Source organism: Mesoplodon bidens (assembly GCF_964165515.1).
Source record: "Mesoplodon bidens genome assembly, chromosome: 17".
NCBI lineage: Eukaryota > Metazoa > Chordata > Mammalia > Artiodactyla > Ziphiidae > Mesoplodon > Mesoplodon bidens.
In genome coordinates this window covers 30,693,832-30,765,920 of record NC_138174.1, presented here as the reverse complement: position 1 = coordinate 30,765,920, position 72,089 = coordinate 30,693,832, and positions in this window count along the sequence as shown.

The following is a 72,089-nucleotide window of genomic DNA, read 5'->3' as shown; positions in this document are numbered from 1 at the left end:
GTACATGGGCCTCTCACTGTTGTGGCCTCTCCCATTGCGGAACACAGGCTCTGGACACGCAGGCTCAGTGGCCATGGCTCATGGGCCCAGCCGCTATGCAGCATGTGGGGTCTTCCCGGCCCGGTGCACGAACCCATGTCACCTGTATCAGCAGGCGGACTCTCAAACACTGCGCCATCAGGGAAGCCCTAGGAAACATTTTCATTACATTTGGTCTAATAATTTTTTATGGTGAGGGGTAAAATATATCCCAATAATTCCATTATGGCTAGAAGTAGAAATCAAATTGCTTTTCTGTGTAATTACTCTTTCTTTTTTCTTTTTTGGTTTGGGGAACGGGTGTGCTCAATTTGGTACTGACCTAAAAGTATGAGTCAATATGTTTCAGAAAAAAACATGCCTGGAGCCAGAGGGGACCATAAAAACAGGGCAAAGATCATTTGGAAGTATATTGTTTCTAATGGAATTAGGAATTTGAAGCACTCTTATGTGATCTCAAGGGTAGGATTAAATTCAACTTGGATTAAATATGTATCATTTATCTATCTACTGTCTATCTATCTATCTAGCTAGCTAGCTAGATATGTACCTACCTATCTACTATCTATCCATCCAATCATCTATCTTTCTATTTGTATATATGTATTTCACATAAGTGACAAGCATATTACAATCTGCACTCCAAAAATTAAGATGATATTATCATTACACATAACTAGGAGACAGTTCAAATAATTTTAACAAAGATACCAAAATAGTTAAAAATTGAAGTGTAATATAAAAGCTTATATTGATTCATGTAATATATAATAATGGCAATCTAGAATCTAAATTTATATAATAATTTAAGTAATTCTAATAACACTCAATTTTTCCCATATATGTCAAGTAGAAGTAGAACTTTCAGGCTGGAATTAACTAGATGATTGTCCAAGTTTCTCTTTCTCTTTTTTTTTTTTCTTTGGCATATTGATACAGTCAAAAGTTTGACTTATTAGATTGCTATCCAAGAAACTAATCCAGGAAAAATAGCTGTTTAAAATGTAATTTATTAAATCTGCTATAACATAACTGCAGATCATATTTCTAGCATAATTCTTAAGGTGAACAGAGTGATTCAAACAAAATCCAGGGCCAGCTTTATGGGTTAGTGTCCTGTATATATGGTCACATAGAGCCCCATACTAAGTTTTTGCTCTACTTTGCCATTTTGAAACTCTTAATAACTTCTGAACAAGGGACCCCATATTTTCAATTTTGCACTGATTCCCACAAATTGTGTATCCCTTCCTTACTAATCTGAAGGGTTCCCTTTGTGTAGACCCAGGCTATTGAATTCAGTAAGGCAAGAAAGCATTGCTGCATACACTAGAAATGGAAAATGTTCTAGGTAGTGAGTATGTGATTTTGCTTCAATACTTGGAACCTTGATTCTCATAACTAATTAGATGTCAAAGATGGTAGATTAAAATAATATTCTGACTGACCTGAGTTCAATATTTTCCAGGACTGGTCTTGTTAAAATTTGGTGATAAATTTGTGGAGCTTCACTGGAACACAACAGGGTTTACTTCAAAACAAATATTGTTAATTTATATTTTAAAGCCAGGGTGTTTCCATTTACACAGGCTAAAAAAATATGTTAGTTGCATAATTTATGTGGAAAGTTTTATTGCCACTGTCCATTAGATGCAGAGATGTTGACAGTACACAAGGACCAATCTGAGGCTTGTTACAGAATGAATACAAACAGAAACTAAATGTAACTTAATCACACCATGAAGATTCTCCACTAAAGCTAAAGAGAGACTGAGGGGTAAGTATAAATATCTGGAATGGTAGGCAATTGAGATGAATGGAAAACTCTTTTTTTACTAGTAGCAAAAATTAATTCTATTTTGTGTGCATGCATTTTTTAAGTAACATTTTCTTCTCTTTTCTTTATTCTCTTTGTACCATGATTTTCAATTTTCTCCACTGACATAGATCTCTTTTCTTTTATTTCAAGACCAATTTTCTTTTAAATAGAGTTTCTTAAAAGTAATTATGTACATTTCATAATTGAGGATGATTTTCTAGGGATCTAGATAATGTAGTATTTGTGTTTTTCTCTGATGGGAAGGATAGGGAGATATTTGCCTACAATATCCTAGCCATCTTTGCATATTTAATAGTATTTCATAATCAGCCCAAGAACCCAACTCTGAACAATTTTATATATATTCTTACTAGATGTTTTTGTTGTTTGTATACCACAAAGAGATTGTGCCTATTTAAACATTGTTTGAAGACATACCTGGGACTTATTTGGCATCAATTGGTAATTTGCTTATTTTATTTATTTCCCCATATCTATTGAGTGATCAATATTATCCCTATGTAGATTTCATATACATGGTTCAATGTGACAGTATAATCAATATTTTAGAAATGAATACATTAAACTTTGGGGAGATTGCCTTTCATTTATATACAAGGAAACCTAAGGAATTATTTAACTTTACAAAGTTTTCAGTAGCAGAATAAAGACTTAGACTTGCATCTTCCTAACTTCAAACCTATGCCTTTTCAACACTGTTATAATAGAAGTAGAGGTTGTTGGTCCATAATGAGATAACTGGAAGGCTACTGAATTAAAGCCTCAAAGTGGTCAAGTTTAATATTTAGAGTCAGTAGAATGGAAAGAAAATGAGTTTGCATCATAAAAATTCATGGAGACAGAGTACTTATAAATATATCTTTTCATGAAACTGTTCACAATCGGATATGTTTGTTACATAAGAAATCTATCTATGTATCTATGTATATATCTATGTATCTATCTGTCTATCTGAAATCACACTAGACATATATTCTCAGATGAATGATGTACTTAAAACAGTGTAACTACAATCTAGTCCTTTTTGATAGCCATAATGAACTAACTTGGGTATTTCTTAACCAATTCTAGGGAAGTTTGATAAAATCTGAGGTCATATTATAACATAGAGGTTAAAATATCATCCTCTTGGATTGGACCACCTGGTTTCAAACTCTGTTTCATTATTTGCAAGTTATTTGAGCAAGTAACTTAATCTCTCTAATTTAGGTTTCCTCACGAACAATGGGCTTTCTAATGGTAATTTTTGTGAGAATAAAAGTGATCTAGTAGGGCTTCCCTGGTGGCACAGTGGTTGAGAGTCCACCTGCCGATGCAGGGGACACCGGTTCGTGCCCCGGTCTGGGAGGATCCCACATGCCACGGAACAGCTGGGCCCATGAGCCATGGCTGCTGAGCCTGTGCATCCGGAGCCTGTGCTCTGCAACGGGAGAGGCCACAACAGTGAGAGGCCCACGTACCACAAAAAAAAAAAAAAAAAAAAAAAAAAAGTGATCTAGTACAAAGCACTACCTAGAACATAGGATGAACTCTACATATGTTAGATGCTATGATCAAAAAATGTTTCAAATTCTTAAAATTTCTAGTCATATTCTGGAAATTTCAATACAATTTAACTGAAAGAGAGTTGGGATATATTCTAATTACTAAATTATTGCAAATCACCTGAAATAGTCATAATAAATATAGTTGAGTCACAAAAGTGGATAGATAAAAATTAAGTACAATGGTGGAAGATCTAGATACTCTTTACAGTTAAATCATGTAGCTTGAATAGGAACAGCCCATGGAAGAGAATATGGAAAATGAAAATTTATTTTCTGTGCCAGTAAAACCCTCACTGTATGTAGGTCTCAGAGGGCTAATGTAATTCATGTGCATTTTCTATATGTCTGCTTCTCTGCCAAGGACATTCTCAGTCAACATTTTGGTGTGGAAGAAAAATTTTCACAACAATTAGGCATAGACCTTCTTAAGTTACATGCCTTATTATTTTGAATTTCCTCTGCAAAACTACTAAAATATTTCAGCTATAATAGAGTCCTTATGTGCTTCTTTGTTCCTTTTAAAATCTCTAGAATTAATTGATATCAGCTAATTTTTTTTTAAAAAAGTTTTTTTAAGGAAGAAATGAATTATTCATAGAATAATTGTTTTTTAGTTTAATTACCTATAATACTGAAAATGCATTATAATGTGTAATTATATTTTTCCAACATAATTACTAAGTATAATGACAATGTATAATTCTTTATGAGATTGCATGAAGAAAATTGAACTACTCATGCATAATATTATAATAGTTAAACTATTTTATTCCAAAGATTATTACAATTTGCTGTTTTAAATAGACAGTCTCTGGGCTTCCCTGGTGGCGCAGTGGTTGAGAGTCCGCCTGCCGATGCAGGGGACACGGGTTCGTGCCCTGGTCTGGGAAGATCCCACATGCCGCAGAGCGGCTGGGCCCGTGAGCCATGGCTGCTGAGCCTGCGCGTCCGGAGCCTATGCTCTGCAAGGGGAGAGGCCACAACAGTGAGAGGCCCGCCTACCGCAAAAAAAAAAAAAAAAAAAAAAAAAAAAGACAGTCTGATCATTTCACAGATGGAAAAAAATGATTTTCTGTTTAGGGTGAATGAGATAGCACTTTGAAAAGGAAAACATTTAGAAATTTCATTATCATGGTGTACTTCAAACTCATGAGTTTTTATTGATACTATGAGACACTATGATATGATTTACGCAGAGCAAAATTTGGTTTACATTGAAAGACATGATATAAAATGTTTTGGTGAAGTAAAACTTCCCTATACAAATCGACTACACTAAATGAAAATAAAATTAAATTAAATTACATTCTTCCAGGACCAAAGTACATGTTAGTGTTACATAAAGACTTTGAAAAAATGGTATCTCCTGTTTTGGGTCATTAAATCTTCTTCACTAAGTGATTGTTTTTGTAAATTCAGCTATACCAAATTATGCAAAACCCTCCAGTCCTATTTTATGGGTAGTTAACAAACCAGGAAATCTGAGCCATTCTAATATTGGTGAGGCTTATAAGTAAGAAACAGTTACTCTTCCCCCAAAAATCAAAAGAACATCATCTCAACAGTAATCTCAAATTCATATTTTCCATGTAACACAGTCCAACTGTGTCTAAAGATGAACTGCTTTGGATTGTTTCATTTCATTTATTCTACATAATAAAAGTACAAATTCGAATCTATCTCAAAAGATAATTTTGGTTTAATAAACATCTTGATAATATGAACTTTTGCACACATGTGCCAGAGAACTTCTAAATTATATGTCAGGGACACTGTCCACAATTCCATCAAAAATGCAGTTTTCTGGGTTTTGGGGGAGTATTGTTTGTTTACAAGAAAAAAACAGTTCATTTCAGATGTATTAGAAATACACAGTTAAAAATAGGTCAGTATAAATGGCTTGGAAGGAATCTAAATCACATCATGCATGAAAAGCACAGAACACAGAAATAATGTAAGAACATCAATTTTCTCTTCTTTTAGGCAAATCTATTTCCAGATTTATCTAAATGCCAAACTTGAACATTTGAGATGATTGGGCATAGTTTTATTTGGATCTTTGATTTTGGGTTCATTTCTTTTTGTTAGCATGCAACAACAAAATATCTCATAGACAATGGATATTGGTTTGTGGAAAACAGTAGCAATACTACTGAAATTTTTGTTCAAGTGAGGGCTTTTATTGGTTATTTGGATTTATTTGAAATAATATACAAACAGTGTTGAAAAACGGAATAAAATTCCATGAAGGACTTGTTGGAGATTGCACCCATAGAATTAAGAAATTGGCACAAAGGGGCTTCCCTGGTGGCTCAGTGGTTGAGAGTCTGCCTGCTGATGCAGGGGACACAGGTTCGTGCCCCGGTCTGAGAAGATCCCACATGCTGTGGAGCGGCTGGAACCGTGAGCCATGACTGCTAAGCCTGTGCATCTGGAGCCTGTGCTCCACAGTGGGAGAGGCCACAACAGTGAGAGGCCCACGTACCGCAAAAATAAATAAATAAATAAATAAATAAAAGAAATTGGCACAAAATAATTCAGAAAGTGGTTAAATCTTTATGTAGAATTCGAAAGCTGCTATTAGAGCAAAATATTCTCATAAATAAACAAATAAAATAGCTCTTTCTATATTTGAGGTGAAATTAATATCAATCACTGGAAAAATATGGTGATTATACTGGCCAGCACTGAAAAAGAAAAAGAGAAAACTTACATAAATTATTCTTTCTCTGGAAAAAAAAAAAAGAAAAAAATTGCAGAGATTTTTTTTAGGCAATAATTTAACCATTAATCAGGCTTATATTTCACAAATATTTGTTTTTCTTTTTATTATGGTCATTTAAAAACCTAGAGCTAAATATAACATCACAGAATATTATAATTTGGTAACATTGTAGCTAATGTGTAGATAACTGAACAAGTTAATCTATATTTAATATATATCTATGAACTCAAATTACCTAGTTCCATTGGCTACTCAGTGGTGAAGATAATTGAGTAAATACAAAGTTGAGATTGTGTTTAGCCTCTATAAAATGTGATTGTGTCATGTTAGACATTTAAGAAGTGTGCCAAGGAAAGAACTCCCTGGAAGTATGCCTGGTGACAGATTAGAAGGGATCAAGGTTAAAGGAGTAGTTGGAAATGATGCTTACACGTGATTCAGGTTGCAAATGAAAGGAATATATAAGAAAATGATTTTGTTAAGAAGTAGATGGGAAAAAAAAAAACTTCAGACAAGGCATTGAAGTTTCAAATTTTTATAGAATGTAAGAAGCAAGGAAGAGAGTATTTAATAATGTACCTACAGAATTAAAAAAAATATTGTTCCTTCTGTGTACATTCAAATGTCATTAGTGTTTTCCAAACTAAGAATGTGAAATGAAGTATTTGGGAATTAATATAATTTGTATTAAAAATGGTGTTTCAAAATAAGTTGCTTCTCAAAAATTCAATATGCTGTACCCTGGCTAAATTTGAGTTTGTCTCTACTTAAACATATAACCACTGACTCATCCTTACCATACACCTTTCTATCACTTCATATGTTATAAAGAAGCAGTGGTCTTTTCAATGGGCTACTTGAAATCTAACATATTTGGAGAAAGTGCTAATAATAGTTTGCCTGAGTAGCGATTAAGCTTATAAATATATTTTAATTAAAATACAATTGATAAAGATGTGATATATGACTCAAAGAACTATTAATTACAGTATTGAAAAATTGAGAATATATTAGTGACTTGTATACATTAATATGTATAAAATAGATAACTAATAAGCACCACAATTTCTAAGCATGGCTTGGATAGCTGAGAGATTACTTTTCATTTCAAATATGGAAGTTAATGTTTTAATAAAACAAAAGAAAACAGAAGATTTATATAGTTCTAGAATATGGAGAAAATGATCAAAATGATGTCTTTTTAAATTTTTCTTTATGGATTTAATTGCAATTGAATTGCTCTGGTTTTGCTTTAGAGTTTTCCTTTGTTTCTGGATAGAACAATCTTACACATTACAATAAAGTTTTCAATGGAAAGCTTGTCCTGCACACTCACATGTTCACAAAGCAGTGTCCCCCTGAAAGCACGATACTTTCTGCTCTTCTTGCTACTAAAGACCTGTCAAAAGTGTCAACACCTTGGCACAATTCTTGAATCAGGCCCCCATGGCAATGTAAATGTCCTCAGTAGTGAGTGAGACTAAGAACATGGACATTAATATTTTGTAGCTAGGGTGACCCAGGGAAGGGCTTAACTCTCTGGTGCCTTATGAGTGTTAAGTTGGAGTCTTCTTCACCCAGTATGCTTCCTGCTTCCTGACTGGTTCTTGGTTAGGCCTGCTGTTTAACCGAGACACTTTGGGAAGCCAGCCTGGCCAGTTCCACTCTGTATAGTTTAGCGTTTGTCACTAAGTAAAAAATTTGACTAACAGATCTGAATAGTTTGCCTGAATTTCTAGTGTTTCTGATTTTGACTTTAGTTCTCCATCAGTAGAGGAGCCGATCCCTAAACTGCAAACACTTTGAGTGAAGACATGTTCTCACTGCATTATTTCTTCCAAGCCCTTTTCTCCAAAGCCCGAACCAGTTTTTAATGTAATGCTAAGTGCTTCGGTTATTCTTTACCCAGAATGTTGATTTACCCATAATGAAAAGAATGGCAACTTTATATAAATTTTGGGGCCTTAATAACTGTGGTGATGAATCTTTGTGAACTTCACAGAAATGAATGGATTTTGTTTTCCCAAGAAGAGAAGACCAGACTGTTTTAACACAGGATCCCATGTATTTGCTGTGCACAGGACAGTTACAGGAAGAAGAAAAACTGGATTTGCTTGTTCACATCTAGATTTTTGATGCAACAGTAGTTTTTATGAACTAGCAACATGATGAAAGAAGGTTTCTATTTTTCATTCATTTAGCTCTATATTTAGGAAGATAATAAATGTTTCATGATTTTTCATATTGACCTAATACCTTTAAGAGCCTGTAATTAACACCACTTTTGTTCAAAAAGAAGTCAGGGATTTTACTGTTAGTTCCTGTCTAAGAGTTTTAAATTAACATATGCTAAGCATTTCATTAAGTAGAATAATACTATAATAAGTGTGAATGAGCAAACATTTATTTTGAGAGTTCTTGAATATTTTACGTCCCTGACTACTGATTTTCCTTCCTTCACCTACTCAAATCTGTCTCCCTACCATTCTCTATGAGAAGCATTCTACCATTTATCATAACAGATCTTTCTAGACTGCTGTTGTATTGTAGAAGTCAGAAAACAAAAACAAAAAAAAAAAAAGAGAGGGAGACCTATGTAGATAAGGGAGGAAATGGGAAAATACAGAAGAAATAAAGCATTGGGGCTACATCTAGGTGGAATATATTGAGGAACATTTTTTTTTTAAGAAAGAAAAAAAAAAGTAGGACTACAAAGTATACAAAGAGGTGTCATCCTGATCTCTATAACCTCTCCACACTGTATGCTGTTTAAATAACACAAAGAAATTTTAACATTTCTCGAACTGCTGGATTATGTTTGACCAAAAAAAAATCACTCTAGGGTTAGATTAGGTGAATTATAGCTTTAAAATATTTAAATGATTCTTAGGTAAGCATACGACAAATTAAATGTGCATTTATTTCTTTGATTTCTCAAAATCCCATTCAATGACATTAAATACATTTTTTTAAACAGTATTAACCTACAGGGATGAGATGATGGGAAGAAGAGGAAACAGAGATGACATAGCATGTTGTGGAGGAAGAAATGATTCTGGGAATGCAAGTTTTGGAGGATTATGGTGAGTTGGATTTTGTAAATTTGCTATCAATTATGAATGTATTTCATCATTCCCAGCTGTGTACAAAGAGGATTTTCAAAAGTAAGTTAAATTATGATTTTAAAATTAGTCAAAAAGAAAATAATAGTGTAATAGCAGGTCAACTCAACAAGTAACATGAATAAATAAAAGGAGCATACAAAGTGCTGCAGTAAAGCTTTGTACACTTGTTATAAATACACCAAAATATGATTTTCGGAATTGCAACATTGCTAAGTTTATAAAAACTTGTTCAGAGAAACAAACCAAATAAAAATGAATTTAAAAAAATAGAAAACATAAACATAGAAAATATTTTCCAGATAGTGAGGACTTCTTTACTTCACTACACATTATAGCAAATTTCCAAATATTTTTTTTCCACTAATGCAATTGATTTCCTTAATATCTACTTTATCTTATAGGTGTGGAAATTCTTTACATTTTTTATTATGAAAAATAAAAATAATGACTGGTTTTGTTTATTTTGTATATTTCTGCATAAGCATAGTCACATTTTCTCATTCTTCATCATTTTTATATTACCATACAGAAAAAAAAAATTATAACAGAAACATCAGTAGATTTTAAATTGTTGAACAATACTAATGATTTTTCTTGAACAATGCAGAGTATAAGTATGACTTGATCAAGCAACTGAATACAAAATGTTTAAGTTTTGCTGTTGGCTCCTACGAAATCACCTAGGAGATTTAAACAAACTTCAAATATTTCTTGGATGTTATGAGAAAGTCAGTGACTACATTTTAAAAGATTATTTACTACTATGGCAATTTCAATTTAAAGGAATTATCACCTATTTGTTTAAAGAAAATTAAATTCCCTACACTTTTCAAGTGATAAAGAAAAGTAGAAAAAAGAATGCTTAAACTCATGCAAACCCCAACTGCCTAGAAGTAAGCACTATAGAAAACAAAGATAGACTCCAACAAGTTCTATGCATTTTTAACATGAAAACTGAGATCATACTTAAAATGCTATTCTAATAAATAATTTTATAGTAATTTAACAAAAGATAAATAACATTTTTATTTTTTTTTCAAATAATATTAATTGCTAAATTACATTCCTAAATTTAACTATTACCTAAACACACACACACACACACACACAGAATTTGGTATATTATATCCATAAACCTTTACAGGAACACTAGTAGGGTATATATTTATCTCTTTTTTTCACCTCCACCCATTTATATTCATTACACTTATTTTTGCTTTTATGGTTTTCAGTGTTCTTTTGTGCTTTCCTCTGTCCTGTATACTATGTCTCTGAAGTGTTTCAGGAATACTTACTCTATTCTGTAATCACTTCTCTAATATAATTTCAGACATGATTACTTATTCTGCTTAATAAAATAAGCATATCTGTAATGTGCTGATATTTTTATTTTTATTTATTCATTTTCCCTGAGGTTAGCTTCTGAGTCTCTTCTATTTCTATCTAATACTTGAAGCCATGTATTTTTTCTGTGTATACTTTAAAAAACAAACAAACAAAACAAAACTATGTTGACTATAATTTACTTGAGAGTATAGAGAATTATTTATCTGAGATCATCCCATATTTCCTTGAGTAATTATTTTCCTGCTATGTGTTCTAGCTGTCTTCTCTTTGTGTTCACTTCCTCCTTTTCCCCTGCATTTATTCATATTCCCCATGAATTGCTTTGTTGAATAGTGTTTATGAGTGGAAGAACTACCATATAGATTTTGACAAATGAGCTGGAGCCATCAGCATTTCTAATTTTTGTCTGTTGTCTCTACATCTACCTTTGAGTGTGTGTGTGTGTGTGTGTATATATATATATATATATATATATATATATATATATATATATACACACATACATATGTATGTATACATATAACATATATATGTACATAGCTGTCACCTCAGTTTTTCAAACAACTTAAGTTCCTCCTTGGCCATTGACCTTCTTATAGTCACTGTATTCTTCCCTCCCCCACCTCCAGCAATGTCCCAGAGTGAGATTATAGTAAAGAATTAAAACTACAATGAGGTATCACCTCACACCAGTCAGAATGACCATCATCAAAAAATATCTACAAACAGCAAATGCTGGAGAAGGTGTGGAGAAAAGGGAACCCTCATGCATTGTTCATGGGAATTTAAACTGATACAGCCACTATGGAGAACAATATGGAGATTCCTTAAAAAACTAAAAATAGAACTACCATATGACCCAGCAATCACATTACTGGGCATATACCCTGAGAAAACCATAATTCAAAAAGACACAGGCACCCCAGTGTTCATTACAGCACTATTTACAATAAACAGGACATGGAAGCAACTGAAATGTCCATCAATAGAGGAATGGATAAAGAAGATGTAGTACATATATACAATGGAATATTACTCAGCCATAAAAAGCGAAACTGGGTCACTTGTAGAGACATGGATGGACCTAAAGACTGTCATACAGAGTGAAGTAAGTCAGAAAGAGAAAAAACAAATATCATATATTAACACAAAGATGTGGAATCTGAAAAAAATTGGTATAGATTATCTTATTTACAAAGCAGAAATAGAGACACAGACATAGAGAACAAACATATGAATACCAAGGGGGAAGGGGGGTGGAATGAATTGGGAGATTGGGATTGACAGGTATACACTATTAATGCTATGTATAAAATAGATAACTAACGAGAACCTACTGTAAAGCACAGGGAACACTACTTAGTGCTCTGTGGTGACCTAAATGAGAAGGAAATCCAAAAAAGAGGGGATATATGTATACATATAGCTGATTCACTTTGCTGTACAGTATAAACTAACAAAGTAGTGTAAAGCAACTCTACTCCAATTAAAAAAGAAAATACAGCCTAGTAACTCAGCCTAAAACAAAACAAAACAAAAAACTAGACCATTTACTTGCAATCTCTAGAAATATTTGCAGGTCTTTAATTGTCTCTCTCACTTGGTGCAGGCTTCACAGGCTTGGAAGATATGTTTTATAATCTTCACTATATTTTTGTTTAATATGAAGGTTTTCTTGTATTTTTCATTGATTTGTTTAAAGAATAAAAGTAGATTTTAAAAGCCTATATGAAAAGATTTCCCAGCAATTAGATTAATTCAGAAATTCTATAGATAATTTAACTTGGGCATGTAGAAATTACATATTATTAAAACAATCTTCTCTAAGAGACTTAACGACAAAGATATTAATAGTGCATAATGCAAAATGCCTATTGCTCTTCTTATTCTTTTAGCCATCTTAGAATAACTTCCTTCTTTTTTGAGACAAGTACTAATTGATTATCTCTATTTGCCATGAACCAAACTAACTGCTGTGTAAGTCATAAAGATGAATGAGGCAGAGATCCTAAACTCTGGGATTGAAAATGTCCTTGTAGGGAAATTATTGGTTTGCATATGTCTATGAAGGGAATGTTATGTTTTTAGCTTAAGAAAAAATAAGAATATTTATCATGAGTCATTTTGCTTATGGCTTTAGCTTAAGGAAAAGAGAGAACTTATATAACAAATAGTGTCACTAGTGACATAGGCAGATATAAAACAGAGTAAATCAGGATAGAATGGTAACTTGAAAAAACAGTAAAGACACAACAATAAGATATTTATATGTACTAGAAACATATAAGTGTGGTAAGACCCAGTACCTACTAGAGGGGTGTCATATAAGAGGAAATCAGGCCAATAGAACCACAGTGAGATAAGTGCACAAGAATGTGAACTTGACACGTGAGTGACAAGGTGTAATGAGATTTGGAGGGATCCCCAGGATTTTTACATTGCAAGATCAGTAAAATTAACACTTACAGGTAACTGGAAGTAATAGCCAGACGTGCATCACACTTATTCAATCAAAAAACATGTGGAACCTGCATAAAAATGGACTCCAATAAGTGTTTTAACGTTATGTCAAATTTCAAAAGATATTTGTCAACCTCTCTAAAGAAAGTAAAGAGAACCAGAAACCTCGCAAAAATAAAGAAATTTAATTTATAAATTACTACAATGTTTATTAAAATTCTTCCTCTTGCTCTCTCAGTGCTTAAGATGGATATCCTTTTCACTTTCTCTTGACTCCCCAAACCTTCCTGCAGGTTCCCATGATGTGTGGGATTTGTCTCCCCCTCCTTGTTTCTTGATTTCATACATTCTCCTTTTCTGCTGTGGGTGCCTCTCTGCAATGGAAATTGTACTTGTTCTAGAAACTCTGGTACTTTGCTTAGTTTATTACCTTTTTTTTTTTTTTTTTTTTTTGAGTAAGATAAAGTGCAGGACAGACTGCAGCATCAAAGACATCTTAGCAGCTGAAGGAGAAAGGTATTTCAATGGTAGTGGTCCTATCACAAAAGTAAACAGTGTTTCTAAAACTGGTTTCTTAAAACCAGGTTTTCAATGATGCCTTTTTAGTTTGACCAAAATCTTAATATGTGCACACTCTGAATTATTTGATTATATGTTAACCAAATATTGGCCTGTGCTTACATTCACTATTTTCATCTGTGCTCATTGTGTTCATTGTTCATGGCTAATTTTCATAGCATAATGAGAAAAGAAGAGAAGTGATCTTAAATGTAACTGACTCTTTCTCACCACCCAGAAGCTAAACGATGCCTCTTCAGGGCCCTCAAATTATTCAAAACTGGGAAATATTGGTGTAATCAGTTTTTGCTATTCATCTGAATGGTGTTTTAGAAGTTAGTAATGATTAGAATATTGATTTCAATTTTGAATATTAAAAGTGCTTAATGTCGGGGGCTTCCCTGGTGGTGCAGTGGTTGAGAGTCCGCCTGCCGATGCAGGGGACACGGGATCGTGGCCCGGTCCGGGAGGATCCCACATGCCATGGAGCAGCTAGGCCCATGAGCCACGGCCGCTGAGCCTGTGTATTTGGAGCCTGTGCTCTGCAACGGGAGAGACCACAACATTGAGAGGCCCGCGTACCACAAAACAAACAAACAAACAAACAAAAAAACAAACAAAAAAAACCAAATGCTTAATGTCACTAGCATATTTTCTCATTAAATGGGATTCATAACGAGAAGAATTAAAACAGTGTGTGTGCCCATGTATGTGTGTAGAACTACCAGTATCCATGTGTGGTAATGCTCAAACTTTCCTTCAAACTGCTCTAAAATTCCTCCAATATTTTAATATTTTCACCTTTTTTATCCTTTTTTCCCCCATTCCTACTTAAGCTATAGTTTTGCTTAAGTTAAGAGTGGTCTGCTTACTATACACATGGCTTTGTTCTCCTCTTCCTTCCTCTTATCAAGTGTTTTCTACTTGCCTAAAATAACCTTTCTCACTCTTCTCCACCAAAACAAAACAAATCAAAATAAAACCAGTGATTATGTCTATGCTTCTTCTTCTTCCTTTGTTACCATTTAATCTCTATGAAAGATTTTGAATGGCATCTGATTAGGATCACAATCAGGAATACATAAGAGAACAGGGGTCTTCAAGATATGCAAAACACAATAAAATAAAAAGGAAAAAAGAAAATAGAGCATGGCCTCTTAGCTTATCAAGTATTTGTCTGAAGTCCACTCACTTTAATTGATCTCATTCAAACAGGAGACTACTGACTCAGAACTGTATGCACAGTTAAGTTTATTGATTTAAAAAGATTGGTTGTCTGGTTTGTTGCACCTGACAGCAGATTAGAAGGAACTTCCCTGATAGCTTAACACATTGAGTTATAATGAAAAAGTAAGAGATAAGAGAGGTGGATCACCAATTAGAAATAAATCTGTGTAATGCAAATACTCTTAAATGTTTTACAAACTCCTGAGAGCATCATTCTCTAGACCCTGATACCAAAATAATGTTAATAATGATAATTAAGATATAAACAAAAGGTATTATAACATTATAACAATAATGTTAATATCTTATTTAGAACATAAAAAGCATAATAAATACAGAATTATAAAATCATGTACAGTACTTGGGTAGATCATAATATAACCTAGAGCAGCTACTTCTTTATCATTTCTGACACCTTACTTTTTCTTGAATACTTCACAAGTCAGCTTATTCCATTATTGGGTAAGTCCAAATTAATAGAAAATTAGTCTTCATACTCAATTGAGCCTTGCTTCTCTCTAACAAAATAATTAATCCTAGGTCTTTTTTTTAAACAACTCTGAAAATATGTGCTTTCTTTTCTAAATGACAGTATTTTTAATGCTTAAAATAGTTATGTCTGATTTAAGAAGTATATTTCTTTAGTAGAGTTCATTAGTTTCCATAATAATTATTCTAAACATGTGCCTTCAGTTGTTCCTATCACATATTTCCCAGATTTATCATCCTAGTTATCTTCTTCTGCATAAATTCTAGTGTTTAAGATCCTTTTTTTTTTACATATTTATTGGAGTATAATTGCTTTACAATGGTGTGCTAGTTTCTGCTTTATAACAAAGTGAATCAGTTATACATATACATATGTTCCCATATCTCTTCCCTCTTGCACCTCCCTCCCTCCCACCCTCCCTAGCCCACCCCTCTAGGTGGTCACAAAGTACCGAGCTGATCTCCCTGTGCTATGCGGCTGCTTCCCACTAACTATCTATTTTACCTTTGGTAGTGTATATATGTCCATGCCACTCTCTTGCTTTGTCACAGCTTACCCTTCCCCCTCCGCATATCCACAAGTCCATTCTCTAGTAGGTCTGTATCTTTATTCCTGTCTTACCCCTATGTTCTTCATGATGTTTATTTTTTTCTTAAATTCCATATATATGTGTTAGCATACGGTATTTGTGTTTCTCTTTCTGACTTACTTCACTCTGTATGATAGACTCTAGGTCCATCCAGCTCATTACAAATAGCTCAATTTCATTACTTTTTATGGCTGAGTAATACTCCATTATATATATGTGCCACATCTTCTTTATCCATTCATCATATGATGGGCACTTAGGTTGTTTCCATCTCCTGGCTATTGTAAATAGAGCTGCAATGAACATTTTGGTACATGACTCTTTTTGAATTACGGTTTTCTCAGGGTATATGCCCAGTAGTGGGATTGCTGGGTCACAGGGTAGTTCTATTTGTAGTTTTTTAAGGAACCTCCATACTGTTCTCCATAGTGGCTGTACCAATTCACATTCCCACCAGCAGTGTAAGAGTGTTCCATTTTCTCCACACCCTCTCCAGCATTTACTGTTTCTAGATTTTTTGATGATGGCCATTCTGACCAGTGTGAGATGATATCTAATTGTAGTTTTGGTTTGCATTTCTCTAATGATTAATGATGTTGAGAATTCTTTCATGTGTTTGTTGGCAGTCTGTATATCTTCTTTGGAGTCTGTATGTCTTCTTTGGGTTGTTTGTGGGGTTTTTTTGTTGTTGTTGTTATTGAGCTGCATGAGCTGCTTGTAAATTTTGGAGATTAATCCTTTGTCAGCTGCTTCATTTGCAAATATTTTCTCCCATTCTGAGGGTTGTCTTTTGGTCTTGTTTATAGTTTCCTTTGCTGTGAAAAAGCTTTGAAGTTTCATTAGGTCCCATTTGTTTATTTTTGTTTTTATTTCCATTTCTCTGGGAAGGATCGCTTTTTAAAATGTAACTTAAAGTAATATCAGTAATACAGATTTCACTGGAAACAGGATTAATAGCTATTCATTTAAGTTTATCAAGTAATATCATTTTTACTTGTTAACACAATTACATTTTTTATATATTTATATATCTAAAAAGACTGACTTTTTTGGACAGAATCTATGTTTTATTCATTTTAAAGTACTTGGCATATAGTAGACACTTGAAAATATTGTTTGGGGAATGTGTGAATAAATGAACCATCTAAAAATATGTTAGTTCATTTTAGTAGTTTTATTCCATTATTAAAATTTTTATCCCATCCATGAAATTTTTAATGTAGTTTTCAAATGTTTTGAAGTTAATTCTGTTGTCTTTGATCTTGAATTTGTGAAATTTATTTTTAATCAAAATACAAGTCTACATTTGTTCTTGATTAAATTTTGATAGATTTCAAAATTATTGAGATTCCATATAACCCTGATTTGTCATCAGTTTTATAAAGATGACTTGCCAGATAGTATTTTTAGTAATATACAGATTTCTTCTCCATTACTCTATTGATTGGTTAAGTAAAAGTTGAATATATTTGTCTATCAAATATATAAATCATCTTCCTAAGTAGATTGAAGGTCTTTAAATGTTGAGAATGAGTTATCCATTGTATATGTCTTAATCACTGCATAAACATAGACCACACAGGCTGAACTAAATTCAGTTGTATGGTTTGCATAGTATGTATTTATTTTCAGCAAAAGATTAATCACTTAACATGTATCATACATTTAAGAATACATAATTTATACCTTCAAATAAGATGGATTTTTCAGATACAAGAGGAATATAAAGGATAATAATTTATCCACTAATAGTTATAACTTTGTGGGGTGAAGATTATTTACTGAATTAATCTATGAAGTTTCTATTCAGCTTTATTTCTCAGAGTCTGAAAATGCCTTGAAATTGCAAACAATTATTGCTGCATATTTTCTCTTAAACTAGGGTAGGTTTGATAGACATTTTGGTCTAATTTTGAAAGTATATGGGTGAATGAATACATTGTTATTTACAGGTAAGTAAAATTCTGTATTTCACTTTAATAAGTATTTCTTTCTATGTGAAATATTTCTCTGCACTCAACTTGATCCTGCTATGATAATGTGTAAATTGGTTATGCTCCCATTAATGCCTTCCTTCTTAACCAAATCTACATACTTAACTCTGATGGAAAGTTATTAATGCAATGCTTTGAGACTATTAAACTAACATCTTAATACCTAACACTTAATGAAACTTTACTTTGAGACACTATTGTAAATGTTTGTTCAGACTTCAGACATAGAGAAAATAGACTTCAAATTGTCTTTCAAAATACTCCACAGGAAAGTATTCTCTGAGATCACAGGACATTAAAGGTTTCCTGGGAAATTAAACAGTCTCCATACTGATGTGCCCGTGGTGTCTGTTATCCAATGACCTCTCCCTAATGAGGGGAGGAGCTAAGAACAAAGAAGGAAGGAAGATAACAGCTGGACCAGATAAGAGAGAATGGGAAAAGACAAAGCTGTTGACAACAGAATTAGAAACCCTTGAAGTGGTCTGTATCTATGTTCAGGCTAATCATATTCTGTAGAAATACTTTTCTGTTCCTAACCTAGAAAATAAACAAAATTTCCACCTCCATCTTCAATCTTTTGCCTTCTGTCCACTCTTAGAGAAGAGCAGTCATAACAGCTTTTATTCTCTGAGCCATCCACAATCTCCATTCAGTTCTTTTTTTTTTTTTCATATTGTGATTTTACAGAGTATCATTATTCTGACAAATAAATGGCCACCCATCCATGCAATCATGAATACCTGCCATCTGCCAGAGTTCTAAGATCCTAGATACCTATACCTGTATTCATAATTTGACTTTTCAAAAATCACTCATTTGGGAATCAATGTACATTTAATTAAACAAATGAAAAGTATAAAAATTAATTGAACAAGTACCAAAATGACAAAGACACCATCAGATTATAAATTTTATAAGATGTATAAAATTTCTACGAGATTTCATATTGAAACATAAAATGTCTATTAAGGAATACATACTTGAGCCAGGTATTAAAGTTCAGTAATAATTTCAATTGGAAAAGATTGGGAATAAGGAAATGGCACTAATTATAAATCAGTTTTACCAGAGCCTAAGTTACATACAATGGAAAATTATAAGATAAAACTAGAAAAGTTGGATTGTAATCACATTATAACATTTCTTAAATTCTTGGTGGAGGAGTTCTTAGTTAATTCTGCAGGAAATGAGAAAATATAATGAAGAACATTTTCTCAGAAAAATCCCCATAATACCAGGACCTATTGTTCCACTCACAAAATTGCATAAGGATCCCATATCAGGTCCAGGGTGTCAGGGTATTCTCATTATGATTGAGGACTATTATATGGGAAGATATAAGTAATTTGAAAGTAAATATGAAAAGTTTTTTATGTTATTTAAAAGATAGAGGAAATCAAATATAAATAAATATTGATAAAACATATAAAATGGCAGCAGGAAAGGAATTTGGCTAAATAAATAACAATATTAAAGTTCTCTTAAGGGGACTGAGTGAAGAAAAGAAAAGTGAGGATGGAGGTTCTGAGAAAGATGGGGATAATTGATTTCCTCTCTCTTTACCCCTTTCCCTCTAACATCTATGTGTCAGGAACTCAGATGAGCTGGGAGAGAGTGAGCAGAGATATCAGGTGTCAGAGTTACCAATTAAAGTAACAAGACAAAAATGAGAGTTAAGCCTTTCATCACTTACTGCCATGGTATAAGCAAGAGACTGAAACAGAAGTAAGCATCAGTCTGACTGTTCCCTTTTCCCCGTGGGAAAAGCACACCAGCGGAGGGTGGGGTGGGTCAGTGCAGAAGAGAGCATCCTCTCACTGTTGAGGGAATCCAGGACAAAAGTCTCTGACAGTTTTATGGGTCCTAAGGTGTAAGGAGGGAGATGTGGGAGAGTTAGGAGTGGAAAATTACTGGGTACTGAGCCAGAGGAGGAAAGTATCTTCGTTTTCCCCTCCTCCCCAACCAACGCCCATCATAAGGAGGTCCAACAGAGGAGCCTGGAGAGGACTTCTGTTAAAGGCCTCAGGTGAAGGAACCTTGCAATGAAGGCTCCTAGGGTAGTAATACAGTATGTGAAGGGCATGACCAGCATGGGGTCTGAATCCTTGATCACAACTCCTCCTAGAAACTAATGTGTTGTTTGTACACCAAGTCTGCTGTGGGGAGGGCAGTTTCCCCCACAAGTTCCGCCAGTTAAGTTCTCTGTAATTGTCTATGATCGAGTCTGAATAATCACAGCTACTGCTTAAAAAATCAGTCAGACTGCTTAAAAACTCCTCACTATGTCATGCAATGAGGGAGAGAAAATACTTTGATCAAATTATTCAAGATTAGGGCACCTCCAGGGACTCAAAGGCCTGCGATCTGCTTTTCTAATGAACAAGCCCAACTGCCCAATGACTTAAGTTTCCTTCTTTAAACAACCACATAAACATACACACACACACAACTACACAACATGCCACCCCACACTCTTTCCTCCTGCCCATTTCTTCTTCCCAGTTCTCAAAGTTCAGAGATTTGAATAGAAATGAGATTTTAATAAAACTACTTTTGTGGGAGACATACACCTATTTTAAGGTTCTATTCCTTCTTGGTTTTCTTCTAGATAAGAGCTTTGTTAAAACAAAGAAATATGAGGACCCTAATTAGTTGACCAGATTCCCTTTTTAAAACCAATCACCAACTTTCTGTGTTATAACATCAGAGAAAAGGGTTTATCTTCTTGAATGAAAATTTGTAATATGTTTCTGAATGGATTGAGATAGATATTTGAAGCACCTATCAATTAAGGGGCTATATCAATGGTCAGGGATAGGTAAAGAATAGTTGAAATAAGGTTGCTTTAGTTGAAAGGAGAAAGACAAGACATATGAAAATAAGGTATCAAAGGTTATTCAATAGGGTTTGACATCCACTGGATATGAAGAAGCAAAGAACAGAAGATACCTTTATGTGGGAGAGAAATGTTGCCAAAAATAACTAGGAGAAATCACTCCTTCAACAAAAACAGAAAAACAAAAGATGTTTACTTGTGGAAAGAGACTTTTTTCTATTAAAGTATGTTTGATTTACAATATTATACTAGTTTCAGATATACAAAATAGTTATTTTTATAGATTATTCTCCATTTAAAGTTATTATAAAATATTGGCTATATTCCCTGTGCTATACAACACACTTCCATTATCTAATTTATTTTACACTTAGTAGTTTATCTCTTAGTCCCTTACTCCTATTTGCCCCTCCACCATCCCTCTCCCCACTGGTAACTATAAGTTTGTTCTCTGTGAAGCTCTTTCTGTTATATTATATTCATTTTTTTTTTATTTTTTAGATTCCAAATATAAATGGAAATATATATTTTTTCCTTCCAGTATTTGCCTTTCTCTGTCTGATTTATTTCACTAAACATATTATCCTCTAGTTTGCAAATGGTAAAATTTCATACTTTCTTATGGCTGAGTAATATCCCATTTTATATGTAAACAATATAGTCTTTATCCATTCATCTGTTGATGGACACTGAGGTTGCTTTAATGTCTTGGCAACTGTAAATAACACTGCTATGAATATTGGAGTGCATGTATGTTTTCGAATTAGTGTTTTCATTTTCTTCAGATATATATCCAGGACTGAAATTGCTGGATTGTATGTTAGTTTTGTCTTTTGTCTTTTGAGGAACCTCTATACTGTTTTCCATAGTGGTGACAACAACTTACATTCCTACCAGTGGGGAACTAGGGTTCCCTTTTACCCACATCCTTACCAACATTTATTATTTGTTGTCTTTTTAATAATAGCTATTTTGACAGATGTGAGGTGATACCTCATAGTGGTTTTTACTTACATTTCTCTGATGATCAAATCAGGAAGAAATAGAAAACCTCAACAGATTTATGACTGGTAAAGAGATTGAGTCAGTAGTCAACAATCTCCCAACAAAAAGCGCCCAGGACCAGAGGACTTCATGGCTGAATTCCACCAAATATATAAAGAAGACTTAACATCAATCTTTCTCAATTTTTTCCCCAAAAGTTGAAGAGGCATGAACATTTCCAAATTTATTTTATGGACCATGTATTACCTTGATATCAAAGACAGAAAAAAGACATAACAAGAAAAGTGTTGGCCAATATTTCTGATGAATATAGATGCAAAATCCTCAACAAAATACAGGAAAATCAAATTCAACAGCACATTAAAATGCTCAAAAAACATGACCAAATGGGATTTGTCCCTGGGATACAAGAACGGCTCAATATTCAAAAATTGGTCAATGTGATATGCCACATTAACAGAAGGAAATATAAAAATCACATGATCATCATAAAAGATACAGAGAAGGCATTTGATAAAATTCAGTACTCTTTCATGATAAAAATACTCAACAAACTAGGAATAGAAAGATATTAACATTATACTCAATGGTGAAAACTGAAGTATTGCCTCTAAGATAATGCACCAAGTGTCCATCAATGGATGAATGAATAAAGAAAATACAGTATATACATTCAATGGAATATTATTCAGCCATAACAAAGAAGGAAATCTTGTCATATGCTACAGAATTGTTGAGCCTTGAGGAAATTATGCTAAATGAAATAGGCAAGGAATAGAATGATAACCTGCACCTATATGGTGCACTTAATATAGTAAAATTCATAGGAGTAAAAAGTAGAATGGAGATTACCCAGGGCTGAAGGGTGAGGGAAATGAGGAGTTGCTGTTCAAAGGATATTGAGTATCAGTAATTCAGGATGAAAAAGTGTTGGAGATTTGCTGTACAACATTGTACTGATACTTGACAATACTGTATGATGCATTTAAAAAAGTAAGTATAGGGACGGCCCTGGCAGTCCAGTGGTTAAGATTTTGCCTTCCAATGTAGGGAGTGAGGGTTCAATCTCTGCTCAGGGAGCTAAGATCCCACATGCCTTATGGCCCAAAAACCAAAACATAAAACAGAAGCAGTATTGTAACAAATTCAATATAGACTTTTAAAATGGTCCACATCAAAAAAAAATCTAAAAGAAATTAATTAAAAAATTAAGTATATATTATATGTTTTTTTCTATAATAAAAAAATTTGCATAGATACAGAAGAGTAAAAATGACACAAAAAGCTTCTCTTTACAATTAACCAAATATTTAGTTTTTATTTTTCTAATTATTTTAAAGAAAGACTTTATTATTGTACTTGTTATTGTACCTACAAGGTAACTGTGGCCTTAGCAAAGGCAACTGTGACAGTTTCTGACAAGTAAGGAATTTCCCCTTCCCTTTGTCACTCTAAGAGCCATATGGAAATCAGAGAACATGGTTCTATAGTATCATACCTCACCTTCATCCCAGTCTAAAGGAAACAACTACCTCAAAGTTTTTCAAAGACTGTTTTTGTCCTCCAAAGCATTAATATTAGTTTCCAGGGAAGTTCTGGCATCTCAGATTCATGAACTGGAAGGCCATATTTTTTTAAAGACCTTATTATTATTTTTTAAATAGTTTTAGATTCACAGCAATATTAAGGGAAAGGTACAGAAATTCCCCATTTACTCCCTGACTCCACACATACATACCCTCTCCCATTATCAACAACTCCCACAAGATGGTACTTTTGTTAAAATTGATAAACCTACATTAACACATATTTATCACCCAAAGTCCATAATTTATATTAGAGTTCATTCTTGGTGCTGTACATTCTATGGGTTCAGACAAATGACATGTATCCACCATTATATTATCACAGAGAGCATTTTCACTGCTGTAAAAATCCTCTTTACTCCACTTTTTCATCCCTTTCTCACCCACACCTGTGGCAACTACTGATCTTTTTACTGTCTCCATAGTTTTGCCTTTTCTGGCATGTCATATCATTGGAATCATACAGTAAATAACATTTTTGGATTTGCTTTCTTCACTTAATGTGCACTTAAATTTCTTCCATGTCTTTTAGTGACTCTACAGCTAATTTCCTTTTATTGTTGAATAATAGTCCATTGTCTTCATGTACCACAGTTTGTCTATTCTAATACAGAAGGACAGCTTGGTTGTTTCCAAGTTTGGGTAATTATAAATAAAGCTGTTATAAACATTCCTGTGAAGGATTTTGTATAGACAAATTAGATTGCTGCATGGTAAGAGTATGTTAATTTTGTAAGAAACTGCCAAGCTGTCTTTCAAAATGGCTGTACCATTTTGTATTCTTACCAGCAAGGAATAGAGTTCCTGTTGCTCCAAATGCTTTAAAGAGCCACTTTTGAATATGTCTCAATTAATTAAACAAGTAAACTGTTAGAGTCATTCTCACTTGCTTACACATTAAATTCCAAGTCCAGGCTGATTGTCTGACCCAGTCTTATATTTAATTGTCTTGGGTCTAATGTCTATAAAACCTATTTCCACACTAGAATGCTGTTGAAACAAACTCTCAAGATCCTATAATTCTTGGAATAATCTACCTCCTCCTAGGGCTGACATTACAATTTTCCTCTGAACGGTGCCAAGATTAAACTTCATTAAGGGATTTGAGGCAATGATAGGTGGTGGGACATCTCGAGTTGAACTGGCAAATACTGTGAGTCAGTGGATCACCTGCTCCTGATGAAATCCTTGAAAGGTCATTATGTCAGAGAAGACTGTTTCTTCAGAAAGGAAGAAGGGATTGTTTTCAGATGCATGGAATGTTCAAGATGATTTGTAGCTTAATTTTAGTCTATTTCTGGCCTAATGTCCCAAATACAAGTCTCAGTCTCTTAATTCTTCAATATCAATATCATAACCTTAGCATATGAACTTCAGTGAAGTTATGCCTTTATCATTACAACTTTGCTACACTCAACATCAGGTTTGTCATTTCATATTCAGCCATTTCTGCCTACCTGTTTCAAGAAGAGATTATACTTTACAATGCTGCCATGAATGCTTTCTACTTCCACCCTTGTCTTGGGTTGGGAGTTTGAGGTCTTAAAATTATTTTTTCTTTTTATATGCTTCCCAATAGTCAGAAAGAGCTAGCACACACTACAGTCTTTGTAGCAGTTTCGATATTATAGCAAATAAAGGCAAGTTGGCCACCGAAATTCTTGCTTCTAGTTGTGACCCCATTTTTCCCTACTACTGGTAATAACTTGAATAATTGTGATTATACATCTCAAAGATTACTAATGAGCCATTTTTCTCAAGCAAGGAGGTTGCATTGAATTCATCATATGTAATAGAATTGTGAGTAATTCAGGGTATGAATTTTATCTTGAAAGACAAGTTCTTGGGGCTAGTGATATTAGCCCTGCCTCTATTAGTCAGTGGTCCAACAAGAAAGAAATCTAGAATATATGGAAATATTTTTTTTAATAAAGAAGACTACCTAAAAATTTATGAGCTACCTAGAGTATTGTGTTTTTCTAATTCTACCATATCACCATGCCCATGATGTCTGATAGTCCCATTTTTTGTGTGTGTGATGCTAAAATTAATCAGTGATTTCAGGTGTTGCTTGACTGATTTATCTATTATAACATCCACCTTCATACTGTCATTGATTCTTCTGTTATAAAGTTCCACATCAAACTTTCAACTGATGGTTATAGTAGCCATAGAGGAACATGGTCTCATTATTTCCTGAAGAGTGGTAAAATGGTGGTTCTCTAATTATATTATTTGTTTTGCATTTAATAGCTATGGTAAATTACTGATGATCTGAAGCAGAAATTTCCCAGACCAACTACTTGGATACAGCAGATACAATCAGTAAATGTTGAACAAGACAAATACTTGATTCTTTTTCTTAATTTATTAATTCTTAAAAGTAATAAGTTGGTGTCTTAACAATCAACAATGGAGAGTGTCATTATAAACTCATTGATCTTTTATATACTTGATATGTTTCAATCTATTACACTCATTAATCTTTTTTATGCTCAAATTATTTATCTTTAGGTCCTTCAAATTTGTTCCTTTACCCCTTAGATGGAATACTAGGGTATTAGTTTCCTTTGCTTTTAGGCACAACAATATGTCTCAAGCTTATCTTGTATATTCCCTGCCCAGATCTGGAATCAGATCATTCTCAAAGAAGTCTTAGTTCATTTCATGGTAAATAATATTTACAAACCACAATCTGGACACTACTGATGTTCATTCTTATTTACTTATCATTGCTTTATAACTACTTAGTTGAAAGAGATGGAAATTTGTTATTTTTTGTTTTGTTTTTGTTTTCAGAAAGAAAAAAATGAACTTTGAGTACATGGTGATGTTTCTAATTCAAGTTAAAGATCATACGATTTTTACTTAATTTCTTTGATTTTATATTTGCATTTTTTTACAAACGTTGAAAAATTTGTTTCCTAATGACCTTAATGTAATTCTTTATTTGGTTTTTAATACAATATCAACTTAAGATTTCTTTGTGTTTTTTTTTTTTTCCTTAGAATGATTCTAACTAGATATATGCTATCCAAATGTCATGGTTAATAATCAATAGACTTAAATCTTCCTTGTGTGAATATGTCACCAACTGGATATATGTGTGGGTAAATTTGTTTTGTCTTTTAAAGTAGTTTTTAAAACTACTATTATGGATTGGATTGATTTTTTAAGTCATTTTAATTAGGTAAATAACTATTTTGTTCCCAAGTTAAAATGATAAAATTGCAAGGTTTACCTTCCATTCTTATCACCATCTTCATGCTTTCTTTTTCTCTCTATTGGCATTAATTTTTCATTTTCCTTTTATTATTTTAAAAATATGTTTACATATATACAAACACACACATAACACACATATTCTTCCATATACAGAATTTATTGCACAAGGTTTACATTATATATATGCATATATATTCTTCTGAAACTTGATTTTTTTTTTTTGACTTAACAATATGTCCTGAAGACTACTACAGAAGAGTGGAGAGCTCTTCCATATTACTTTTCTCATACATTTCTTTGTAAGTAATAAATGCAGTTCATTTGGACTTTCCCCGATTATGGGGTTTCTGGGCTGTTTCAAGTCTTTTGCAATTACAAATATAATAAATAGTCTTGTGATTGTGTCACTTCATGCTTTTCTCATACGTTTTTGGGAGAGATTCCTACAAGTATAACTTCTGGGTCAAGGGGTCAACATTTATGCAATAATACTTCTCCCACTGGTTGCATCAGTATTCATTACCACTAGCATTATATGAAAGTGAATGTTTTCCTTTACCAACATCTCCTCAAATATCTGCAGAAACTAAGTAGGAAAATAGGAAATGTAAGTTAATTTTGTGGGCCTTGACTTACCTGTGTGTCCTTGAGAGTCAGTTGTACTTTTGTTTGTTCCTGTTGTATTTGAACATTGTGCATTATTTGTTATTCTGTTCCATGCTTTTTCCTTCTCATACCTTCATATCATTCTAAATGAAAGACCATGTTGATTAATCTAAGCAATTGTCTTAGTTGCCATTTTGTAGAACCATTTAATCAATGGACTTCCTAGATGAAAATGAGGTATACCTATGTGCTTTGTGTATGTGGGTGAGACTCTCAATTGGAAAGAATTAACAGTAGGAGAATGGTAGAGGAACAAGCTAGCAGGCCCACTCTTGCTTCCCCCACCCCAAGGCAAAATATAAAGGCCTTGCTCTATGATCCTGACAGTCACACTGGAAACTCAAGTTATATTGCAGCTTATACTTATTATGATGTTATAGAGAGCATTCCTCAAGTTTTGGTATGAATAAAAGAAATAAAGCAGATGCAACTGTTTTGCTTTTGAGGGAAGAGGTGGTCAGTATAGAAATTCCATAAGCAGAGTCAATTTTATTAATAATCATTTACTTCTAAACAGTTTTTTTAAACAGATTTCTGCTGCCTTTCTCTCCTGCTTTTGTTACCTGCTGACTAGAAAGGTAGAGGCGCTCTCTATTCTCAGCCTCCATATTTATCTGCTAAAATGAAAATTAGCCATGTATCTCCAAGATTTGTATAGATTTGTCAAAACTTTTAACAGACTGCCCTGCTCCAATTCCCTAGTTACTGATCTCTTTAACTCTGTAAGCATTTACTATTATTTAAATGAGATTTGATGATGGAGCAGAGTTAACCAAAAGTGTTCAGGCTTTACTTGATAGATTAATGAAAATAATCCAGTTCATGTAGAATAAGACAGGATTATTAAATTTTATCCTCTATCTAGTCATTCCCAAGCTTAGACATTTTTTATGGTACCAATATTCTCAAGATTATGCACTGTAATTATACAAGGCAGAACATCAGAAGTCTCTAGACTTATTAACTTATATTTATGAAGCACCTAGGCTGAAAATGTTCACACATTATTATATTTCCACTTTTAATATTTAATTTTTTAAAACAGTTTTACATTTAAAGAAAAAGTGAGAAGATAGTACAGAGTTTCCATATGTCCTGCATCCAGTTCTCCTTATTATTATCATCTTATTTTAGTATGGTATTTTGATACAATTATAAAATAATATCAATACATTATTATTAACTGAAGTCATTTCTTTATTCATATTCTTTTGGTTTTTAACTAATGTCATTTTTCTGTTCTAGAGTCCTATTCAAGATACCACATTACATTTAGTTATCATGTCTCTTTAGGCCCCTCTTTATTGTAGCAATTTCTCAGACTTTCCTCATTTTTGATGACTTGGACAGCTTTGAGGAGTAACAGTCAAGCATTTTGTAGGATCTCCACTATTGGAATTTGGTTGATGTCCTTCTCATGATAAAACTGAGGCTACAGGCTTTAGGGAAAAAAGCTACAAGGTAAAGCACCATTTTCATCATATGATATCATGTCTAAATCTTATTAACACGATTTCTGACAGTTGATATATACTAAGGCAGTGTTGTCAGACTTATTCACTGTAAAGTCTTTTTTTTTTTTCTTTTCCTCCTTTCTCTACTATATTCTTTGGAAGTCCCTATGTGCAGACCTCAGTAAGGTAAGGAACCTCTCTCTCCTTGAGGGTGAAGTAACAACATAAATGCATGGAGGATTTATCCCTTCGCTTCCATCTATTAATTTATTTAGACCTTAGTTTTTATCAGAATGGACTCATTGATATGTATTTTATACTTTGGATTATAATCCAGTGCCATTTCTTAAAATTGTATTGCTCAAAACCTTCAGCTTTTTCTGTTGATACCTATTTCAGATGGCTCATGTGCTCCCTTGACATACCCTCATCCACGTGCTTTTTTTTTTTTTAGCACTTTCTTACTTTATGGCACTACAAAATCCTGCACACTCTTTTATGTTTCTTACCCCAGCCTAGAATCAGAAGCTACTCCAAGGGCTCCTGGTTCCTTTTGCTAGAAATTATATTAGTAACGAAGGTCTGGGTGCTTGTTGTGCTTGTTGCTACTGGGTTGTCATTTTCTTTAAGACTTCTGAGATAGTAGAATAAATCACTGTATGACAAATCATTTTTATTTGATTGTAGAAATCTGTATCTATGTGAGATGAATTTAAATATTTCTGATTAAAATTTCTTATAACCAGTTCTAGAAAGGTATTTTTGTTACAACTGACACAAATATACCTTTACTTTGGGACTCTCGTTTGGTATACAATAGTGTGAGGTCAGTTTGATGATATATTTCTAAATTCATAGCTGAGTTGTTACACAGTTATACTCATTCTAGCTTCATAAAGTGCTGTCATAAACCACCATTATCTGTTTCTTGTTCTAGAAGTCCTTCAAAGGGCTTTTCCCAAAACTGTAAAATTTGACTTGGCCAAAGAGGTCTTATTCAAAATCATGAAAAACAAAGGATTTTATTAAAAAATTAGAATCATAGGTGTTTAAAAGTGAAATTGAAATGCAACTTAGATATCTAGATTTCCATTGTTTCTATTTAAGTTAAATGTTAACTGATTAATTACCGTTTCCAAAAAAAAAAACACAAAAAGTTATTAGAATGAGGAATGTGTAATCAAACTCATGCTTCTGATGGTATCTATAGAAAACATAACTTAAAACGGCTATTGCTGAATTTCAGCGACCCAATTTGTTACATAATATACATGATAAATATTAGATTCTAAGTCATCAAGGACTCCATTTTCCAGAAATTGTGGAATTTTAGAGTTTCTTAATTGCTTCAGGTGTATGTGTTTAAAAAAATATTTCTTTTGTTCAATATAGATGATATACTATAGAAGTTGAAAATGATAAACAACTCTTAATCTGTACTTTTGTTTGTACAGGTTAAGTTAAAAGACAGGACTGTCTTGAATATCTGCTTATGAGGTTACAAGGACACTGAAATCATTTTAATCCAATATCCTTAAAATGTCTCCCTTATTCTTATAGGATGCATGTAGTACACATCCATTTAGCACTTGTGTGATAGACACATAATGATCGTGTTCACCAGTTCAGATAATTCTTTGCAAGTTGTCAAATCTTGCTGAAAAGGCATACACTGGAGAAGTGACTTTTTTGCTTGTTTTGCACTTCGGTGACTTCGACAGGGATTTTCTAGAAGTTGTAATGGCTCTTCTGATCGACAATGTAGAGCACATTTCTTACTGCTTTGATTCTCTTTGTGGATTGATAAATTCTGTGAAATATGGTAGTATACTGATATGAAGTCAGTTAATGTGAAGTGAACGTGAGCTAATGACTTACTAAGCACTACAGGGTGGCAGTAGACTTCATTTTTTAATATCAGTTCTTTACTGCTTCACTTTATCCTCTTCTGGAAAGGTTTTTAATCTTTCCAGCTCAATCAACATATGATTTACCTGACATATGATACATGACTTGGTTGTAATGGGCCATTTTTGATGGGAAGAGGCAGTTACCATTTGGTAAATGATACTCTTGGCTCCTGGAAAAGTTAATAATGTTTCCCCAAAGCACCTCACCTCCTTCAAATGAATCATTTAAATAGAGAAATTATCTCAGTGATTATCAACACTAGGCCTCACACTTTACAAAACAGACAAAGATAACAAATTATTTGGTTATCTATACAAAATCTCTAGAAGGAAATCTTATGACAGACCTGTCTTAAAGTAATTTAAAATATTGGATTCTAAACATGGTACAGAATGATTCTTGTTTAATAGTATTTTTTGAAAGGAACGTCTTCTGCATAGTAAACATTTTTATGATAAGTTTTTAGGTCTAAAAGTAGCTTTAATTTGTAAATATTCATAATCTATAATTACTAATTGTTCTTATCTCCTTTTCCGTAAGTATATTCTTTAATCCCTATTCTCTCAGTAGGAATCCAAAATGCTAAATTGATTTTTTTCCCAAAGGTTTACTTTCATCAATAATACAATTAGGGATAAAGCTCACAAATACAGGGAGTAACTTGCTTACTTAAACTTGATACATAATTATCCATACAGAAATGCACACACAGACAGAATTACATGCATAAGAAAATATATACAGTTGATTGAATTTTTCTTTCTTTCTCTCTTTCTTCCTTTCTTTCTCTCTCTCCCTCTTTCTTTTTTCTTTCTTTCTTTCTTTCATTCTTTCTTTTCTTTTCTTCCTTCTTTCCTTCATTCCTTCCATCTATCTACTCATATCCATCTATCTTTACTGTCTATATTATATTACAGATACTGTATGGCGATGCATAGTAAATATTAGTGTGGTTTTTTCAAAGTAAAACATGTTAACTTTTACATACCAAAAGTCTAAATATCATTTGCAGTAAATCAGGCATGACTTCTGCTTGGTTATAAAAGAATAGAAGGTGTTTCACTGGAACAAAAAGCTCTGCCATCAACTAAATCAAACAATGAATATAATGTGACAGGTTGAAGTAAACCTATATCAGAAATTATTTTAACTTCCATAATATAAATGTGAGAACCACTTGTTATTATTATAGTAATTGTTTATATTCTGAATTTCATTTTCCCCTTTTCACTATAAAAGGAAAAGGCAGTCCAAAACCAGAAAAAAATAATCAATTTAGTGCTTTTCTCTAGAGTGCAATTCGCTGCATTTACATGATCTAATTTAATCTCATAACATTCTATGAGGTAGAAAATGTTATTGCCATTAGCAGATGAGAAAACTATATTGGGTAAAATTTAAATCAATAGTCTAAAGACACATAAATAGCAAAAATGTGCTCTAATCATGTTAACACCATCTTTGACCTCAATTATTATCTTGTTATAAATATTGTTGACACTCATGCAAAAACAGGGGTATAGTGACATAAAATATTCTGACTATTTAAGTAATGAAAGGTGCATAGAGTTTTCTCAAGCAGTTATGAAACATGTTAGCTATAACTGATTTTTTAACCAAAATATTTTCATATTGCAGGCCTCAACTCTTCTTTAACAGAAAAAAAAAAAAAATCAAAAAAAAGACCATACCAGAATGGGGCTTCCCTGGTGGAGCATTAGTTAAGAATCAGCCTGCCAATACAGGTGACACGGGTTCGAGCCCTGGTCCAGGAAGATCCCATATGCCACTGAGCAACTAAACCCATGCACCACAACTACTGAGCCTGCACGCTAGAGCCTGTGAACCACAACTACTGAAGTCTGCACACCTAAAGCCCATGCTTTGCAACAAGAAAAGCCACTGCAATGAGAAGCTCATGAACCACAATGAAGAGTAGACCATGCTCACTGCAACTAGAGAAAGCCCTTGTGCAGCAACTAAGACCCAATGCAACCAAAAATAGACAAATTTATATTTAAAAAACCCACACCATATTAATATAATTGCATTATAGTAATAATATTACATAATTATTTATTAAAATCAAAATCAGGGGTTATAATTACATTGCGTTTTCTCAAAAGATCTAGGAGCTAAAGATTTGTGAGCAGGCAAAGAATACCTCTACGTTTTAAGGCTGTGTTAAAATATGAGTCTTCCATTTATTTTCAACAGTTAATGCTAGGCCAACTGTATAACTAGATCTGGAGAAAACACCATTTTCTTTCTATGGGGCAACAGAGAAATTGTGTGTTTTCTATAATCAAAGAGAAATCAATAATTTTTAATAGGCATTAATTATGTTTTAACATTTACATTACATTTTCCCCTAAGATACAATTGTAATTCTTGTTAAGTAAAAGCACATCAAAGATAGCAACCACTGAATACAATTACACCCGACTAGACGACAGAAGCATTTCATGATTTTGTTTCTGTTTTCTTTTCAACAAACTTTTTTTTAAGAATATATTTGGATTTCCAAAGTGTTGTCAAGTTGTGAAGTACAGAAAGTTTACATATACCCCATACTCAGTTTCCTATTATTAATATCTTAAGTTAGTATATTACCTTTGTCACAACTCATGGATTTATATTAATAAATTATTATTAAGTAAAATACATAGTTTATTCAAATTTCCTTAGTTTTTAACCTAATATCCTTTTTCTGTTATTATATCCTAGAGGATACCATATTACATTTAATCCTTATGTCTACGACTTTGATAATTTTGATTCTCCCCCCAAGCCCACTAACTGTACATTTCTCTTCACATTCAGATATAAAACAAATAGACATAGATATGTATCCCAGTGCATCATTTATTTGCCAAAACAATTGCATCACATCTAGCAAGGTGATCTCCTAAGTTATCCCAGTAGCTATGTACTTTCATCAGAGTTCTGTTTATTTTCATCCCTTGTTGCTGTAATACTGATAAATGAATAAAGTCCAGCACTGTCTTAAAACACTTGCATTATCTTCACTAGAAGGTAAAACATTACATATATGAACAAAAGTGTCTTGGGTGTTGGCATGAGGTAAAATAAGTGAAATAATATTTATTATTATATGTGCAAATTGGTAGATTGTTTCAGAAATTTCAACATACATTTTATGGGAGAAGGAGATTTTTGAAAAATAACATTTGTTGATGAAAATTAAAGATTAAATTTTCAATTAGCTTGGTTATTTTTGAGCATTTCTTCAGATTATTTGGTCCAGGTGATTGTCCTGCCTCCAATAACTAAGACTTATTTTAATACAGCATTTTGCTTTTGTCAAGGATTAATCTCTCTTGCTGAAAAAAAATCAAGATAGCCTAATTTCTCTCAATTAATTCTGTAATTTGTTACTTAATTTGTCATCTGAGATTCTTTCTTTGTAATTGTTTTGTTCATGGGAATTCCAGTGACTCTAATGAGTATGTCATATGTCATGTCTAACTTGATTGGACGTCAGATTGGCAGTACTAATGTTGTTAAACAAAAGTCATATACTTTTGCTCTAAAACTCTGATTCTTTTATTGACTCAGCATGTTTTAATAAAATTGAAGTGAAAAGCAGAAATATGTAGTGACTAATAATGTATTTCCAAACCTCACATGCCATTGTAATTTTACAAATTGGATTCTTTATAATCAGCCTGATTCTTTCCATCACCTCTCTTAATGAATCTCACCTAATGCTCAGAAGTCCAGAGAAGATGAGAATTCCCATTCAGACGGAACAAACTCTGAACAAGAACTGAGGAAACCTGCTTGGAAGAGTGAAGACTGGTGCTTAGATAACTTTCGGCTATCTATTGACTTTGAGCAACTTGAAATCTCTGTTCCTTCATTTATAAAATGTGCTAGATACATATCTTTGAAGGTGTTAATAATTAGAAATTATTAGAAATTATATATGTAAAGTACATCTTTGAGATGTGATAGGCATTCAAAAGTAAATATTATTTATTATATAATTTTAGAATATATTAGAATACATTGTTATTCTACTAATACAATGGTGCTGTAACTATTAAATATACTCTTTAATGTCAGTATGCACTAATTCAATAAGTATTTACTAAGCACTTTCTACATACCAGGTGCTAAGTTCTGGGGAATGAACAAAACATAAAAATCTCTGTTTTCCTAGGGCTTATGACCTAGCAAGAGTGAAATCAGAATGAGGGATGGATAGTGAAGGAGGCGTGAGGGATACAGATAACATGTAGGTGGGTGGTAAATAAATGCTATATGATAACAATATATAAAAATATCTAGGTTGTCACATAAATATAAAATAATGTTATATGAAAAAATATATCAGGGAAAGGGACTAGGAAATGCTTGGTGAGAACAGTGTACAAATTTAAATGAGATGTGAGGACTCAGAGAGCTGTTCTCTAACATTACAACATATTCATTTATTATTCATTTATTCATTTGTTCATTCCTATTTTTCTACTGCTTTATTTTGAAAAAAAATAAAACTTCAGAATAGTTGAAAGAATAGTAGAATGAATATCTTCATAATCTTCACCTAGAATCCTCAATTCTTAACACTATGGCACATTTGCTCTCCCATAAAACTGTTTGGCTTTTGTTTGTTGGTATAGGATATCACAAGATGTTTCATTATCTCTTGCTACACTAAAGATTTTTAGTTGCTTAAAACAATAATGATTTATTATTTCACGTGACTCTGTTGGTCTGAGATTTGGGCAAAGCTCAGCTTGTTGGTACATTTGCTGTACATGGTGCTGGTTGTGTTCACTCATGGCTGCATTCAGCTGGGAGTTTAGCTGAGACTGGAATATACAAAATGTCCTCTCATGTCATAGGGCCTTTCTCTATGTGGTCATTATTTATTTGGGAGTGTAGCCTGAACTTTCTTATAGCAGTTGGGATCCAAGAGCAAAGGCAGAAGGTTCTTGGCTGAGGAAACTGAAATTCAAGCCTAAAGCCTTACCTGGGAATGGATACTGCCTCGAATCTGCTCCAGTCTATTGTTCAAAACAATTCACAAGGTCAACCTATGTTCAGGGAAACGGAGTAGACTTCATTTCATGATGGAAGGAGGGGCAAAAGATTTGTGTCCATTTATATTCTATTACATCAAGGATTAGTCATTGTATTAAGTTGCACTTCACTTTATCCAGCTTTAATCTAGAACAGTGATTTTTTTCTTTTCATTTTTAGTCAATGTATTTCAATCAATTGTATTCATTATTCTTCTTGATGCTCAAATGATCTCAAAATTGGCTAGTAAGTGCTCCCTTGACTTCTATGTCCATTAAATATATGGTTAAATATATGTAATTTATAAACGCTAAAAAAGGTGTTCTGTGCATGTCCTGCATTGTTTTTTTTTTCTTTTTTAAAGCATTGAACATACACACACACACACATACACATATACACATCAGGTTTTCATATTATGTGAATACTAACTTTTTTTTATTTGTAGAGAAAGACAATGACAATGACAAAGTTTTTATATGTATGGATATATTTTTATCTTCTTGTTATTTCTGTTTTTGACTACATATTAATTTTATTCTATTCATGGTTGGACAGATGAATAGTACAGTATTATGACTTCTCAGCAATTTTATTTCTCAGCAACTTAAAAATAAATTCTGTATTTAAATTATTCATGTATTTCATTGACCTTTATGAAAAACATATATATATATATATATATTTGATATTTCTGTTAATAATTACATTAGCAGCAAGGCCAGAAATGATTTTTAGGAGAGAAAGCAAATTTACAAACTTGAAAATGAGCTCATACAATCATTTCATTCTTTAAAATCTTGTATATTTGGGATAGCCTTATACAATGCATATCTTACTTCTCTGTGTTACATAGAAGATTTTGTTCTAATATAACCACAATTAATTTTGAGCATTTAGTCTAAGAAGAACTAGAAGGTAATACTGATTAATCACAACTGGTATATTTGACACATTTTTCAATAAATATTAAAAAAACTCACAAACTCAACCATCCATCCTCTTTTGTTTGGATACCTATAAAGAATGAAGGGTTAAAATGAGTCTTAAATCTCCTAGATATATCTCAAGGTTATATAGCTATCTGAATATAATAAAGACATCTCACAGAAATTAAGATTCAAATGAAAATAAGAGGAATTGAATTTTCCTTTCTTGTTGTTCTTATGGAAAACTTTGTTTTCTTCTTTCTTTCTTTCTTTCTTTCTTCTTTCTTTCTTTGTTTCCTTCCTTCCTTTCTTCTTCCATCTTCTTTCTTTCTTTCTCTCTTTCTTTCTTTTTTAAATAAGCACTGCTCATTTGATGGTGGTTATTGAAAAAGCTTCCATTAATATAGTCCCTCAGTCACCTGCCTTTAGATTGCAGGTGAGTACCAAGTGTAGCAACCAAAGTTATCAATGTGCACATCAAAATAAATTTCAAAAGGATTGAATACTCAATGTTCAAAGAAAGAAAAAAAAAGGAAGGAAGGAGGGAAGGAAGGAAGGAAGGAAGGAAGGAAGGAAGGAAGGAAGGAAGGAAGAAAGAAAGGAAGGAAAGGACCAAGGGGAACCTACCATTCCCCTCAGCTTGCTTAAACTTTAGAGAGCCTCCTTCCTTACTCTAGACCACTGATATTTCTTTTCTTAGAGTATTTTCTTTAGAAAACTTTAAATTGTAATTCCTCCCTCTGCTCCATTGAGATGTAAATCTTTTAAAAGGCCTCTTGCCAGCTTTACTGTTCATGATTCTTTCTAAAGACCTTGGAACCACCCCTTTGAAATGTAATCATCAAGGAAGATCGTGGCTATATCTCCCAGATTCTGTGGTAGGGTAAGAGCCTAACTTACTTTGACACCTTGATCCAAGTTGTAAAACTATCTCCTGTCATGAAAGTAAGAAAAAAGTTTACCTTTGTTTTGGGTAAGGATGATTAGCAAATGCAGACAGCCCAGGATCCTCCCATCCCAGCTCTTAAACACACTTCATCTGTTTGTTTCAGTGGAGATGATCATGTCTTCCCTATCACAGTAGCCTTGAATAAAGTCAGCCTTGTTTTTTAACCTTGGCAGGTACAACTTTTACTTTGGCATTTGGAAGGAAGTCGAAAGGAAAGGAAGAGACAGAGAGAGACAGAGAGAGAGAATAAAATAAAAATCTTTCCTTTTTGGACATGGGAAAATTTTTGCTAAGTATGAATTAAAGTTCTGAAGCAAAAAAGCAGAAGTTTGATATACTTCAACACATAGAATTATTTTGTATGCTAATAAGCAAACAAACAAACAAATGTAAGCTATATTACAAACCAAAGTGGTGAAAAATTTGCACTTCATATCACAGACAGAAGGCAAATATCCCTAACATAAAAAGAACTCCTAAAAATCAAAAAGACCCCAACATGACAGAAAAATTGGTAAAAGGAACAAATACTCACATCACATTAGAAAAACATTTAAAAAACATACATATGAGAAAGTGCTCAATATTTTCCATAATAACAAAAATGCAAAATAAAATTCTATTAAGATACTTTTACACACCTATTAATTTTTTTAAGTATCCAAACTGTGCAGCATACTCTATTGTCATTCTCTTTTGTTGTGTGTTTGTCTATATTTCCTTTGATACAATTTTTTTGAACATGTAAAACAAACAAATTATCAAATTCAGTACTGTGTAACAAAGATTGCTATGAGGGTTCTCAATTCTGTCTCTGCCCCCTACATTTTTCTCTTCCCACTTCCATTGCAAACATTTGTATTCATTTTTATTTACCCTTCCAGCTTTTCTTTTAACAAATATGTATGTATATAAGTCTATGTACATATACACATCCCCCCTCCCTATTTTTTTGCAGAAAAAGTAGCACAAAATATTTGTTGCTCTGCACATTTTCCTATTCCCTTTACAATCTTACCTGTAGATCATTCCAAGTCACTGTAGAGATTTTTAAGTGTACAAAGTTTTGCCATATGTTGAACCATGCATTTTCCAACTAGTCCTACATTTACCCACATTTGGTTTCCAAACTTCTATAATTACAAATTATACCACAATAAATAATCAAATGCAAGAACTTTTTCATAATTTTGGTAATGTTTCCTAGAGGTGGGCTTGCTGGGTGAAAAGCTAAATGCATGTATGATTTTCCTAAAAACTTCTAAATTCCTCTTTATCAAGATTGTACCATTTTTTACTCTGACTGGCAATGTATTGGAGAGCTTGTCTCCCTCTTAGCCTCCACCAACATAGTATATCGTTAAACATTTCCATTTGGGCCCATCTGTTAGATGGTGAGTGGCATCTCTGAGTAGTTTTAATTTGTATTGCTCCTATTATAAGTGAGGTTCACCTCAAGCTGCCCAGCTTTCACATCAATTCTTAGATGAAGAATCCTTCTCATTCACTGAGAGAACAAACAAAATAGGGTGATAATTTCCTCCATCCTAACACCTCCTTATATTTGTGCATATACACTCTACTTACACACTCTACCTTTGGAGAGTGCTGACAATGGCCTATTATTCTAATCTTAAAAGCAAACAAACAAACAAAAAATTCCTTTCTTGACCCTATTACCCCTTCTAGGTATATCCTTACTTTTCTGCTTTATAAAATAACTTTAAAAAATATTGTGTACATTCCCTATCTTCACTTCCTCTCTCTCTGAAGTCTGCTCTTGTCCCTTCACTAGACCTGATCTTGTCAATGTTCCCAATGTCATCCATGTTGCTAAATCCAAAAATCAATCTGATGCCTTTCCTGTTTGACCTATCAGCATTTTTTGACATAATTGATCACACCCTCTCCTTGAAACACTGTCTTTGTTTCCAAAAAAGCATGACTTGCTTATTTTCCTTTTTAGAGATGTTCTTTTTTCACCTCCAGAGATGATATTTTTCTCAACTCTTAATTCTTAATTCTGAAGTGTTCTAAGGCTCAGTCTTTGAACTTCTTCCATTCTCTCCTGACTTTTGGGGATCTCATCGTTTTAGGGCTTTGAAAACTAGCTCTATGATGATTAGTTACCAAGAGAAGCAGTAAGCAGGGCTAACAGACAAACAGACTCTGGCTATACATTACTATCCATTAGTCCTTGAAACAAATAGTTAACTTTGTGTCTCAGTTTCCTTATTGTAAAATGTTGATAATAATAGTACTTTTCTAATAGGAAATTTGGATGAAATAAATATAATAGCAAAAACAGTCCCTGGCATCTAATCAGTGCAATATAAGCATTAATTCATACTATTCCTATAGTTTCAGGGTAATTCTCTCCTCCCAAAATGGCAGATTAGTGTATTTAGTTGCTTTTTGAACACCTACACTTTGTTATTTTATTCCAAACTTAACATATACAGAGTACTCTTGATTTTATGCCTCAAACCTATCCTTGCAGTCTTTCCCTTTTCTCACAGAATTCCCTAAAGGGGAATTCTATTCTTTCAGGTGAACAAGACTTCCTCTCACATTCCAAATGTGATATGTCAGCAAATCATTTTGAATTTGCCTTCAAACTGAATCAACAACCTGGCCATTTCTTACCACCTCCGTTGTTACCACTCTAGTTGGAAAGAGCTTATCCCTTATCTGGATTCTTGCTCTTGACTGATCTCTCTGCTTCTGCCTTGACCCTCTTTAACATATGTTTCCACACAGCAGCCAGAGTGACTGAGAATATATATGATCTCTTCTTCTGTTTAAAATACTCCCATGTGCTCCCAACTCAAAAAGCCAAACTCATTGTCATGGCTCACAAGATCACAGAGACTATACTGCCACGTGCCTGACCCCTCACTCTATGACTCCCCCCGACCCCACTGCAGCCTGACCCGACGTTCTGCCTCAGAGTATTTTTTTCTTGTTAGTCTCTCTGGCATGCTCCCTCCATAGACGTCAACATGGTCTTACTTTCTCATTTTCTTAAATTCTTTATTCAGAAATCAGCTTAATGAAGAGGTCTTCCCTCATCATGCTATTTAACATTGAGTTCCCTCCTCTACCACCTCTGTACTTCTATCTCTAATACTTGTTTTATGTCTTTCATTAGCACTTTTAGCATCTTATATATTTTACTGATTTTTGTCATCTGTTTTATGTCTTTCTCTTACTAGAATGTAGATTCCATGGGGACTTCTAATTTTCCCCCATTTTTAAATTCTCTGTATCAGAACAGTGCCTGGCACAAAGACACATAAATATTAACTGAACAAATTAATGAATTAAGTAGACCATTGATTGCAAAAATTATAGTTTTTGTAGACCTTTATATATTTGAAAGGCAATTTTCCAGAAAAAAATCAAAAAAAGGTATACAGAATTTGTTCATATTCATATTTAATAAATTAAATGGAGAAAAGAAAATAAAAGGGTATTTCAATCTCTGTCTATATGCTACATATATAATTATACACATATTGTAATTGTATGTGTCTTAATTTGCATGTGATTATGATTGAAAATTATAAAATATTGTGTCTAAATAACTCAAAAGTCAGTCAAAAACAATCATTCCATACAGAAACCACTGTTGATATTTTAGCATGTACTTCCAATATAGTGTATATATATATTAGGGAATATATATATATTAGGGAAAATTTAAATATTTATAAATGCATCAATCCTCATTGTAATTAAATAATATATCCCATTTTGGCAGACATTGTGCTAGACACTTCCACAACTTATTTCATATTTATCCATCTTTTACACACAAAAATCTATAGTTCCTTAAAAAGCTTAAAATAGAATTACCATATGACCCAGCAATCCCACTACTGTGTATATACCCAGAGAAAAACCATAATTCAAAAAGACACATGCATCCAATGTTCAATGCAGCACTATTTACAATAACCAGGTCATGGAAGCAACCTAAATGCCCATCGACAGATGAATAGATAAAGAAGATGTAGTACGTATATACAATAGAATATTACTCAGACATAAAAAGGAACAAAATTGGGTCATTTGTAGAGACATGGACTGACCTAGAGACTGTCATACAGAGTGAAGTAAGTCAGAAACAGAAAAAGAAATATCGTATATTAATGCATATATGTGGAACCTAGAAAAATGGCACTGATGAACCAGTTTGCAAGGCAGAAATAGAGACACAGATGTACAGAACAAATGTATGGACCTCAAGGCTGGAAAGCAGGGGGATGGTGGTGCTGGGATGAATTCAGAGATTGAGATTGACATATATACACTAATATGTGTAAAATAGATAACTAATAAGAACCTGCTGTATAAAAAGTAAAATAAAATAATTGTTTTTAAAAACCCAAACCTATACTTTATCACCTTCTTGAATTTAGATGAGGCCAAGTGATTAGGTCTGTTCAATGAAATAACAGCAGAAAAAAATGAACTTCAGGTTCATGATGAAGAAAGGAAATGCCATTCGGATTCCCCTGCCTTGGGCTTTATGGAGTTGATGCAGCCACAACAGAAGTAATCTGGATCTCTGAGTCAGCATGTGGAGAGCAGATGCTCAGTGTTGCCCAGTCTGCTGTAGGGTCTCCAGAGAGTGAGAAATAAATTTATGTTAGTTTACTAAGAATTGCAGGTTGCTTGTTTTTTCCCTTGTTATTCCTTTCTGACTAACACACGTATGATGGCATTTCCCCAAATTTCTAGTTATTTTCCTACATAATTATCTTAACTCTCACATGTCATTCTCTCATAGATTCTTTAAATCAAAAAGTTAATAAGGTAATAAAAACAAATGATGAAACTTACCAGTTTAAGCTACTTGTTTCTGGTTTGCTTAACAGTTTGTTCTTACACTAGAGAATTTATTAGCTCTCTTTTTAAATTCTGATCTATTGCCCCTTGTATGAAGTATATTTTGGATATTCAGATAGAATGTAAAATATTTATTCCACCTTTCTATGTGACAATATTGAGAGATCTCCTTGGGTATAAAGTAGCACTCTCACTTTCTTTCCCAACTAAAGGAATGTATGCTAATTTGGAACAATCATTATTAATGACCACAGTGATCCACTTGCAAAGAGGATTATGGCTTGGCTAAATCAATTTCTTCTTCTACCTTAATTTGATGTAGATTCTTTCCAATGAGGTAACATATTTCTAGCATTATAGTACAAAATCAACAGAAAAGGAGATGAAGTAAAAAAGCCAAAGAGATGTAATAGACCAGGGTTAAGGTAGTGGTTTTGAAGGACGTAAAGTATGACTGAAGTGTTAGCTTAGCTGTGCTGAATAAAGAAAGTTATTGGGGAAGAAAGGCAAAAAAAAAATTATTTATATACACATATTTTTGCATCTCCACTTCCCACTGGTGGAATTTGATTAATTCAAGTAAATAATTATTTTGAAATTAATTTTGACTTCCTGATTAGATCCTTTGATCAAGATAGTGATCTGAGATCTGGCTACATTTCATATAATATGAGTCTGCTATGCCTTTTCTTCTATTAATTGTTCAAACCAATTATTTTATGATCTGTTGCTTTGTTTCAGTTGTCTTGCTCAAAATAATTTTGTAAGTACATTTGCAATTTCCCAAATTAACCTTAATTTTCTCTTTATTTTTCTCAAACTCCCATTTCCTATTTCAAATTATACCCATAGATAGAAAATGAATCAGATAATTATCACCTAGAATTCTAAAATTCATTGTCAGAAATCAGACATTCTGATAACTGATTCGATCCTATGCTTACTGTATAGTGAAAAAAAGCTGTTTTCAGTATATTAAATGGCACTGTTGAAGTTTTAGAGTTGTGGTTCTGTTATCTAGAGAGAAAATAGTTTGAACTTACTAAAATTCAATTATTAAAAAATTAAAGCATATCAAGTTTGTCATAAACAGTTCAAACAAATTCAGTTTGTTTTGATAAATTTGATTCTAGTTTTGATCAAATAAAAATGTGACACTACTTTACCAGGGATCATAAAAATGTAAACCAGTTTTGTCTTCAGAAAATCTCTCAGAGACAGTTAAAAGATACCTTAGTGAAACACAATTTATATTGTATCTTAATTTTATAGTCTAAAGGGAGAAGTTGACATACAGATTATATGATTAACTATCTCCACTTCCAGAGTAGTTCAATATTTTCTTTCTCAAAGGAATAAAGCTTTTCTCTTACTGCCTCACCCTAGGAAAATGGTGATAAACACTATTACACTTGCCAAAACATAACACACATGTCTGTAGTTCTATCACACAAAGTAGACAATGTACAAAACAAATGAGAGATAAAAATATAAAGATGCATGTACTAAACCAGCTTTTAAACAAATGCAAATAAATTCAAAAATCTAAAACTGTTTTCATTAGTAAAATTGGTAATAGTTAAGAAAAAACAATTCCTGTTTTAGTAAGAATGTAGAAAAATTTAAAAGCCTCAGGCAGTTAGTACAAGGGCAAATTTTTAGATTTTTCAAAAATGTGTTTACATATAACAAAAAATCATTTATGCACATGTATTGACTCAGAAATTCTACATGGAGAAATTTATCCTCAGAGTAAATAATTATGTATTGTAGAAATATTCTGAAGCTAGGATGCTTATCAGAGTTGTTTATTATCAGGAATGTTTAAAAAAAAACTAAATAGGTTTAAACAAAAACCAAGAAAAAATAATCATTAAAATATAAGAGAATATATTCATATGATGTAAGACCTTACTTTATTAATGTTACATTGTAGAGGAATATTTTCTCTCTTGGAAAGACTTTCCTATTAAATCAAAGAATAAGCCATAATGTTATTATTGTTTGTATGGAGATATATATATATATATATATATATATACATACAGACACACACACACACATACACACACACACACACACACAAAGAGAGACTGTATAAATATTAAGTTTATATGATCTATTATTGATAAGATTATCTCTGGTGTTTGCATTATGAGTTATTTTAATTTTCTTTTTTTAGTGTTTATCTTGATTTTCTATGATTGCAGGTTAATTGGAGCCTTTGCTCCAAGTCATCCTCATCACTCCATGGCTTAAACTCATGGAAAAGCTACCATTTTGAGTGGTTCTGTTCCCCATTGCATTAACAGAGAAGAAGATTACATGGAAAATTATTGCACTGGCTCTTCAAGGTATACCCAGAAGTTAGACATGGCCAAGACAGGTCTCACAGCCATTGCTAACTTTAAAGGACATGGAGATGAGCCATTTTATCCTGCATTTGCTTACAAGAATGAACACTGGAGGTACTGAGAACAGCATTTGGCATATGGCTGCTTTGATTTAAAGAAATAGAGAGCATATAAATAAAAGTTTCTCTTACCTTCTTGATGAGAACTGTCTTCCTTGTGGAACTACACAGAAGTTAGCTGTTTCCTATCCAAATAATAGATTTTCTTGTGGACTAGATAAATAATGTCTCCAACAACATGGAAGGAGAGAGACAAGACTTCAGAAGGACACACAGCATCTGAATGCATTGGAAAGAGAATATTTTCTCAAGAAGCTAGTGATGTAAGGAAAAATGTGCTCATGTTCAAGATGTAGAACTCAAAGCAGCTGAGGTGAATATAAGAACTCAATGGCAATGGAAGAACTATAGGTGGTAAAGAGTGTGTGGTACACAGATATCAAAGGATAGGGCAGAAGAAGAAGAAGAAGATTTTAAAGGGAAGAAATAAAAAAATAGGAGATCAATTGGTTCTTGAATATTTGAGCAGGCACCACAATTCTAGAAATAATAGTAATAAATATCTAATCAATCATGGAGTGTATAAGAGGGCTCCAACATATCCTACCATTGACAATAGCTTTACAAAAGGTGAGATAAATTTAGCCAGTAGAATAAATAACAAAAAATAGAACCTCACACAATGGGCAAATGAAACAGATTTAGACACCAAATTAACTCATAGATAAGAGAGGAATATATCAAATCACCTGAGAGTTTACTTACACCTATAATTCATATTGATATATTTAATTTGACTACTCAGTATACTTTTATACATGATGGGTCCATAAATTAACCTAATGGGTTCTTTGTCTTTAAAAATCCAGTGTAAGTAGCTTACTTTAACATAGTTTTTAAGAAAAAGATCAGTGAACCTAGATGAATTCAGCTGATCCTAGAGTAAGACCATGCTTCACGCCTAAAATTCTCCTATCCACCAGTCAAAGAAAGCTCAGAACTAAGTCCTAACTGAAGCTGTTTGACTTAACTTACATGAAATTCATTCTCATGGAGAGATGCGTAAGAAATGTAGCTAATGTGAATTCCTTTTGGAAATGAATTTTTTTTGTGGCTAATTATTTGTCTCCTGGAAAGACTGCAGGCAGTTTTGAGTGCCATGTGGCTCCCACAGGGAAACATTTATTAGGGACAAGGACACAAGATGATAATGGCATGCAGGCATCAGTCCTAGAAATGCAGTGTTTCAGATACATGGTCTAATATGGTTGGCAGTAAAAATATCAATGTTTTTATGTGGAAAGAAAATTGGGAAAGTTAGACTATTTTGATGTTACTAAAAAGAGTCTCAGGCTGGTATTGAGTAATATGATGATTATGGCTAAAATATTATTAGGAATTATAATGCCATCTAAATAGAAGAGTCACTCCAAATTCACCACTTGGAAAGACTGTATTTATCTAATTAGAAATTTTAAGGCTTTATTCACACAATAAAAACACATGAAATGCATGAATAAGACTGTTAATCATGATATATTTTAGCTTCTGAGAGACTTTAGCAGGAATGAGGACACCAAGGAAAGTGTTAAATTCAAATTAAGGTAATTAAGAGTTACAAAGAAAGAAAAAAAGAGTTACAAAGGATTACTTATTTTTGCACTTTATTAAAGTTACAGTCTTCGAGTGCCCAAATCCCTCCTTGGAATATTACTTTATATTTTCTGGATGTTCTCTTAACTCTTGTTAGTCATTGTTACTAAAACAGCATAACAAAGAGTCGATTTTCTAAAAACTGTCCATTAGAATGCTTAAAAAACAGTAGTTTTTTTTTTTAAACCAGTTGGCTTTCTACTAAAAGACAGTACAGTTAGCATATTTTAAAGGAAAAATTAGTTCTCAATGTTTAATATTTCACTAGTCTTAGGAAAAGCACAAACTATCACTGATGAACCTATATGTTGGTCACTATTATACAATAGTGGTCAAAGAGTTGTTTGTTTTTTTTTTTACTAGCCACTTAATGCACTCTAGTGTTGCTGAGTTTCTTGTATCAGAACTATTGGGCATTTTTTTTTGCCAACTATATGCTATTAGTGTAGAACAACATCATTGAGTGATGCTCAACTGTTGCTTTTTCTGGTTTACAGGGTATGTAATCAGTAACCTCATAAACTGGTGGGGGTTTTTTTTGTTGTTGTTGTTGGGGTTTTTTTGTGATATGCATGCCTCTCACTGTTGTGGCCTCTCCCTTTGCGGAGCACAGGCTCCGGACGTGCAGGCTCAGCAGCCATGGCTCACGGGCACAGCCGCTCCGCGGCATGTGGGATCTTCCTGGACCGGGGCACAAACCTGTGTCCCCTGCGTCGGCAGGCGGACTCTCAACTACTGCACCAACAGGGAAGCCCTAAACTGGTGTTTTTGAATAACACTTTCAGAGATACTCAATAATTTGGAGACTCAATCAAGAGAGCACTACAAGATATTCAAAATATTTTTCAACATCTGAGAGTTGAAACCCAGCACCGATTATTCAGAAAGATAGAGTACTTATTGATGAAAAGACAAGGAGGTCACAAGAAAAATTTGATCTAAAAGTGTCTATATCCTTTAGTAGCTCTTTAAAGGAAATATGAAGACTTTTCTAGTCTCAGTTTTCTCAAATATACCCCCACCCTCATGCTACAAACTCTCAATTCCAAACCCAAAGAAAATATACAGATGGAAAATAAGCATATAAAATACTTAACATCACATGTCATTAGAAATTGTAAATTAAAGCAATGAGATACCACTATACTACACACCTATTAGAAAGGTTAAAATCTAAAACAATGACAACACCAAATGCTCGTGAGGAAGTGAAACAACAGGAATTCTCATTCATTGTTGGTGGAAATGCAAAATGGTACAGCCACTTTAGAAGATAGTTTGTTAGTTATGTACAGAGTTAAGATAATCTTACCGTACAATCCAGCAATCACATTCCTAAGTATTTACTCAAATGAGCTGAAAACATGTCCACTTAAAATTATGCATGCAAATATTTATAGTAGCTCTATTCATAATTGGCCAAATTTGAAAACAACCAAGATATCCTTCAATAGGTGAATGGGTAAATAAACTGAGGCATAGTCATACAATGGGATATTATTTAATGATAAAAATAAATAAGATATCAAGCCATAGAAAGGCACAGAGGAAACTTAAATGTATATTGTTAGGGGAAAGAAGTAAATCTGAAAAAGCTGCATGCCATATGATTCCTATTACATGACTTTCAGAAAAGGAAAATCTTCAGAGACAGTAAATAGATCAGTGCTTGCCAGGGGTCTGAGAAGAGTGGGAGGGTGTTGCATAAGCACAGGAGATTTTTATGGTGGTGAAATTATTATTTATGATACTGTTATGTTGGATGCATACCATTATACTGTCATCAAAATCCATAAAATGTACAATATAAAAATTGTACCCTATTACAAATCTTGGACTTTAGTTAATAACATATTGATTCATCAATTGTGATAAATATACCACACGAATGCAAGTTGTCAATAATAGAGGAAACTGTTAGGGAATGGCAGGTAGTTGGAGGAGCAGAGGGATATTTGGGAACTCTGTAGTTTCTACTTAATTTTTCTGTAAATCTAAAACTGCTCAAAAATATAAAGTCAATTAATTTAACAAATTCACTTTGAGTATTTTGAATTAAGGATGAAACTTTTAGGGAGATAAGCTCATTAGATTCTACAGTCCAGATACATTCCTGCTACTCTTGGGTAAGTTATTTCATCACTTTTTCCCTCAGTTTTCTACCTGCAAAATGGAGTAATAATAATACCTACCACATAATGTTGTTGAGGATTACAACCAGAACAGTGATAGTATACAATAAATTTATTATTTTTGTGCAATCACTATCCATGAGAGACTGTGAAACTGAAGTAGAACAAGAGGGTGGTATGCCTATGGGGAGAAACTTGCCACAGATATGAGATTCTATGGCCAGAAAGTACAATCCTGGTTTCAAAGGTAGGTCCCCACAGTGAAAGTCACAAGAGCAGTTGTTGGTAAGCATTGCTCTATAATTGGTTAATTTCTCACATGGACATGTCTATTTGTTTCTTTCATGTAGTGTCTGTAAAGACTATCGATTCACTCAATTAATTTTGGGAAGCCCATGAAGTAATAGTAACTACTAGAATTTACTCAGCATTTTTTTCTTTGTCAGGAACTGTTCTAAAAGTTTTACACCTTAATTAATTCTTACATAAAAATTAGATAGATATGGCTATTCTTTTAATTTCACAGAAGTGTAACTGAGGTTAGTTGATTTAACTTGCTCATGGTCACACAGCAAATAAGTAAAAACAGAAATTTTAACCTAAGCAGCCTGATTCTAAAATCTGATTTTTTTTTTTTTTTTTTTTTTTTTTTTTTGCGGTACACGGGCCTCTAACTGCTGTGACCTCTCCCGTTGCGGAGCACTGGCTCCGGACGTGCAGGCTTAGCGACCATGTCTCACGGGCCCAGCTGCTCCACAGCATGTGGGATCTTCCCTGACTGGGGCACGAATCCGTGTCCCCTGCATCAGCATGCGGACTCTCAACCACTGCACCACCAGGGAAGCCCTAAAATCTGAAATTTTTACCAGCATGTTATGTTGACACCTTTATAATGTACATGTTCTATATATGCATTTTTTTTTGTTTGCTTGTTTCCTGTTCTACCATAAGATTTTAACCTTACTCCATACTTATTAATTTTGTGTCCTTAAGCAATTTTATTGGCCTCCTTGGGGACAATGATATTAACAACATCACAGGGTTTTGTAAGGATTAATGACCTAATACATGTAAAGGGCTTTGAAAAGTACTTGAGATAGAGAAAGGACATAATACATGTTATGTTTGTTATATTTTCATTATTACTCAATTGTTTAGTTATCATCTCAATACACCTTTATTACTGACTATACCAATAACAACCTTTAAAATTTTATATCTTTATTATATATATCAAAATATTTTGTATATATGCACAATATTTGATAATGTCTTACAGCCATTAACAATCTCTACTTTACATAGAAATGGGTCTATGATCATTAGCAATAAGGTTTTGAATAGAGAAGTTCTATCATCAGAGACGAGTAAGCGATAACACTGAATTTGGCATAGCGCCTGGTCCATAGTAGGCTCTCGATAAATATTTGATGAACTAATAAATAAATAGCACTCAGTGCAATAGTACCTTACCAGAGAACAAACAAAGGAAATGACAGTACCAACTCTAATACCATGGTTAGCCACAAGCACAGGAGGAAGTTCAGCCCAACTGAACAAACATCGTATACTTAGATCTAATACACGTAGTAAATTCATACATCTTGCAGGGGTCCAAAGAAGTTCTTAGGGAAAAAATGGTGGAAGAGTCACAAAGAAGGTAAAACTTAGATTAAATTTGACAGGTTAATAGAATTTACTGAGGAGCAAGATGCTCCATTCATTGTCATGTGCCTTACAAATAAAAGCATCATCAAATAGTGCTAGAATTAGTATATACTGAGTAATGATTAAATATCCTTTCTTTCTATATTATGATCTATTTAATATATTTCATAAAGTTCATGTAGATAAATGTAAATTCATAAATACCTGACAAAGTTTTACTCAACCATTGCTGCAATAATGCTGCCTAACAAACCACTGCAAATTTCAGTGGCTTAGAATTCTCTTCCATTTACTAGATGGGATGCTTCCTGATTCATGAATCATTGAATAAAACCAATTATATTTTCAATTAAAAGGAAAAAAATGATTGGCTTAAACAACACTCCTTTCTTCTGCTCCCCTGACTAGAGAACAATTTTGGTTAAACTCATCTAGGCTGCATTCTGCTGGTAGCTCTACCTCAAGCTGTGAGCAAACAGGCTTGTCTCTAAGGTCTGGGTTGGATTTAGACCTGCTGATTTTCTCTCATCCCTCTTAGCCCAGTGTCAACTGAGGAAATGCTTCTCATGGAGAATGATAGGAAGTCAAGAGGTCAATCCAAAGACCTCTGTTTCTGTTAGAGACAATAACTTGCCTTAGGTCAAAGTAAGTCAGTCATGTGGCCAAATTCAAGTACAATGGCACACTGAAATGTCCTTCACTCTCTTCAGTGCACCAGAGGAAGTTGACCTTCAATCCAATAATCATAAGTGCATCTATATTGCCATTTTGAAGAATAAAAAAGAAAGAAACCATCAGTCTTCCTTAGGAAAGAATGATCAACTCTGAATTAGCAATAAGCAAAACACATTTAGTCAACTAAGAAAAAAATAGAGGGTTGGAGAAATTGGAGTCCCAGAAGTAAGCCAAATGTTTTACTCTAGGAAGCACATTTGGGACACTGTCTGTTCTGGGAGTAGAAACATGTAAGAATTATAACAGGAGGTCAGAGTATCAGGCAAAGAAAACTGGACTAGTAATCAGTTGGGCTCCAATATCATGGCAACACAATCCAGAACTTGGGATTCTTCCTAAACAGAAATGTGCACCCCTTCTCTTAAATTATAGTTACCTATTTGAACATAGCTTGTAACGTCAAAAATCACTGCTGTTTGCTTTGTAACAATGTAATTTTATTTCATGTGGTAGGCAAAACTCTGAGATGACATACACTTATTTATAATCTCCCTGTGTGTATGGTGGAACCTATAACTTGCTTCTAACCATCTAAACATGGCAAAAGTGAAGGGATTTTGATAATGTAATCAAAGTCTCTAATTGGTTTACTTTAGGTGAATCAAAGTGAGATTATCTTGGGTGGGCCTGTCCTAATGGGCTCTTAATAGAGAGTCTAAAAGAGTCTAAAAGCAAAACACCAGAGAGTCTCCTCCCCCTCCCTTCTCTTTCTTTCTCTGTGTGTTTGTGGGTGTGTGTCTGTGTTTGGCTGCTAGCTGTGAAGAAGCGATATACAATGAGATATAATAAATTCTGCCAACAGCATGAGGAAGCTTGGAGAGAGATCCTTCCCTAGCTGTGCCTTCAGATGAGAACACAGCTTGCCTGACACTTTGAGTGCAGACCTGCTGAGAGCCTGAGCAGTGGACCCAGCCAGGCTGTGATCCTTACTCATGGAAACTGTGAGTAAAAACTGTGTGTTGTTTTAAGCTCCTGAGTTTGTAATAGTTTCTCATGCAGCAAAAGAACAGTTTATACATTACATGAAAATAAAGCGACATGACACTATCATGTCTCAATAAGCATTTAGTAATGGGCACCTGATTAAAGGAACCATTCATTCCATTGGGGGATCACACACATGAAAGGAGACCCAAGTCCACGGTTTCAGAGTAAAACCTGGATGGTTGTTCTGTCTACCTGGTGAAGCTACTTGATCTTTTCAAAAATGCACTTAGTAAGATCCCTTTACATATCAGTATTAATATGATTACTACTCAAAATGACATAAGACAAGCATTATCCTTTGCTTAAGTGCAAATTGATTTTTATTATCACCTTCAACAAGGACCTCCTTATACTGTTTATGTTGTATATGTAATGTTGACACAATGTAATAAAATAAACTTATTTTAATGTACATCAGATATACTGAGAGGAAAAAGTTGAAGGGCTGAATATTGTTGTGTTTCCACTACCAACATCACCCCACTCTTCCATTAGTTCTAAATGTCATGTCACTGGTCAGATTTCCTGGAAAGCAGACACTGAGACAAAATGTGGATGCAGGAAGAGTCTTGTAGAGTGCTCTTGTGATCAAAACCTGTATGAGAAGAGGAATCAGGATGGATGGGGCAGAGCAGTTTTGCAATGTAATGTCAACAGAAACCTCTGCTGCTCCCATGGTAAGCTCTAAAGCTGAGATGACACTTTAGAGATGTCCTAAGCTGGGGCCAAGGGTCCAACCTCTGTCTCCCCTACAGAGACCATTCATTGGATACTGGCCACACAGGGAAGGCCGTCAGCTGAGGGCTGACATCTGGCAGCACATATAGTAGCTGAAGAAGTCCTTCAGTCCTATAGGGGACGGAAGGAGCATTACCACATTTGTGATATATCATTCAATATTTGATTATCTTTTAGATTAAGTACATTAAGCTGGGAATGGTGAGTAAATACATTAAGTTGGGAATGGTGAGTTCAAGGTAAATCAGTGATTTTGTTTTCTAAAACTAAGGCAAAACAACCATTTTTTTCTTATCTTTTCCTTTGATTTTCCCATTGATAAAATGAGGATAATAGGAGATATGCCACTGATTGACCTCATGGTTATGTTCTTTGAATTTAAAAAAGAAAGAAAGAAAAAAAAATGCTAACAGACCAAAAAACTAATGTTTTTTGAAGAAAACATAATAAATCTGAATTATGCAGAAATTAACAGTCATACATCGCTATTAAAATGACATTTTAAAATGGCAGACTTAACTTCTTGCAAACCAATTTGCAATTGGAAATTAACTCCTTTGCGAATTTGTAACATCAGGGTTCTAGATAAATCCTGGACAGCCTTGCATTTCTGAATACCGTTACTGATCTCTGGACACTGAGTGAAAGAAAATGCAGTGGCAGCCACGAAACGTGTAGTGTGGCAGTCGCAGTGCAAGTGATCAGGAGCCTTGTCTTTCACCTTGAGCCTTATACTTCTGTCCTGCAAGGTTTAGCACCTCACCTCCAGACTCAGTAAAGTCCCAAGTGACAATGAATTGACATCATAAACACATCTCCAAATTTAACAAGGGAGAAAAAAAGGAGGAAAACTGGGGGGAAAAAGTGATCAGCAACTTTTGAGTTAAGATGAAAGAACAAGGAAAATTTTAATGAAATCATTTTAAAAGGTCATTAAGAAAAGAAACAAAACAAAACACAACTCTCTTGTAACTGAAGATCAGTCTGTCGGGGTAGAGCTCAGTTGTGACCAGATAAAGTACTATCATACTTTACCTTAATGAACTCTGCTGACAAGTCTTGTATGACAAATTTTGTGCTCTCAGCAACTTCAAATCTATGAGATTTGGAGCCCTATTTAAAGCCGTATCTGGCCCTGTCATGTCTGTGTGACAAGTTCTCACAGTCCTCATCTGGGTCACTAAATGGAGATCCCATGATAGAGAAAGCTGACATCCCATCCATCTTGCTTTGCATGAGCGCACATCTGTCAGGCAAACTACATAACAATGTTAGTTTTATATGCTCTCCAGAAATGCAGCCATGAATTGGTTTCCAGTAGCCTGAACAGAAGCAAACTGAAAGCATCAATTTAGAAGTGCATTGTTTCCCTACACTGGAAAAAAAAGGAAAAAAATGCCAGCAATCACTTCAACCCTATATCATACGATACTTCAAAGCTTTTGTATACCTCTTTTTTTTTTATTTAAGGAAACGTTAATTGTTTTCCCTTGTTTGAAATAAGGAAAAAACGTATCACGGAAATAAAAAGAAATTATTTAAGAGTAAGCGGTAAAAACAGTTCTTTGTGTAGTTAATTAAATTGTATTAACATTTCACTTCCATTGCTCAAAGGAAAAAATATATATATATTGCCAACAGTTAAAACAGAAAAGACTTCATCTTAGAGTTGTGGCAGTCTTTGTGCAATGATTTGTTTTCTTCTAATTTTTTTTTATCTTTGCCTTATTTGTAACATGGCTTATTTGATTTTCTTTAATGCAATGTTTAAAAAACAAAACAAAACAAACCTCTGTAATCTCAGTGTTTTCTCAGAATATCTGAAACATCTCACAGTAAGTGTAAAAGATGAATCTCTAGGACTCCATAAAACATTTTGTAGTTTTAATAAAATTATATTGCTCTAAGTAATTCCTAAATGGTATGTAAAGCAAATTAAAGGTGGCATTGTCATCTATACAACAGAAGTGAGTCATGCACATATTTTTTTTTTAAAAAGTATCAAGAAGATTGCAAAGTCTGATGTGTTACTTCATCATTATGGTACCCAAAGGAAGCCAGAAGAAAGTGCCTAGACCCTTATGAAGCCTGGAAATCACAGAGTATAACCCAGGTAGGCTCAACTACAAGTGCTTATTAAAGATGAGCTTAGAATAGATTGTAAAGTTACTGGCCTCAAATACCAATAAAAAGAATAATGATTGAAAAAGATAGAATGATAAGCTACACTTTACTATTACAAAAAAAAAAAATAAAGTAACTACTGTATCAAAAAAGACAGGGTTGAAATGCCTAAGACTTTGAAATGCCTTTTAGGAATAATATCTTTTCCCCCAAGATTTTCTCCAACATACATTTTGTTATAATCCTTCCTGACCTCTTGTCCATTAAGGTGCTGGTATCTGCAGAGGAAATTTCATAGAAAGTATCCCCCTGAAATGAAGGAACAACTTACTTTTGTCCTTCACGGATATAAACTATATTGAAAACAATTTTATGTTGCTCAGCAGCATTTAATACACCAAAATAAAACCCCACTCTTCATCTGCCTCTTAAAAGCAACACAATTGAATTTCTTAACATGGTTTCTCATATCTATTTAGTTTAGATTAAATGTAAATTAAAGCATAATCTTTCTGTAATCTGATCACAGGTTCCAACAAATAGAATGACTAGGGGCAGGACATGAAATAGAAAATTCCATATTGTTCTAAGCGTGTTCATATCTAGACTCTGAAACAGAAAGTCCCCAGTGGTTTCCAGTGCCAGCCTTTCATCTTCCAAAACATACGGTATCTCTGAGTGAACTCCCTCTGAACTCCACTTGTCAAAGTAATGGCAAAATAGCAACATCACATAAACAAAACAAGAGGCTGCATTGCTGCTATTGTTAGCATCATTAAAAATTAAGTATGGCTGATTTGAGCAAATATTTAAAGCTGACAATTCCATTCTTTGCAATGGTTTCCCTCTAACACAGAGAGTTGTTTTTAAAATATTCTTCAAGCAGTAAGTTTCTCTTTTGATAAAGCGTAGTTTATTCTCTTTGTCCTATGGTTATAGTTCCATTTTACTTCACAGACCATTTTGTCTATGAGACTTGGGATTTCCTTTAACATATCACATTAAATCATAACAACATAAAATCTCATAAAATACAAAAACTAACATTATTTCTTTACAAAATATCTGTTAGAGGTTATATGTGTATTAAAAGTACTTAGATACATAAAAATTGTTTACATAAAACTCCTAATTAGATTCTGAAATATTAAGAATATCATATCGAATTTAGCTTAAATATTGAAACAAGCGTTCTGTAAAAAAGCATATTGGAAACACCTGAAAAAGCCTATCTTTCAGAGGTTAGTTTTGAGGTTCTCTTGCTTATAATGTGGTTTGCAGTACCTCATGTTTATAGCCCTATTACTGGTCCTGTTTTCTGAAGAAAAATTAAACTTAATCACTTCTGACAAATTAGAACAAGGACTCCATGTCAAGTTTTATGTATTCTACTCTCTCTATCTCCATTAAATATGGATAGTTTATTCTTACTATGCTATAAATATCAGTAAAGTTAAAATGTTAGAATCCTGGAGGCATTTGCAGTTTGCAATTAAAAAAAAAAAAGCCTGCAGTCAGTGGCATGAAAAGTACAGTCACGAAATCTTAATTTATATGTTCATTGTCAAAACTGGGGTGATTTTGTGGCCTCCCAACAACTATCTGCATAGTCATGTGATTGGGCCTTGTGTTCTTTTGGCCAATATAGAAAGAAAAATATAATATAGAAAGAAAAATTCTCAAATAAACACAGATTTTATAAGTGATGGATATATAACTGACACTAAAGTGATGAGAGACTATATATGTTTTTTTCTTAGAATATTCTTTTTCTTTTTTTTGAAGCTTTAAATATGCCATATATTTTTTAATTTTTTTATTTTATATTGGAGTATATTTGATTAACAATGTGTTAGTTTCTGGTGTACAGTAAAGTGATTCAGTTATACATACACATGTATCTATTCTTTCTCAAATTCTTCTCCAATTTAGGTTGTTACATAATATTGAAGAGAGTTCCCTGTGCTGTACAGTAGGTCCTTGTTGGTTATCCATTTTAAATACAGCAGTGTGTACCTGTCAGTCCCAAACTCCCTATCAGTCCCCCTCTCCCTTCACCCCTGGTAACCCATAAGTTGGCTGAATGGGTACAAAAACAAGACCCATATATATGCTGTCTACAAGCGACTCACTTCTGACCTAGGGACACATACAGACTGAAATTGAGGGGATGGAAAAATATATTCCATACAAATGGAAATCAAAAGAAAGCTGCAGTAGCAATACTCATATCAGACAAAACAGACTTTAAGATAAAGACTGTTATAAGAGACAAAGAAGGACACTACATAATGATCAAGGGATCAATCCAAGAAGAAGACATAACAATTGTAAATATTTATGCACCCAACATAGGAGCATCTCAGTACCTAAGGCAAATATTTTTCAACCCAATATATGCCTTTGCTTCACATTCTATTCTCCAGTGTTCTCCAGGTCATAAATTACACCCTGCTTTTTCCCTTTTTGTTTTTGCACATCCCTTTTCCTCTCTTTGGAATTTTCTTCCTCTACATTTATTCTGATAAAACCCTGCTCATACTTCATTTCACAGGTTAGATTTCACTTTTATTAGGAAGCCATTGATAGACCCACCTAAGAGCAAGGAAGGTGCTATCTCCTGTGCCCCCAGGACAGAGGATCCTTCTTCTACCTGAACACATTCACACAATGTCATTTGAGGACGAAGACACCATTGATTGTATTCATTGCTGTCATATTCTCAGCACACGATACTGTGTCTGGCATATGGTGGGTTATTTACTGACTGAATAAGTACTATTCTATGCATCTATAGTCCCGTATTTTATCACTCTCTCCTTTGTGCTACATGCTCTAGTCATTTGGAGACACCTGTCATCCATCAATGTTCTGTGCTCTCTCCTATCTGCAGGCCTTAATTCCTTTGCCCAGCATTTCCGTCCATTTTTCAACTCTTGCCCCGCAATCTGGCTACTTCTTACTACCCTTCAGAATTCAACTCAGCTATCACTTTATCTCGGAAGCTAGTCATAATTTTTCATCAACCCATTGTTGACAAGGATGCTTGTCTCAGTGTCTTCTTGCTATCCTCAATCAAACATCATAGAGATAATACTATATTGGAATAATCCAAAATTTCTGACTCCCCAACTTGATTGACATTCTTACAGGCAAAGGTGCTAACTTACTTCTCTATGTTCCCTACTGTAATCAATGCATGGAAGAAGTTCAAATACTTAGAAGAAGTTCAAAGGGATTTCCTTGGATTTAAAAAGTCTTGAGTCCAGACTCCAAAATTTACTTCTTACTGTATAAGATTATATATTTGGCAAATGACAATATTTCCAAACTTTATTTTTGTTATTGTTGAAATGAGAAAGATAATACTGATGTGTCTGTAGATAAGCATCTCCTCTCCCCTGACATCATGCTTCCCTGTGGATAGATTTCATCTGGAGCGGCAAGGTTCATCTCTCCCCACCCCTCACTCACTCATCCCCATGGAGGAAGTGACCTATCTGGGTGATAATTGTAGGGTTATGTTTATTTCAACAGTCTTACTCCTGCTGACATGTATGCTCCACACTTCAGTATGAGACTGTGTAGGTAAGGTTGAGTGCTTCACAAGTAAAGAGTGAGCAACCCCTTTAGTCCCAGGACTAAATCTACATTCACCAATAGGCTTTCTTCCTTATAACAAAAAAAATATTTTATCTTCATCTTTTTACCAACATGTGACAACTCTTCAGAAAATGATATTATCACTGAATTAGCAGTACAACAAATTTGGGGTGGGGGATAATACTTTTGAAAAAAAATGAGGTTGCAAGGTTGAGCAGGTGGGACACATTTACTATGACTCAGACCTGAGATCATTTCTGCAAATCCCAAGCAAGTCCATTAAGGGAGTCACACATCAGACAGAAATGTCTAGCCCTTTGCTCAGGCATGGCTGATGTCTGCTCTGTAGAGTGCCAACTTGGTTCCAAAGCAGAAGCACATGCAGGCCTGAATCAGCCAATACTTGGGACTGGCATCTAGCAAGATTTCTCATAGCTGGGCAGTGTGCAGCCTGTGCTGGCTTGAAACAGGCTTTGAGTAGTGCATTTGTGTTTCTCCCACAACATTTCCCTCCAGTTCTTGTCTGTGAACTATAGGTTCTATGAACCTATAATCAGGTATTATTTTTTCATTCACTGCTTTATCTCCAGTTTCTTTAAAAGTGTCAAGTATGAGTAGGAGTTAGGGAAATGTTTGTTGAGTGAATGAATGAATTTGTCTGATTTCTAAATCCATCTCTCATTTTATTCCAAATGTTGACAAAGACAAAGGATGTGATTTACTGGATTTGCTCGAATTCTACCATGTACATGGCTTATCTCTTAGTATTCTGGAAGGACCATATTCAATAAAATATTTTACTTTATATTAAAATTTTCAAAGCCTTGCACAAATGTCCAAAATAAATACTATTAATTTTATTGCCATTTTAAATTTACTTTCTGTTCTTTCCTTTTTTTTTGCTTTTTTTAAATTGGGATATAATTGACCTATCATATTGTATTAGTTTTAGTTGTATAACATAGTGGTTTTATATATGTATATGTTGTGAAATTATTACTACAATAAGTTTAGTTAACATCCATCACCTCACATAGTTACAAACTTTTTTCTTGTGATGAGAACTTTTAAGATCTTCTCTCCTAGCAACTTTCAAATATACAATCCAGGATTGTTAACTAGAGTTATCATGCTATACACTAGATCCTTGGGACTTATTTATTTCCTTTTGTTTTCATATTAATTGCTGCTTTTAATTCACATCATCTAGTTTAAAGAGTGCCTATTTTTGTTTTCATTTTATTCCTCACAACCCTAACACTTCATACTCATTTATTATTACTTCCAAAAGAAAACAGTGGCAGTGCTACATGAAGAAAGATAGATTAAATTCAAATTAGGAATTATTTTCTAGAAAAACTTATATAAAATATTTTTGTATGAAAATTTTGAAACCAGTAGCTGTAGTGTAATGTGAAAAATGTAAATTTGTCACTGATAGTCAAAATGAACTCTCTGTCTTCCACTTAAAACACACGCTACTTACTATTCTTCTATTCTTTCTAAGAGGCATCAAAAACCTCATTGGACTCAGCCTTGACTGCTGGACACTTTTTCAACTGGTGATCATTCTGGGTAATCTAAGTTACCACAACCATGACCTTGCTTACCTATGACTTCCTTTGCAGAAAATTTAGACTTTTTCAGTTACCCCCTATGCCTCATCTCTTTCTTAAATATCTCCCACTCATACTATCTAAATATATATAGAGACCCTAGGAAAACATGACATAAAAAGTACTAATTGCAGCAACATTTTAGGAATATTTAATCTGTGGATCATCCTGTATTCATTCCTTTTCTGTATTTTCAAATTTAATTCTCACAACACTCGCATGAGCTCGGTATATAATTAATATTCCCTTGATTTTACAAAACAGAGAAAAATAAAGGAAAAGGAATAGCAAATATCCCAGACTACACAGCTACCAGGAAGAGGAGTGAATATATATAAACAGAAGCAAAATGACCCCAGAGTCCACCTTCCTCATCAGAATGCTAGACTGCCAAGCTTGGTATTACTGTTTTTGTTTTGGTTTGGTTTGGTTTTAATATAGCACTAATTAGGTCACCTGCTCTAAAACTTTTAATATCTCTTAATTTTAAGTAAAAAATACATTAACCTGACATTCAAATTGGTCTACAGGGGTACGAACTTACTTTTTCATTTTATCTTCTATCCACTCTTCTCACTCACATTTTTCTTGACTACCCAAATAGTCAACTAACCATCTCACTCCTATATCTTAATGTCACTTGTTACTTTTATCAGCTATATATCCTTTTACCAGGCAAATTTTATCCATCTTTCAAAAATGAATTTAAAAAATATAAATTCGTCTTAGTTCTTTTTCCAAGGTGCTCCTGTGATACATGTACTTTTACTACATGCATTGCACATCCTGTCGTATAATGATGGATACCCAAGTTCTATTTTAGAATGTAAACTCGGTCTTTACTTGAAAGAAGGCTGTGCCATAGTCAGATTCTTAATTCTCACAGCTGTCAGCACAGTGACTTTTACATAGAATGTCTCATAAATTATTACTGAATTGATAGAAATGGAAAATTAATGCCATTGCGACCAATAAGGAAAGGATACACTGAGAATGAAGTTATAGTTGATTATTTTGTTAACTATATTCTCTACCTGATTTGAAATTAAATGTTCACTTAATTTGTTATATATGCATATATTGCTTTCTAAATAAAATGTGTTTAGAATTTTCACTCTAATTCTATAAAGCTGCCTTTACAAAAGAGCAGAAGAAATTATTGGCATGGTACTCTTTGCATTTTTTAGCATCAACTTTAGATATTACTTACCTCTACAAAAAGAAAACGGCTGGCACCATATAAAAAACTCAAATCTGCTGTCATAACTATTGTCATAGGTCCCTTTCTTGCTTCAAAATGGCAGCAGAAAAGCTGTGCGTAGAACAGAATCCCGAAACGTGGGAGCTTGCCCATGAGCCCCATTGTCCTTTCTGTCAGACTAAAAATGAAACAAAAGGCAGAACAGGCAGTTGGCTAAAGATCTGACTGCCAAGAGTAATAAATAAAATGTTTAATGGTATGTCTTTTTCAAATGAGAATGTCTTGATACTCCACAAAAGAGACGTTAATTCTAACATACAATGAGTTGTGTATAGTAGCAGCAAGTTTCTTGATAGATGTGAAGAATTAAATTCAGTTCTCAGATAATAAGTGTTAGAAAATATGTGGAAAGACATGGTGCAAGAGGGGAAACTAGCCTTTGTTTCCAAAATGTGCCCAGTGTTGTTCCAAATCTAATTTAAAATTTAGCATTGAAGGATAAGAGGACTGATGTGCTAAAGTAGAAGAAACATAGGTTTGAAACCTGAGAGATGTGGATTAGAATCCTGGTTCTGGCATTTCATAATTGGGAGATATTGTCTTAACACTTTACTTTCTATACTTAAGTTTCTTAATTTGTAAAATGAAGATAATATTGAACATCTTGTACATATGCTATAGCTATTGGAGATAGTCCTGATGTCTGAAATATAGATGTTTGTCAAATGATAGCTACTTCTGTTAATAGTATTATTGCCATATATGTAAAGTATCAGTAAGAATAATAGCAAAAGACATAAAAATTCTGAAATATATCTCATGGAAATGGAGCAGAGAGTTTAGGATCCCACTAAAATTTCCCTCCAAGTTGAAAATAAGCAGTGCCATCTTCTTTCCTCTGGTCCTCAGAGGCTCACTCTCTGCTGAGTGGAATTATGCCCTCAATATAAAAATTGAAGTAAGAGAACAAAAAACATACAAATAGGAGATAAATAAACACTTTGAGAGGAGTCAAATTTCCTTTTTTCCTAGTTATTTCTAATTTCTCATCCTTTGAGATAATTACCTATTAGTGTCCACGTCACTAAGAAGCCACAGTGGTTATTATAACAAAGGAGAATGGCAACTGTCTTTCCAGTTCTAATTTTAATCTGGGATAAAGACGAATACCTGCCTATACTTATTAGCTTTTATTTTCAACAAATCACCCTGTAACATATTCATTAATTCACTTTTCTTTCTACTAGCATATACCAAGTATATTCTACATGCAAGTTGCTCTATTTTATATCGACTTGGGTTTTGTTCTTAAGAAACCAAAATGTTCATCTGAAAGAAGGGGGTAAGGTGGGGGAGGAGCAACTTGCCCAGAACCAGTTTAGGCTTCTGTAAAACAGATATAAGGGGAATTTTTTTTTCTGGATATGTTAACACAAAAGTTAAGCATTTGATCTGCCCTCCATTTGATATAGATGATTCCACTGGAATTCATGTGCTAAATCAGAGTTTTTAATTCATACCTCCAATTTCTGTCAAAAAATGATGTGGAAAGCATAAAATTGACTGTTACAAATAATACATTTAATATACATGAGGAGAGACTCTATATGATTTCCAATCAACCAACCCAGATATGGTTCATATCAAAAAATTGAGAGAACTTGCAGAAGGGCCCACAAAACCACTACTGATGTTATTTGTGGAACCCGGGAGAACAAAAGGGTCACTGGACAATTGAAAACTATCAAGCATTACTACTTGCAAGAAACTACAATTTCAGGCATAGATGTTTCAATAGCTGTTTTGTAAATCTTTAGACGTAAAAACATTGACCATTAGCTAGCAACATATATTCACAAAGAAGAGAAGCCAACTCACAGTTTTTCTTTCAAAATCCTACACTTTAACAACATTTTAGGTGAGGTGAACCTGGATTTTATCAAATGGTTTGACAAAATCTCTCTTCATTAAAATATTTTGAGAAAGTTGTGGAGATGGGTCCAAGGACTTGTTGTACAAATAGGTGGTTTTAAGTGTACATGAGTTAGTGAGGAAATTTCTAAGTAGAGTCTGTAAGTTTATGTCTTCAGTGCTGCTTGTTCAAAATTTTGAATTACATAAATTTGAAAGGTGTAACTAATAAATTCTATATTAGAATCAATATCATAATAGTTAAACAGTAAATTAAATCTAGCATAATAGAAGTTACTGGGTGACTCTAAATTAATACATTTAGTGACATAAACCAAACTGTGTCTCTATGTGTCTGTTGCAAAGTCAAACAAAGTTGAAAAGAATAGTATATATTATTAAGTTAAATCTTTCACTTAATAAAAATATTTCCTGGTGATTAATGATTAGCTAGCTCTTAGTTTACTAGAGAAGATCTTTCCTCTACAAATATTATTTGGATCCCTTCAGTCTAAAGTTGTGTAGGGAAGTAAAATTGATCATAACATCATAAAATGTAGTAATCACATAAAGTGAGGAATCCCTTATAATATCACTTATAAAATTATCCCTAAACAACTATTTCTGGCATAACATTAACTTTTACATTAAACTAAGATTCTTGTTGATTTTCAAATACTTTAAAAATTGATTACACATTGAAATATATTGGAAATTGAATCTAAAATTAAATGCAAATATTTCAAAAGATGCAGGATTTCACACACACACACACATACACACAAGACAAAAGGAATGATGGAGAATATTTAGATTGCATACAAAGCCTTTACAAATGAGGATCAGAAAGTTTAAACCAGTCAACTTTTAAAGCAGCAACATTAAAAAATTATATATATAATATTCTGAACACTTCTAAAGAGAATGACTTGACTATCAAAGAATTAAGAAAGGAGACTGGAGTAATTGATGGAGTGTACTACCGTCTCAGGAATGATCCTCTTCATGATCTTGTTGCCAAAGTCGAACATGAGTTGAAAACTATCATATTGTTCTATTATAAATTTGTTAGAAAAATTACATACACACCCAAAATGTACCAACACTTGATTCATTCTAAATTAGCTCATAATTTCTGCAATTTAAAATTTGTTTTTTTTTTTTTTTTTTTTTTACAACTTTATTGGATTATAATTGCTTCACAATGGTGTGTTAGTTTCTGCTTTATAACAAAGTGAATCAGTTATATGTATACATCTGTTCCCATATCCCTTCCCTCTTGCGTCTCCCTCCCTCCCACACTCCCTATCCCACTCCTCCAGGCGGTCACAAATCACCAATCTGTTCTCCCTGTGCTATGCGGCTGCTTCCCAATGTCCACTTTGGTAATTTTAGTTTTAAGATAAGCTCCCAAAAAACTTTTTTTCTCACACTTTACTATGAATTTTTTTCACTCTTTACTATGAAATGTTTTTGCCTTTTTTAGAGTGGTGTTATTTTGACTGCACTTTTCTGACACCAGTTATAATTAGTGGGACTCTAGTCTGCTACCTACAGAGAAACCTCATTTTTCAACAGATCAGATTTGTATACTTTATCACCTATTCATTCATTAATGTATTCAAAAATATTTGTTGGATTACTTCCATGGGGTAGACTTATTTGCAAAAGCTGAGGTAGAGCAGTGAATAATATAGATACAAATCTCTCTCCTCATACATTTCATATATTGAGTTAACATCTTATCTAATTCCTTTTGTATCTTCTGTCCATTCTACCTTTTGTAGAAATACTTAAATCATCTCTGTAACATAATAGGCTTTCAAATATTTGAAAGCAGTTGTCATGGTTCCCTTTAATCTTCTTTTCTTCCTTTTAGAAATATCCAGGTCCTTTAATCGTATTTTGTTTGACATTGTTTTAAAGCCCATCACCAACCACTGACTTCACAGGAGGCACCATGATTTCTACATGATTTCCCCATCAATCTTTTCATCCTTCTCTAGTGCCCTCCTATTGTCAGAGATGTTTTGAAAATATAGCTTATCAAAAGTAAATTTGATAGATATACAATATCCCCAAGTAGAATAGAGAATAAATATTATAGCCCTGTCCAGACATTATCTATCCCTCTGTACAGCCAAAAATTGTGTTCACATATGTTTTTCAAAGACACATCAGTACTTAGGGCCAAATTAAGATTTTATTCATCTAACTCACTCACGGTGGTTTAGTTGTAGGTGTTGCAAAGCCAGTTATTTTCAATCCTGTATTTCTTTATTTGAGTTGAGGTTTTTAGCACTGTGGCACTTCATATTTATCCCAGTTAAATTTCATCCTGTTGATTTCAGCCTATTGTTTTAGTTTTTGAACGTGATGTTTATGGATAATTCTGTCCCAATAATATTTGTAATGTTCTCCTGTTTTATGTCACCTACAAATTTAAGGAGCAGATTTTCCTCTCTCCATCTAATTCAAAAATAATAATGATGAATGTGACCCAAGCATAGGTCCCTGTGGCATACCGCTAGAGATTGCTATTGCCTAATTATTTACATGAGGATGGTAACCAGGTGTAAATTTCCCTTTCTCTCCTGTTACCTAATTTATATTCCACAAGTTTACAATCAAGCAATCATGAATGCATTTATAATGCTTTTCTGGAAACAGAATACATAATAGCTAAAATATGCCCACTAATTTCCCCCAGAAGAATTGTGTAGCTCCTTTCCCCAGGCACTTATTACACTTTTTATGTACCTACAATATAATGCCTACTCGAATTATATGAGTCATTTGTTTGCACAGCAGATCATACAGTGGTACTCAGTATTTATTTGTTGAATGAGTAAATGACTGGTAGGTAAGTTTGTGTTGACTTCCTAGTCAAGGACCCTAACAGAAAATGACATAGGACTGATGTCTTGTACATACTGGATGACTGTTGACAAACTTAAGGTCTTAGCTAACAGGATATAATATACTGAGATCATCACATGACTGTAAGTTGTACAGATGACAGGAATTTCTACTTGCATTTAGAGCTGGAGAAACAAGAGTAACTAAAAATTATGACTGCTCCAGTGTCTATGAAAAAGCAATTTAAAATAGTACTCACACGTCCTACTTTATAGTAATGTTCCACTCAAATCAGGGGCACATCTGTCAAATCAGAGGAGCTTCCTGAGGGTATATCATGTTTTGCCAATGCAAATTAACATAGCAGTTTAGAATTAATGTTTTGTGTTACAGGATTTCTTTTGTTTGCTAATTTTTAATAATGGTGTATGCAACTATTTTTATCATTAAATATTTACCATATATCAGCTACATAGTAGGTATTCTGCTATGTATACATAGCACTGTGTAGGGTCTGTAAGAGACATTAAATACAAGCTATTTAATTTGTTGTTTGTAATACATAGATGTACTAAACATTTCCCCTCGCTCTTGAGAACTCACCATCTATTTTGGGAAGATGTATGCATGGAAAAATTAAATAGGTACATGATTAAGTTTAACCAGTAGTTTATAATGTAACAATAATGGTATTTTTTTAATTAATTAATGATTAAGCATATGTTTAATGAATGGATACTATGTATTAGTTATGAAATTACTCCACTGAGCAAAACAGTGATGAATCCTGCACTCTTATCACTTTATGACTTAATAGCAGCTACATTGTAGACATTTAAAGAGGAGACATTTGGTTGGGTCATCTGGTCAGTAGAAGATTCATAAGGATGTTGAACATGCACTGCATCTTAAAAACTGTGTAGTCACAGAATAGAAGGAAGCTCAATTCCAGGCTAGAGAGTAATTGACTTTGCCTATGGAAGAAAAATAATGACAAAAATAAATGCTATTTCTTAAGAGATGCTGTGATGGGTTTTTCCCTTCTTCTTTTTGTTCAATCCTCCAGATACATCAAATGAAAAAGATAATGATACAGATTACGATTGGGAGAGGCCAAAGCTTGTGTTAGGAAGGATGAGGACAAAACTGTCTTCTGATTAAATGTCTTAGCATCCTTTGAAAAAGTAAAATATTTACTACTCTATTACATGGATAATTTATTTTAAGTTCAAAACCTGAACATCTCATTTATACCCTCTGAATCTAAATGTCAAACCTGGTGTGAAGACTAAAACACAACTTAAAGAGAGAAACCTCTCATACTAAAAGCTTCCAACTCACCTAGAAAAGACCACTGCAGTGCATTTTCAATGCTGCCTGTCATTCACTTCGCAAATTACAGGTCTTCCCCTGAACATTGATGATCCATCACTGCCATGACAACAAAAGTGCTGCCTTAGCAACACTCACTGATGGTGAGAGAATGACACACTGCTTATAAATACTGCAGTTGGGAGATTAGTGTAAATTCTAAACAAAGCAACATAATGAATCACACTTTGGAAATGCAATTGTAGTGTGTCAATTTATTTGTGTAAAAATGCATTCCAAACTTTCTTGTATTAAATTTTCATGCACTTAAATTTATCTACTTCATTGAGTTCAAAAGAAATGCTTATACACATATAGACTTTTAGTTTTTACTTAGTAATTTTTTAATTTGATGATACATCACTTCTTATTTTTAATTAGAATTAAGAAAATTAAATGTGAAGTGCAGAAACTTCTCAATTTAAGCAACATAGTTTGAACAACGTTTTAAAAATGGCAGTTTCACTGGATGAAAAATTAGAAATATTTTGCAACCACCATTTTTTAATCATTTCATAGATAAAATTTAAATTTTCTTGTGACTTTAAATTTATCTTTTAAAATTATATTTGTTTATTAATTATGTTAGCATTTTCTGAGAAAATAAAGGAGAGTTTTACAACTATGTATTTGAGAAAAGAAAACCACTTCATGTGGGCCTCTTTTAAAAAAATGTATTGTAAGGCTAAAACACATATATCTCATTTTAGTTTTAGATTGCATAAATTAAAAGGAATATGTGAGTGAAATATAAAATATGTAACTACCCATAATTTCTTGAATTATCTATAAATTTCCAATTGTCACCAGTTAAACATCTTGAAGTTGCTTGTGAGTATCATGAGTAATTGGAAATGTTGATCCTTACAAGACTCAGCTTAAAACAGTAGTGGCTTTGGGGTCCCACCCTAGAGGAATAGTTTTATTTGTCTATACTACTCATTGATGTAGTAATCTTGCAACATTATATATTATCTCTTTAATATGTCTCTTTATTTTTTTCAATAAGCTTGAGAATAAAATGATTATCTTTGTTCATTTGATCTTTCTATGGTGCTTAGAGCATTGCTGAGCACATCATAGGCATTGAATATATATTAACCAAATTCAATTGAAGCTGATAGAGAATAGTTCTTACTAGTTCATAATTTATGGTAAATATAGCTTTGAGAATACGTGTTAGGTCTTAGTACAAAGTCCTTTGTATCATCAGAACCACTCTATTGGCAGATACCTTAGCTCTTTGAGTACAATCTCCCTTTCAGTTTGTCTGCCATAAAATTCTCATCAATCATTGATTCAGCTTATATTTGGACACCTGCCTTTATGACTTTACAAAAACTCCTTCAGGTTATCCATTCTACACTAAAGATAATATTGTTAGAAACTCATTAGAATATTTACTTGTTTACCAGAAGCTTTTGTCTTAATTCCTCTAGGCTTAATAATGCATCATATATAGATATTTTTCAACAGTAATAATTTAGAATTTTCTACAGAGGGGTACCCAGCTAGTTAATGAATAAGGATTCAGAAGTGAGTAAAAAAGTGTCTCAACTCTGAAGAATCCACAGTAAATAAAATGAAAATACCATATTTTACTTATTTGTGTGAATGTGTATATATACACACACACACATATATATATACATATTCATACATATGTTCATATGTATATGCACACATATATACATATATTTCTCAGGTTATAAAATATTAATATGTTACTTATATGTTATATAGTACTTATATGTTAATAGTAAAAAACAGAAACTTGCTCATGATTGAATAATTACTTAGTGGCAGACTTGGGACTCCAGTTCATATTGTCCTCCTCTATAAAACTGACCACAATATATCAGAAATGTCTAATCATGAAAAAAAAAATTCCGTTGAGGGACAGTCTACAAAATGCCTGAGCAATAACCCTCAAAGTTGTCCATGTCATTGAAAACAAGGTAAGTCTGAGAAAATTAAACCAGTCAAGAGGAGGTTAAGGGGGCATGAGAATGAAATGTAATGAAGTATCCTAGATGGGATCATGGAGCAGACAAGAGACATTAGGGGAAAACTGAAGACATCTGAATGAAGTGTAGGTTTAGTTAATAATAATGTATCAATTATGGCTCATTAGTTGTGACAAATGTACTGTACTAAAGTAAAATGTTAATAATGGGGGAAACTGAGTGTGAGATATTTGGGAACTCTTTGTATTTTCTTCACAATAGTTCTGTGAATCTAAAACTGTAGTAGAATAAGGTTATTTTAAAAAAATGCAAGTTGCAGCATAATATTTATAATTGGCCTCACATTTAGGTCTTTAATCCATTTTGAGTTTATTTTTGTGTATGGTGTCAGGGAGTGTTCTAACTTCATTCTTTTACATGTAGGTGACCAGTTTTCCCAGCACCACTTAGAGAAGAGGTTGTCTTTTCTCCACTGTATATTCTTGCCTCCTTAATCAAAAAAAAAAAAAAAAAAAAAAAAAAAAAGGTTGACAATATGTGCCTGGGTTTATCTCTGGGCTTTCTATCCTGTTCCTTTCATCTATATTTCGGTTTTCTGTGCCAGTACTTGTATTGATTACTGTAGCTTTGCTTTGGGTATTCGGGGTCATTTGTGTTTCCATACAAATAGTGAAAAATTTTGTTATAGTTCTGTGAAAAATGCCATTGGTAGTTTGATAGGAATTGTAATGAATCTGTAGATTGCTTTGGGTAGTATAGTCATTTTCACAATGTTGATTCTTCCAATCCAAGAACATGGTATATCTCGCCATCTGTTTGTATCATCTTTAATTTCCTTCATCAGTTTTTTATAGGTTTCTGAATACAGGTCTTTGTCTCCATAGGTAGGTTTATTTTTAGGTATTTTATTCTTTTTTGTTGAAATGATAAATGGAAGTATTTTTAAATTTCTCTTTCAGATTTGTCATCATTATTGTATAGGAATGCAAGAGATTTCTGTGCATTAATTTTTTATCCTGCTACTTTACCAAATTCATTGATTAACTCTAGTAGGTTTCTGGCAGAGTCTTTGGGATTCTCTATGCATAGCATCATATCATCTGGAAACAGTGAAAAGTTTACTTCTTCTTTTCTGATTTGGATTCATTTTATTTATTTTTCTTCTCTGATTTCTGTGGATAAAACTTCCAAAACTATGTTGAGTAATAGTGGTGAGAGTGGACAACCTTGTCTTGTTCCAGATCTTAGTGGAAATGGTTTCAGTTCTTCACCATTGAGAATGATGTTGGCTATTGTTTGGTCATATATGATCTTTATTATGTTGAGGTAAGTTCCCCGTATGCCTACTTTCTGGAGGGTTTTTATTATAAATTAGTGTTGAATTTTGTTGAAAGCTTTTTCTGCATCTATTGAGATGATCATATGGGTTTTATTCTTCAATTTGTTAATATGGTGTATCACATTCTTTGATTTGTGTAGGTTGAAGAATCCTTGCATTCCTGGGACAGACCCCACTTGATCATGGTGTATGATCCTTTTAATGTACTGTAGGATTCTCTTGGCTAGTGTTTGATTGAGGATTTTTGCATCTATGTTCATCCATGATATTGGCCTGTAGTTTTCTTTCCTTGTGACATTTTTGTCTGGTTTTGGTATCAGGGTGATGGTGGTCTCATAGAATGAGTTTGGGAGTGTTCCTCCATCTGCTAAATTATGGAAGAAGGATAAGTGTTAGCTCTTCTCTAAATGTTTGATAGAATTCGCCTGTGAAGCCTTCTGGTCCTGGGCTTTTGTTTGTTGGAACATTTTTAATCACAGTCTCAATTTCAGGGCTTGTGATTGGTCTGTTTATATTTTCTATTTCTTCCTGGTTCAGTCTCGGAAGGTTGTGCTTGTCTAAGAATTTGTCCATTTCTTCTAGGTTTTGCATTTTATTGGCATAGAGTTGCTTGTAGTAATCTCTCATGATCCTTTGCATTTCTGCAGTGTCGGTTGTTACTTCTCCTTTTTCATTTCTAATTGTATTGATTTGAGTCTTCTTCCCTTTTTTCTTGATGTGTCTGGCTAATGTTTTATCAATTTTTTTTATCTTCTCAAACAATGAGCTTTTAGTTTTATTGACCTTTGCTCTTGTTTTCCTCATTGCTTTTTCATTTATTTCTGATCTGGTTTTTATGATTTCTTACCTTCTGCTAACTGGGATTTTTGTTGTTGTTGTTGTTCTTCTTCTTCTTCTTTCTCTAATTGCTTTAGGTGTAAGGTTAGTTTGTTCATTTGAGATTTTTCTTGCTTCTTGAGGTAAGATTTTATTGCTATAAACCTCCCTCTTAGAACGGTTTTTGCTGCATCCCATAGGTTTTTGGTCATCGTGTTTTCATTGTCATTTGTTTCTAGGTATTTTTTAATTTCCTTTCTGATTTTTCAGTGATCTCTTGGTTATTACCTAGTGTATTGTTTAGCCTCCAAGTGTTTATATTTCTAACAGATTTTTTCCTGTCATTGATATCTAGTCTCATAGCATTGTGGTTAGAAAAGATACTTCATACGATATCAGTTTTCTTAAATTTACCAAGCTTTGAGTTGTGACCCAGAATATGATCTATCCTGGAGAATGTTCCATGAGCAACTGTGAAGAAAGTGTATTCTGTTGTTTTTGGATGGAACGTCCTATAAAATAATTAAGTCTATCTTGTTTAATGC